Source organism: Ipomoea nil, unplaced genomic scaffold, assembly GCF_001879475.1.
Source record: "Ipomoea nil cultivar Tokyo-kokei standard unplaced genomic scaffold, Asagao_1.1 scaffold1096, whole genome shotgun sequence".
NCBI classification, from domain to species: domain Eukaryota; kingdom Viridiplantae; phylum Streptophyta; class Magnoliopsida; order Solanales; family Convolvulaceae; genus Ipomoea; species Ipomoea nil.
Window position 1 is genome coordinate 1,446,458 of NW_017617524.1, and position 63,543 is coordinate 1,510,000.

The 63,543-nt window shown below is 39.4% G+C and overlaps 5 protein-coding genes and 1 long non-coding RNA gene across 6 annotated transcripts; 3 read left to right on the top strand and 3 right to left on the bottom strand.

Moving 5' to 3' along the window:
* Window positions 1-13,377: 13,377 nt before the first annotated feature.
* On the top strand, window positions 13,378-13,877 carry LOC109183059. Its single transcript, XR_002054481.1, has 3 exons — window positions 13,378-13,446; window positions 13,560-13,650; window positions 13,730-13,877. It is a non-coding gene; the product is annotated as an uncharacterized LOC109183059 (long non-coding RNA).
* Window positions 13,878-24,550: 10,673 nt separating this feature from the next.
* LOC109183045 lies at window positions 24,551-26,830 on the bottom strand. Its single transcript, XM_019333261.1, has 2 exons — window positions 25,355-26,830; window positions 24,551-25,231 (listed from the first exon to the last, which is right to left on the bottom strand). Exons 1-2 carry the CDS (start codon window positions 26,828-26,830, stop codon window positions 24,551-24,553), a joined length of 2,157 nt encoding a protein of 718 aa, XP_019188806.1.
* Window positions 26,831-43,168: 16,338 nt separating this feature from the next.
* Window positions 43,169-55,544, top strand: LOC109183054 (receptor like protein 30-like). Its single transcript, XM_019333269.1, has 7 exons — window positions 43,169-43,272; window positions 51,474-51,839; window positions 52,310-52,465; window positions 52,592-52,681; window positions 52,915-52,989; window positions 55,126-55,272; window positions 55,372-55,544. Exons 2-7 carry the CDS (start codon window positions 51,488-51,490, stop codon window positions 55,524-55,526), a joined length of 975 nt encoding a protein of 324 aa, XP_019188814.1. The 5' UTR covers window positions 43,169-43,272; window positions 51,474-51,487; the 3' UTR covers window positions 55,527-55,544.
* LOC109183046 lies at window positions 45,159-45,678 on the bottom strand. The gene is made up of 3 exons (XM_019333262.1): window positions 45,416-45,678; window positions 45,214-45,336; window positions 45,159-45,179 (listed from the first exon to the last, which is right to left on the bottom strand). The coding sequence occupies exons 1-3, from the start codon at window positions 45,614-45,616 to the stop codon at window positions 45,159-45,161; spliced, it is 345 nt and encodes a 114-aa protein (XP_019188807.1). The 5' UTR covers window positions 45,617-45,678.
* Window positions 46,246-50,232, bottom strand: LOC109183047. Its single transcript, XM_019333263.1, has 4 exons — window positions 49,841-50,232; window positions 46,986-49,731; window positions 46,591-46,890; window positions 46,246-46,467 (listed from the first exon to the last, which is right to left on the bottom strand). Exons 1-4 carry the CDS (start codon window positions 50,230-50,232, stop codon window positions 46,246-46,248), a joined length of 3,660 nt encoding a protein of 1,219 aa, XP_019188808.1.
* A 772-nt stretch (window positions 55,545-56,316) lies between the features above and the next one.
* LOC109183055 (LRR receptor-like serine/threonine-protein kinase FLS2) lies at window positions 56,317-59,023 on the top strand. Its single transcript, XM_019333270.1, has 3 exons — window positions 56,317-56,477; window positions 56,612-56,758; window positions 56,918-59,023. The coding sequence occupies exons 1-3, from the start codon at window positions 56,354-56,356 to the stop codon at window positions 58,153-58,155; spliced, it is 1,509 nt and encodes a 502-aa protein (XP_019188815.1). The 5' UTR covers window positions 56,317-56,353; the 3' UTR covers window positions 58,156-59,023.
* The last annotated feature ends 4,520 nt before the right edge of the window (window positions 59,024-63,543 follow it).

Here is a 63,543-nt window from a genome sequence, read left to right on the forward strand (position 1 = left end):
GCAACCAAATTGGGGGATCATGCATCACATAACACACAATAGCACATAGTGGCACATAATAGCACATTGGGAAGGGGAAGACACATAAATAAGCTTACGTGTGATCATTCATATACTAAGAATAGTCCTAAGGGGTTCATATGACTTCCACCTAGGTCAACGGGTTACCGATTCGACTAGCATGCAATCCCTAAAACTCTTTTATCCCCCGAACGGTGCCCAAAACATCAAACTAGACTCAAGCACGACAAACGGGGTCCGTTGGGACACCACGGGGGAATGGGGAACATCAAACGGGGAAGCCCAAGACCCGGGGTAGGTACGGACCAGCGGGTAGCCAGTGGGTGGGGATCATCGCCCGAGCAGCGGGTTGCCGGCGGGCGAACATCTGCCCGGCGCCTGCCCGCTGCCTGGCGGTGATTTTCGGGCACCGGGTAGGTGGCGGGTACCCCTACCCCCACCTACCCGCCACTGGCTCTTTCATCACAATTACGTCCCGGGATCCTTTGTGGAACCTGAAACCATGCTTAGACACTTTTAAACGCAATTAACGGCACCACGTAGGCAATTAATGGATCAAAAGCAAGAATCACAAATAACTCATCCTATTATGACTTCTAAACATAAACAACACCCGAACATGCGAATTCCCACCCAAATATATATCTAGAACATTATAACACAAATTCCCAATCCACCCTAGGGCTCTAATCCCTCCCAAATCATCAAAATCACAATTTATCTTTAACATCAAGAAATATCAAGGTTTCTCAAGAATCATCATATCAATATCAAGAACCTCTTCTCAACATCAAGATCATCAAGATTATCAAGAATACACATAAATCATCTTATCAATCATCAAGAATATATCACAAATAGCATAGAGGAATTAATCATGACACAAGCATATAGAAGGAGGCCAAGGAAGGAGGTTATAACGAAGAAAATAGGTTTTGTTGAGACATGGGTGATCTCTTAGCCTTAATTAATTTCCTTGGCTATGAAGGGTCTTTCTTTAAGATTTCTTCTTTCTTGATTTCTCCTATGGGAATTCTTGTGTGGTGAAAGTTATTGTGGTGTGAGTTCTAGGTGCCTCTTAAGTCCCTATATATATATATATATATATATATATATATATATATATATATATATATATATATATATATATATATATAAGAGTCCCAATTAGGGTCTAAGTTGTATGGCTTTGCTAATTCTATTTTCTATAGGACTAAGGGATTGGCTTTAAGGATAAGGGCCCATGGACTATGGTGGACCCCCTTTTAGCTAATTAATGGGTTTTAACTCCCTTTTTGGGTTGAGCAATTAATTAATTAATTAGGGTTTAGGGTTCGTAACACGGGGTGTTACACTCTCCCCCCTTACAAGAGGCTTCGTCCCCGAAGCCGGTGCGCGGATCCATTCTTTCACCCCTAGACGTCGTGAACTTTGGCCTCCCGATTAGGAAATGTGGCCCCGCGCGTTTTCTTTACTGGGGTAGATTGGATTTCTGGTGAAGTGGTGATTGGAAAGTTCGGGTCTACCTTGGTTTCCTACTCCCGAGCTGGATGCTCTGCGGGTGCCCAGTATGGTCTCGATTGCTGTCACCCTCTGATCTAAAGCGCGTGTCGCGTGGATTAGGGACAAGAACCCTTCGTCCATAATTTGGTTCTGCCGGGTGAGCTGTGCGAGGATGCGCTCGTTGGTGGATTCTTCGTTTTGGCCCCTTGGGTTTCCCCTTGCTTGTGTGGGTGCCGGTGGGTCAGGCTCGCTATCCTCCTCTTGTTCCTCATTTCCCCCTGTTTCCCCACATTCTTGCATTGCCCGTTTAAACTTTTTGTTGGAGATATCTAGTTGATCAACCAACTCCCTTCGTTCCTCTTCAGGTTTAAGGCAAACCTCCTCGAGGGTGATGTATTGTCCCCCTTCGGTGTAGTAGATATCATTGCGGTGGAGGTTTTGGGCATTGAAAACCATGCCGCTTACGGGTTTGATTTCTGTGTGGCTCAGATCCACTCCCTTTTTCTCCATGATCCAACTTAGGATCATCCCGTAAGGTAGACTAAGTCGGTTGCTAGTCTTGCAAAACTCCATATGTTTCAACATAAGGGCCGGTAGGTTAAACTTGATCTTGTGCTTTAGGAAATAGGCAAAAGTGCATTCCAAACTTCCTACGTCCTTGCTTTTGTTGTTTGTGGGCAACAAGCTGTCAGTTACAATCATGACTAGTATCTTTTGTTCAGCGGTTAGCCATTTCCTGTTTGGCCGAGTGGCCGAGGTGAAACCTTCTTCTTTTCCGAGTAGGTACCTGAGGTAGTCCTTGTACCCCGTGTTTTGGGTACCAATCCACCCCTTTCGGTCGTAATCTGACACACCCGTGGTGGTCAGTTTCAAGAGTTTGGCCAAGCGGCCTTCGGAAAGTATGATTTCCTTGCCTCGGACTTTAGCGGTGATTTCCAGTTTATAACCTCGTTTGACGGCCACCAAATGATGATAGAAATCTTTCACCAATTCGGGGTATGTATCCCCATTAATGGTGAGATATGTATCCAAGAGCCCTTGGTAGTTAAGCATATCGACCAACTCCGGAGAGAATTGGTCGGGTTCGAGGGCTTTACCTCCGATCACGGTGTAGTCGGCGTTACTCCATTCCGGGGTGCGGGTTCCGAGGGGCTTTTTCGGCATTTTTTTTTTGAGTTTCCTTCTAGGTGGCGTTTTCCGGCGGACTTCTGGCGTGCTCCGGCTAGACTCCGGCGAGGGTTTCGGCAGCGCAGCTTCTCTGATGGCGACGGTTTCCGGCGTGACGTGGCCTTGGCGAGGTGGCGATGGGCAAGAATAGAACTCGGGTCGTGTGGCAGTGGCGATGTGTGGCAGCGGGTGACGTCTGGGTGGCCGACGGGCGACGGTGGCGCTGCGGGTTGCCTCTGGGGCGGCGACGGTGGGCGCTACCTGGGCGGTCGCCGGTGGCTCGGCTGGTGACGGCGGCTGGCAGGAGGCCTGGTGTGGTGATGGGGTGGTGTTGTGTGGCGGCGGGATGAGTGGGAGAGGAAGAGAGAGAGAGAGAGTGTGTGTGGAAGAGGAAGAGGAAGAAGGGTTTTTTATTTGGGGATTTTTAGGGATTTTTAGGGGTTTAAGAAGGGAGTGTTCCCTTAGAGTTTTAAGAAACATTGATAGCCTAGTGGTTAAGGACTTGGTCTTATAAATAAATGGGAGGTTAGGGGTTCAATTCCCATTGGTTACATTAGTTTTCTTTGTTGTGTAATCTTTGTCTTTTTCCTTCTTTTGTCTTCTAGTGGTAGAAGATTTGGTTTGGTCCCTCTTGCTGTTGATGTGGATAGTCTAGTTCCTTTCCTTTATGCTAAGATTATATTGACTTAGCTCTTTATTTATAATAATTCCGAAGTAATTAATCTAAACAAGAAATTCTACTACGAGGGTGGTTACAAGGGGTTGTCAATTATCCTAAACATAACTCATCTTCTTGGTTTTCTTCTATCGGGTTTGCGTGATCCTCGTCTCCTGGGACCATGTTTTCTTTGTCGAGGTTGCCCTGGTCCTCAAGTTCAGCTTGCGTGCGGCTCATGATGAACACTTTTCTGGGAGCGCCGTAATTTCCTTGATTGTTCGTGCCTCCGCGTTGGCCCATGGTCATAGGGCGTGAGCTCAAGGGTAGAGTGCAGTGGAAGGACTTGTGCCCTTCCTTCCCACAGTTGAAGCATCGTAAGGGGTTCCCCATGCAGTCCTTGCCTCTATGGTTTTTGCTGCATTTTGGGCAAGGGTAACTCCCTGCATTAGCTTCGTTGTTTCCTAGGGGTGGCATTTATCCAGCTGGATGGCTCGGCCTTGCGTTAGTGTCGTTTCTTATTCTTTTCATAGGTGGTGCCCCACCTCCTGTGTTTCTTTTTCGAATCTGTTCCTAAACCCCACATTGTAGTAGTTGGATTCGATAGAGATTGGCGGCACTGGAGTAGGCCTCGTTGAGGGTCCGGGGTCCGCTTACTATTTGTGCTTTTCGGGCTTCGAAGTTGAGGCCCGATACAAATTTCTCTATTTTGGTTGTCTCTGTGGGGACTAGTTCTGGCGCGAAGCGTGCCAGTTCGAGGAATCGTTTGTGGTATTCCATGATGGTAGCCGCTCCTTGTTTTAGGTGAAGGAACTCTTCGTGCATAGATGCTCTTATGTGGGCTGGGAAGAATCGTTCTCGCAGGCGTGTTTTCAGGCCTTCCCAGTTGAATCCCGGTTCTTGCCTATAAGTGGGTCCCTCGTGGATCCACCAAAGGTCTGCCTCGTGTCCGAAGTAGAATGAGGCTACCACGACACGACGTTCTTCTGGGCATTCTACTAGCCCTAGAATTTTGTCGAAGGTCCGAATCCATTCCTCAATGATGGCGGGATCTTTATCTCCCGAGAAAGTGGGTGGTCTATGGTTTGAAACTTGTCGGGCGACTTCTGAGTTTCTGTTTGGTGGAGGTGGTGGTGGTCGGTTGTGGCGGAGAGCTACGTCGCTTAGTGCTTGGGCGACTTGGGTTAGTTGTTGTAGGGTTTAAGCCAGGGGGTCTTGTGTAGCGGGTTCCGGAGTCCTTGATTGTCTTCTGGTTGGTGCCATGATGCTGATCTATAGAGCCAATGTTTATAGTAACGTTTGAGTTAGAGTGTTGTACCCTTACCTTGATGTGATAAGCGAAGGGGAGTTCTTTAAATTAATGAGGGATAAAGTGAGGGGAAGTTATGTGATGACAGGTAGGCTCACAATCTCACCGCGCGTTCTAAGATTCCTAAATCCTATGTTCTTAAATACCTAGAGTTCAAGCCTAAGGTCCTAGGGTCTGGTCTTAAGAGTTTTATCCTAGGGTCAAACTTAGGCTCTGATACCAACTGTAACATCCCGAAATTTTGAAACTTTTAAAACTTATATAACAAAGGTCAATTCTCATTAAATCCCAAAATAGAGTAATACTAAATATACGAGTGCGGGGTGCTATGCCACATCTGAAATGGAGAACTCAGATGCACAGGCTAAACTAACTAAATATCCTCAATACATCATCATGGCACGCAGGCCGAAAGGAAAACTATCTATCTACTCCAAGTTCTTCTAGCGCGCTCTGGGAGCTAATCTTCTGTGCCTGAAAGACAAATATATCTGTTCAGCGAATTATGCCGGTAACCCACTCCAACGTGTTGAAATACATTATAGATATATATATATATATATATATATATATATATATATATATATATATAAGAAAATCATTTTGAAGCAGGAAGATATATACTTAAGAGACTCTAGTTTTAAAACCAGGAATGGACTCAGCAAATAGGGGTAAGCACAATAATCCATAATAACAGTTAAGGAGAATCATCATAAAGAATACGCAACTAAGGCCACAATCTATTTCCGCATCAATCATATCATCATTTGTGACAATCAATCACACTGAGCTGGCGCCACGGGACTATTCGCATGCCCCGAACATGAGGGTTAGCGAATATAGCACTAACACGGCCCCGCAGCACCCTACCTCATACCGCAGCATGAAGGGAGTTGATCGCAACCAACCCTTTAAAGACCGCTGACGAACTCAACGTCCGACCACAATCCTACACACCGCTAACGCGCCCAGTCGGTGGACTGTGATCCCCTTTACAAGGGGGGACATACGACCCTACACACCGTTGACGGGCACAGTCGGTGGATCATAGTGGATCAAGCCCTACACATCGCTGAGGGACTCAGTCGGTGGGCGAAGATCCTCGGAGACTACGACCGTACACACCGCTGGTCCATCACTCGGTGGATTGCAGCCAGCCGTAGCCCTACACACCGCCTGATTACTCAGGTCGGTGGACTATAGCCTTCCTCGGGTTTATTGGCCCTACACACCGCCTGGCGCGTCCAGTTCGGTGGGTCATCATACCCGAGGCCCATGTGGACCGCAACCCAAGAAGTGAATCACTGACCGCAGCTAGGAGGATGAACCACAGCTCATAAGTAACCAACAATCGACCGCAGCCCCATATAATATTTATATACCTGACCGATCGCAACCGGCCTGGTTAACAGTTGGGATGGTTCTCAACCCATCCAACTGCCCGTATAGCCAATTTGATCGCAACCAAATTGGGGGATCATGCATCACATAACACACAATAGCACATAGTGGCACATAATAGCACATTGGGAAGGGGAAGACACATAAATAAGCTTACGTGTGATCATTCACATACTAAGAATAGTCCTAAGGGGTTCATACGACTTCCACCTAGGTCAACGGGTTACCTATTCGACTAGCATGCAATCCCTAAGACTCTTTTATCCTACGAACGGTGCCCAAAACATCAAACTAGACTCAAGCACGACAAACGGGATCTGTTTGGACACCACGGGGCAATGGGGAACATCAAACGGGGAAGCCCAAGACCCGGGGTGGGTACGGACCAGCGGGTAGCTGGTGGGTGGGGGTCACCCGCCAGTTGCCCGCCAGAGATCATCGCCCGGGCAGCGGGTTGCCGGCGGGCGAACGCCTGCCCGCTGCCTAGCGGTGATTTTCGGGCACCGGGTAGGTGGCAGGTACCCCTACCCCCACCTACCCCCCACTGGCTCTTTCATCACAATTACGTCCCGGGATCCTTTGTGGAACCCGAAACCATGCTTAGACACTTTTAAACGCAATTAACGACACCACGTAGGCAATTAACGGATCAAAAGCAAGAATCACGTATAACTCATCCTATTATGACTTCTAAACATAAACAACACCCGAACATGCGAATTCCCACCCAAATATATATCAAGAACATTATAACACAAATTCCCAATGCACTCTAGGGCTCTAATCCCTCCCAAATCATCAAAATCACAATTTATCTTTAACATCAAGAAATATCAAGATTTGTCAAGAATCATCATATCAATATCAAGAACCTCTTCTCAACATCAAGATCATCAAGATTATCAAGAATACACATAAATCATCTTATCAATCATCAAGAATATATCACAAATAACATAGAGGAATTAATCATGACACAAGCATATAGAAGGAGGCTAAGGAATGAGATTATAGCGAATAAAATAGGTTTTGTTGAGACATGGGTTACCTCTTAACCTTAATTAATTTCCTTTGCTATGAAGGGTCTTTCTTTAAGATTTCTTCTTTCTTGATTTCTCCTATGGGAATTCTTGAGTGGTGAAAGGTATTGTGGTGTGAGTTCTAGGTGCCTCTTAAGTCCCTATATATATAGGGTCTAAGTGGTATGGCTTTGCCAATTCTATTTCCTATAGGACTAAGGGATTGGCTTTAGGGATAAGGGCCCATGGACTATGGTGGACCCCCTTTTAGCTAATTAATGGGTTTTAACTCCCTTTTTGGGTTGAGCAATTAATTAACTAATTTGGGTTTAGGGGTCGTAACACGGGGTGTTTCAAGGCGAATGCCCGCCGGGCACCCACTGGAACTGTGGACCGCCGCTTGCGGGTGGTCCTCCACCCGCCGCCCACCCGCTGGAATCTTGGTGTTGGGCATGACGTTTTCCCTCGTTTGTTGTTTTCCCGTGTCCCGTTGTACCCCGTTTTTCGTGTATGAGTCTCGTTTGGTGTTTTGGGTATCGTTCTAGGAATTTATGTGTAATATGTGTCGTTGTTGTTGTGTCTTCATTGTTATTTGATTATGTGTTAATTGATTGAATGATGATGAGTATCGTGGTCATTGCGCAATGGCCGGTGTGAATGATGATGATGATGTTATTGTGATTGGTGGGAATAAATTGTTGGCGGTTGGCACCACTTGTGCCCGGTCATTGTACTAAAGGTACAGGCCCTAGTGGTGACTGTGCTGAAGGAACACACCCACCTTCGACTAGCTTTCCGTTGAGCATGGGTCAGGTTATAAGTGCTGCGGTGTCATGTTAGAGCTATATGCACTAACCCCTTGATATTGGCACTAGAGGTGCGGATCATGTGAATGGCACTGTGGCACCATCTTGATATGTTGGTGGTTGATAAGTGGTTTGTCGGTGGGGGCATGTAGTTGCTCGGAGGGATAAGGGGTGGTGGTATAAGGGTGGCCTGGAGGTATAGGTTGGAACTGATATAAGGACGGAGGGGAGCTACAAGGTTGGAACTTGGTATAAGGTTGGAGGATGAATTGTGTGGGTTGATGACTACTTGCTAATTGATTGTCTTGAATGCCTTTGTTGTCTCTATTTGCTATTTATATGCTTATCTGTCTATTATGTCTTATATCGTGTTCTTAGGACGCATGCTAGTCTTTATGATTATATTGTCGAGTCTATTATCGTGTCTTGAGTCTTGATCTTGGATTTAGATTAGAGTCTCGTAGGTTATATATGTATTCCGGTTTCAAAATGATTTTCCTATATCTACCTATATTGTACTTAACGCGTTGGAGTGGGTTACTAGCATTATTCGCTGACGGTTGTTACACCGCATGTTTTTCAGGTACAGATTAGTAGCTTGGAGTGCGCTAGTTGGATTCCCCGGATCTAGTCTGGATAGTCTTAGATTTAGTTAGACGGCCTGTGAGCCTTGATTTACACGTAATTATGAATTTATGGATTTATGTTCAGATTAGTTAGTTTAGCCTGTGCATCTAAGTTCTCCAGCTTAGATGTGGCATAGCACCCCGACTATTATGTTCCGTTTATGCTCTGTGTGGGGATTTATCAATAGATTTGTCTTTCTTTCATAAGCTTAAAAGTTTTAAAAATTAGGGTGTTACACCTAATGCCAAGAATGCCTTCATTATTAGGTAGTGTAACAGTGCTCCAGTTAACAAGGTGAGAGCCTTTGTTCCAGATGAAGCTACGCATTATTCTTTCCAGCTTGTCACAAACTCCCCTCGGGATCATCATGGTTTGCATCAAGTAATAGGGGCTCGTATTGAGGACACTTTGAGCAAGGGTTGTCATTCCAGCATGGGTGAGATGTTTTCCTCTCTACCTCTTCAGCTTCCCTTGAAGTCGCTCAATTAACGGGCTAAACATGTTGTGAGTAACACGGCCGTGGATCAACGGGACCCCAGATATCTTCCAAGGTTCTCCACTCTTCCAGTCCCCGCGCTTGTAGCAATATTATCGACATCCTCTTTCTTGACATTTTTAGAGAAAAAATGTGGGACTTCTGAAGGCTCACTCGTTGTCCAGACAAGGTCTCAAACTCCTCTAGGCATTATTTGATCACATTGATTAGTTCCTCCGAAGTCTCTGCAATGAAAACCATATCGTCAGCAAAAAATAAATGAGAAAGGGAAGGACCATTATAACATCCCACTTTTCTTAAACCTTATTATTAACAGAATTAACCTTGAAAGATAAGCTAATGCAGCGGAAATAACTTACTAAACAACTTAATAGAGGTGTTACCGCCACAATCACCCTTCACGGTGATTGCACAGGCAAAGGTTAAACAAACTAAATCATTTAAGTCTTACTAATCATCAATCAAACTAGGGGATAAGACCCCGGTGTCCAGCACCATCAAAACAAAAAGGTAGTCAACTACAAATCTAAAAACAACCAACATCAAGAGTTTAGACTACAATTACCTATCTATGCTAATCTAGTCTAACCCGTACTTTCTCACGAACTGGGTCCACCTAAAAGGGGTTAACAAACAACAAGTAGAAAACAAACCCGTTAGCACGAAGCTAAGTATAACGCCATTCGACACTGTAAAGTACTACAGTATATACTTTTGGAAAACATTTTTTTCACATACTTAGATCAAGTATTCTCAACCACTCAAGCAACAATTAAACATGCTCAATAGGGTTTCTATATGCTTGCAACCTAATTATCAAATAGGAATGCTTTCACAATTATTTAGCTTATCAACAAGCTCATATTATCACATACTTATCTTATCAATAATCTCATATCATCATATATCTTAGTAAACAATCTCATGCTAACACATAACTCAATAAGCAATCTCATGCAATCATTTAATCTCTAAGCAATCTCATGCTATCATATACTCAACATGCAATCTCGTGCTCTCATGTAATCTCTAAGAAATCTCATGCTATCATATTCTCAACATGCAATCTCGTGCAATCATGTAATCTCTAAGCAATCTCATGCTATCATATACTCAACATGCAATCTCGTGCACTCATGTAATCTCTAAGCAATCTCATGTTATCGTATACTCAACATGCAATCTCGTGCAATCATGTAATCTCTAAGCAATCTCGTGCTATCATGCACTCAACATGCAATCTCGTGCAATCATGTAATGTCTAAGCAATCTCATGCTATCATATACTCAACATGCAATCTCGTGCAATCATGTAATCTCTAAGCAATCTCATGCTATCATATACTCAACATGCAATCTCGTGCACTTAACTTGATCATGCAATAAAATGAACATGATGCTTCAGTATAGATAGATACACATATACACTCTTTTTGTAAAAAGACCACTTTTCTGTGGAGGTTTCTTAGAGCCACAATCACTCGCTTTGCTCTTCTTTTCTAGAGTCTCAATGGCTCACTTTCTTTAGAGTCGCAATGACTCACTTTCTTTAGAGTCGCAACGACCCGCTTTCATATACTCGTGGGCGAGGTAGGACTTCACCATAATGTGAATGGACCTATCTGGGCTCGGCATCTAGCCGGCCTAATATTCATCTCGCCCCTAGAACCACTCTCTTGGTTCTTTTCTCAAACTCTGTGGAATCAGGTATCGAACTATCAGTGTGCACACCCCCTGACCAGGATTCCAAGCCTGGCGGGCAGTTTCTAACCTAGTAACTCAGGAATATCTACCTCGTTACTTCATATCGGATCGCAATGTCCGTTCCTTTCTTTACTTTCTCTTTTCACTGTCTTGTCGGTTCTATCCGATCTTATCTCTTTTCTTCCAGAAGGACATAGTTCTAACGGGCCTCCAAACCTCGGATTACTCACACTAAATACATATAGATATAGCTCATGCATTTCAACTCATGCAACACTTTACTTATGCAAACTTATGCACATAACTTCTCAATGCAACTAGATAACGATTTCCAAAATAGATAAAAGTTTTTGAAACAATACTTTGGCTCACAATGGCCACTTATGCACCTTAAAACATGGTATGCTCAAATATGCACTTTACTGTAACATATTCTCCAAAACCTCTTTCATTGTAAACTCTCAATAATTGTCTAAACATGCTTATAAATCATAATTTAGCAAATCTTCATTGGCAAACACTTAGCAAGTATTCAACATGCACTTGAACTCAAAATACTCAACATAATATCATTTACTGTAATCTAGCATTCAAGAAGAACATGCTCTGTACACTTCAACACTTAATATTCTTGGCAAAATTCTCAACAAGTCATAATGGACATCTAGGCATGCTTTTCTAGCAAAACTTAACAAATATTGATCATCTTTCATATTATAACAATCATATAATTGTCATCTACTCAAACAAATAGCCAAGACCAAACACTTAACATTTTCCTTCACTGTAAACACTCACAGACAACAAATATTGATCATCTTTCATATTCTAACAATCATATAATTGGCATGCTTCCTCCACGGGGCTTGCCAACGGCTCCTTCCTAGGGCCGTTGGCTAGTCCCGTGTCTCATCTGGTGCACACTGTTTTGTGCACCAGTGAGATTCTTCTTCACTTGTAAGGCAAAAACAGACAACCAAGTACTCGCAAATCAAAAACAACACATCATAGATCAACAATAGATCACTTCCTAGCTCAAACACATCAATATTCTAGCATTTCTCCTCATTTCAAACACTAAAAATAGACTTAAAAGAGTCTTACAGTACACTAGTACAAAAAATATCAATAAAATTGAATAACGCGTGCAAAGTTTAAATTTTGGACGCGTAATGTGGGAGGCGGTGACATTTTTATAATTAAAATGCCATTATATAATTAAATTTTTTTAAAAAAAAAAAGACTAGGCATCCAAGTTGCAATAGTTATGCTGTGCAACCGAATGTACCATGCGCATGGTGCATACGGTTCAAAACAACGTCGTTTTGATTAAAAACGCGCGTCCCACTTTAAAAAAAAAAATCAGGTTCGACTCTCAGCAATAGCATTATTGTGGATATATAGTTATGAAATTGTGGATATATAGTTATTAAATTGTGGTTATATAGTTATGAATTTATGGATATTTAGTTCATTCATTGTGGATATTTAGTTCAATCGTATATTGTGGATATTTAGTTCATTCATTGTGGATTTTTACTTCATTCATTCATTCATTGTGGATTTTTACTTCATTCATTCATTCATTGTGGATTTTTACTTCATTCATTCATTCATTGTGGATTTTTATTTCATTCATTCACTGTGGATATATAGTTATGAAATTGTGGATATATAGTTATGAAATTGTGGTTATATAGTTATGAATTTATGGATATTTAGTTCATTCATTGTGGATATTTAGTTCAATCATTCATTGTGGATATTTAGTTCAATCATATATTGTGGATATTTAGTTCATTCATTGTGGATTTTTACTTCATTCATTCATTCATTGTGGATTTTTACTTCATTCATTCATTCATTGTGGATATATAGTTATGAAATTGTGGATATATAGTTATGAAATTGTGGTTATATAGTTATGAATTTCTGGATATATAAAAATGCTATTGCCGGGAATCGAACCTGATTTCTTCTTTAAGTGGGACGCGCGTTTTTTTAATCAAAACGGCGCGGTTTTGCAACCGTATGCACCTTGCAAGGTGCATTCGGTTGCACAGCATAATTTGCGTCCAAGTTGAGTAACTTTGGACGCCCAATATATATGGGCTTTGATAAATCGCGTCCAAAGTTTCAAACTTTGGACACCGTATTATTTTTTGTTTTCATATCAAAACCTTTCCCGTCGTCTTCACCCACTCCAAACCAATACACTTCGTCTTCCGCCGCCGCCGATCTCCAATATTCCCGTCGTTCGTTGTCTCCATAGCCACTGCCGTCGCTTTCCATCTCCCGTTGTCTCACACTCCTCCATCGCCGGTCGTCTCCAGCGACGTCGCCTTCTCCATCGCTCCTCACACAGCTCCATCGCCTCCTCCATCGCTCCTCGCACAGCTCCATCGCCGCTGGTTTCCAGCGCTGTCACCTTCGCCACTAGTCTCCAGCCCCGCCGCTGTCGCTACCAGTCCACGCCGCAAGGTCGCCACCCCAAGAAAATCGTCGGCTGTGGAACGGTACGTATATATATTTATTTATTACAGAGTAATTCATTTTAGACGGAGCGAGAACAGTAGTGGTGGTCTGTAGGGTAAATTGCAGCGTTCTTTGGGCTTCGTTCTCAAACCCTTCCCTTTTGTCTTCGGATTCTCTCTCATTTTTTTTTGTCTCCGAAGGGCCATAAGAAGAAAGTAAATGAAGATATTCTAGATTGGCTTCAATCTATGTTTGGTTTTCAGGTTTTAGTGCTTGTTGCTGGGATTATCTAGGCTTAATGGGAAATTCAAGCTACATATTTGTCTAAATAATTCTGAATTTTTTGCCTTTTCCATTTCTGTTGATCTACATGCAGAAAGGTAATGTTGCAAATCAAAGAGAACATCTTATTGCTGGCAAATGTGCATATTAGACAATTTCCGAAACCTGATCATCAACAACCTAAGGTTTGTGTGTTCCATTAAACTCAGCTTCGTGTATAGTGAAATGCCATCTAATGACTTAAAATTGCATCACTGTTATTAGTTTGATGACCGTGCACTTACCGAAGTCATGAAGAAGCTATTTAAAAACTACAAAAGATGGTGCGAGTACCTTAACCGCAAGAGTAGTCTCTGGTGAGTTTAGTTTTCATGTTTATACGTATTAGCAGGAATGTTTTGGCCTGATACTACCTTCTGTTAACTATTTCATTTTTTATATTATAAGAATTTGATGGGTTTGGTTCTCATATGTTTTCAACTGAGGACATCCCGGCAGAATATGTGGAACTAGAAGCTTAGTTTTCTCTATGGTCCTGCTCCATTTTCTGTGTACTGTATTAGGTGTTTCATTTGCTATAATTTTCAGGTACATTAAATATTTTTCATCTCAACCTTGCATATGGCATTTGAACTGTATGGTATGTTGGCAGGAAGCGTTAGCCCTGTGATTGGTGAGACTATCAAACCTGCCTATGGGGGTGATGATGAGGCTTTTTTGACAAAAGTGGTTACTCCTATCTATAACACAATAGCAAATGTATAATGTTGCAACTTATTTCCTCAATTGTTGCACACTAAGACACAAGCTTATTGAGTTTCTGGTGTCAGATTACATACTAAGCTGGTCAATCAGTGGAGAGTTTGACACAAGTATGCTTATCTTTTTCCTGTATTGTAAAATTCTTAATTTGTGCTGACTATGCAGATATTGAAATATTTAATTGAAATTCCTCTTATTCCCTCCAAAAAAAAAAAAATTACTTTTTTGATCTTAAGCATCTTGTAATCCTAAATGTCTAAAAAAGTTAGATTTTGCATTCCCTTCTGGGATGTTTATCGGGCTTTTGGAAGAATGGGTAGTGTCAGTTGTGCATGCAAGGAAGGCATTGAAGTGTTGGAATTATGTCATGGAAGTAAGTTTTCATTCATAAAAGTTGTAGTTTGGGAACTTATTCTTTCTCTAGTGACTTTTGGATTTTAATTTGTAAGCACCTTAGTTATCTGAAGCTGGTAAAGACACTACCCATCTTGTTTATATTCTTCAACCTGTAATTATAGGATTGGGTTGGTTGAAATGACTATGAACTGACAAACTGTAACTATATGCTTGTAAGGACTTTGGTTCTACTTCATCTTTGATGCTTGCTACTGGAGTGCTTGTACAGTGTTTTTTTATCATCAATTATGCTAAAGATCAGACAAAATTGTATCCACAAAGCCACAACTGTAAAAAAGGATTTCCACATACCTAAATTTTTTTTAAAAATCCTGTATAAACCAGATTACCTAGGCACAAGTGCAAATTTTAACTACTTTTAAGTATCTTTAAATATATAGGTCTTATGCCTTGGCATCGTTGATATTTTGTTTATTGTATCAAGCGTATTTTGATGAATTAGTTAAATATTACCAATTTCCACGAGATGTGCCAATTTTGTTCTTTGCTTGATGTTACTCTCAAAATACTATTTGTTATACTTGAATTACTTTGCAGGGATTGTTATTGAAACTGTATAAAGTGAATTCCTCTATTCGAAGGGATTGTTATTGAAACTATATAAAGTGAATTCCTCTATTTGATGGCAAAATACTATCTTTTATGTTTGTTTATGAAAACTACGTCCTGCTTCCTTGCTTTGAAGATCTGTATTATTTGTCTCTATACAGCTTTCTTTTTTGCTTTAGCTTCCATTGTTGTACTCTTCAGCATAGTGACTATGAGGATGAAAAAGAATCTTCTAGAAGCACGGACAAGGAAAGAGAGAGAGAGGGCGTGATAAAGATAGAGAAAGAGAAAGAGATATAGAAAATGATAGGGGTCGAAAGAAGGATCATGATCGCCACCACAGGGATAGAAGCGAGAGGAGGAGAACCAGAGGTAGAGATGATGCTGTTGATAATGAAGACCATTACAACGGTCAGGACTCTGATAGGTATGAGGATACTTGTGGCAACTTTCTTTCTATATTCATTGGTTCTATTGTTTGCCAGTAGGATAATGATGTATATACTATATATTTTCCCTAGTCTTTTAATATAGGGTAATGCTTTGACAGTGCAAAGCGCTGCAATAGAATCAACATTTTCTGGATTGCATTAACCACTGAACTTTTATCATTCAAGTTCTAGTTTGTGATAAACTTTAATTTGAGCCGTCTAAATTGACTCTTTTGAGCAGTACAATTTGAGGTAGTATAGTCATGGGATTTCATAATACTATGACAGAATTGTCCTATTCAGGCCAATTTTAATTGCTGTAGTTGTTTTTAACAATCATGTATAATGATGTTTCTTGGCATATTTTGGCAGAGATAATTAGTTCTATGTTTTGTTGTTGTAATGCTGCAGCAGCAGCAGCATGTTCTCGAATTCATCATGTGGTTTCTTCCACATCAAACACATCAGATGAAAGACACGCATTAGAGAAACAACTTCAACAGTCTAAAACGTCACTTGATCTTTGAAGATGAGGATAGCTCAGAGCGAGGAACTGGTATGTATTTGTTATTCTGCTATAAGAGTATTGAATGAGAGATTATATTGTATTATCTATCATTTTTTCAGGTTAAACAAATGTTGATAGCACTTCTGTGCGAGTCTGAAATGAAGTTGGCTGATGAGACCATTGAGATAATACTGAATAATGTAATTTAATGAATGATGAATGGACTCAATTCCTCTTACAATACTTTTCTGGTCTTTTCATTTCAATTGAATTATTTGAGTCGTATGTTTATGAGTATTTCTTTTGACTCTTTGAATTATTGATAGAGGACATAGGTTAAGAAAATGGAAAAACAATTAGTATATTTAGCTAGGCTATGGAATTCTCTGAACTTCAATGAGGAATTGAACTTGATTTTTGTATTTGGATGTGACAAATTATAGGGCATAATGTGTTATTTATTTCTGTGGACAGACAATTTTAGAGGCAGATATGAACCAGGACGGAAATAAATATAAATAATAATAATAACAACTTTACGCGTCCAAAGTTTTTGAACTTTGGACGCGTAAAGTTGCTTTTTTAATAAAAAATACAATACGCGTCTTAAGTTTATGAACTTCGGACGCCTAAAGTTGTTTTTTTTAAAAAATTCAATTCCGCGTCCAAAGTTCAGGAACTTTGGATGCGAATTATAGTTTTTGCGCTTCCAAAGTAACTTTGGAGCCCACATACGCGTCCAAGCAACTTTGGACGCGAAATAGCCTTAACTTTGGACGCGAATGACTGCTTTTGTACTAGTGTTAAAAGCTTTTGGGAGCCCATGGGGTTATACCTTTGTAAATTCCTCCTCTTTGGCTGGGATTCCACCTTCTTCCCTAGCTAGTTACACCTACCTTCACCTCTTAAACATCTCAAACAAACCACACAACCATCTTAATACTAAACTCTCAGAGAGATAGGATAGAAGGAAATGCAGAGAAGGAATGGAAGGCTAAGCTTAGATGAAAACTTACTGTGATTTTTCTTGGATGTCTTGTAGATCTTTTAAGGAGGAAGACAAGGTTGGGAATCAAAAGGCAAGGTCTGATAGTGTTCTTATTTATAGGGGCACAAAACCCTAGGAGAATCCACAATGATTGGTGGAGGGTAAAGTGGTAAAAACTTTGGTTAAAAGATGCATCAGGCAAAGTTTTGAAGTAGTGTGGTTCACCATGCTTCATGAACCATGGTCTAAAATCAAGATTTAAAATAGTTTGGGATTGAAAATGAATTTCCCAAAAATGACTTCTAGATAAACACTTGTTTTGCGCTTCTCAAATTTCTCCCAGTTTCACTCAGAATGACTTTTCAGTTCATCATTGGAGACCACCATATCATTCAGTTCCTTCTTTCTTTGGGAGCCAGCCAAGGATTCTGAAATTTGTAAAGCGCAGCACAGTGATGTCGAAACTGAAGTTGTAACACAAACAATCTGTAATGCAGTTCGGGAAAAACAACTCTAATCTGCGAGGCACTTCTCAATTTGAGAATTTGCCGAAATTCATTAAAAGCTCAATATTTAAAGTACATTGTTTGGAACCTGAGATTACACAATAGAATTATATTTCATACCAAACTATTGAAACCTATACACATGTACTACTTTCTAGGGGAATTTAGTATCATATTCTCAAAGACTCATACATCACAAGATTAATGTTGAATGCTTGAGCTCTGCAATAAAGGACAACCCCTACAGACATAAATTATGAAATAGGAGACTCCTACAGACATTCAACTCCTGTTTATCTCATAAATTACGACTCTGATAATTATGAAAATTACTACAGTGGAGCTGAAACTGAATAATTTTAGCAATTTTGAAATGTCTTCAACTATCACTTTTAATCCTTACACCTTAAATTTAATTTTCAACTCCTACACACATCCAAACTCTTCATCAAAATTTATTTCCGAAGAAATAAATTCAAACAACATTTCTACTTTGTATTATTTCCTAACTAATTAAAAAAATATTAATGCTATGTACTACATGTCATGGATTAGTCACTTCAACTCCTACACATACCCAAACTCTTCAAAATTTATCTCCGAAGTTATAAATTTAAAACACTATTCCACTTTGACTTATTTCCTAACTAATCCAAAATTTATTAATGACATGTACTACATGTCATTGGATAGTCATTTCAAAAACTACTACATCATTTCTTTTTCACAAATTACTATCCTAATTCTTACATGTTTTATTTTTCACAAACTAAACCTTTGCGGAGGCATGCCCCCCCATATTTGGTATCAGAGCCTATTACGTTTCTAAAAAATTTAAAATGAACCATTTAAAATTCTATAAGTGACTACTTAGACTAAATGAACATAACCTGGAAGCTTATGAATCAGAAATGCAAGAATATCATCATTTACAAAATTGGGAACAATATGCAATTTCTAATAACAATTATGAATTAACACTTAAGCGACTCCTAGAATTAAAAAGTTATATTACAGAAATTTCTGCATAAATTTCATTATCAATGTTTCTAAGAAATTAAAATGATTCATCCATGTTTAAAATTTTGCGTTTGGAAACTTAGAAATTATGAACATAATCTTCAAGTTTTTCAAGCAGATATGCAACATTATTGTTATTTACAAAATTGGGAACAGTGTGTATATTCCTATAATAATTATGAATTTACACTTAAGAAAATTCTTGAACTTAAAAGTTATATTACAGAAATTTCGGCATGAATTTTTCTGAAAAAATTTCACATTTAAAATATTACCAAAAATTTTATAAAAATAGAGCATTAGAATCTAAAAAATGGTTAGACACTGAAGGGAAAAATTATGATCCAAATTCTTCTTTTTATAAAATAATGAAAAACACTTATGAATCTCACAAAGACATTTTAGAAGAAATTGAAAATTGTATAGCAAAACTAATCTGTTAATATGAATCAGTCAAATGAAATAATTTTAAAACAAATTGATTATTTAAAAACTATGATGGAACAGCAAGAAAAGAAAATTTCAAATTTACTAAAATTAATTGAAAATTTTAATACAAAATTTGACTTAGTAATAAGAGAAAAACAAATAATTGAAAATCCAAAATTAATTGAAATAAATAATTCCATAGATTTGTTATCTAAAAAATTTTCTAATATTCAGATTTCTTCGCAAATTAAATCCAAAACAAAAAACTTTTTGACATACAATTTAGAGGAAGTCAAGAAAAATTTAAATAAATAATGAATCCTTTTTCGGGAAGGTCAAGAACATTAACTTCAGAAGAACCTAGTTCTTCTAGAATTAGCACATTAAACCAAACCAACAGTCCCTCTTATTTAAACAGACTTTTTAAATTTAACTCAAACAAAAATGCCTATAAATTAGAACAAATTGTTGACACAGAAAGAGATTTAGAAATTATGTCAAATGATTGCATTAATACATTAAGACCAAATATGTTATACAGAACTGGAGTTTTAGAAAACAATTCCAGTTTAATTAGAACACATAGATCCGAAATGTTCGAAATACCAGAAGGAAGGACTGAAACGTTCGGATTATTAACAAATGAAAGTATAAATCAAATTTCTTCCAAAAACTTAAATTATATACATTTAGGACTAATTACAATTGGGGTCAGAGGACTACTAATAAAACAAAACGGGACAAAAGTCTTAGTTGCTGTTTTAGACACTAGATATCAATCCTCACTAAATAAACAAATTATTGGGGTAATAGAAGTAGACATGAATAATAATAATGGAATTCATTATTTATGTCCAAATTATACTATTGCCTTAAAAGACATTAAGTATTTAAAAATTCAAGTCCAAACAAAGGGATTTGGAAATTTTAAGGGATCAAATATTGTGTTGGACGTAATCTTAATGGGAAGGTTATCCACACAAGTTTGCCCAAGATTTAAAATCAAAATTGATAACATAATTAAGACAATTGAGTCTAAAGGAATCAAATTCTTTGGACCAGAACCAGTCTCTTCTTCTCTTTTGGCAGGAGAAGAATGGAAAATTGAAAACTTAACCACTGAAATTGAAACTTTAAAACCAACAGAGGTAGTAACTTACACCAATGAAAATGGATCTTTATTATTAAGATTCAAAAATTATGAAAACTCTAATCAACAAGATCCAGAAGAAGAATAGATTATGGATTCAAAAACTTCAGGAGCACTCACATTAGAAGAATTTCAAAAAATTAAAAATGATGAATTAATTATGGAAAAATTAAACCAAGAATTGGAAATGAGAAATTCAGAAAAATATAATTTATTGGAAAAATATCTAAATGATATCCACAAATTAAAACAAAATTTTGAAAAAATTGAAGAAGAAGAAAACATGAGTCTAGAAGAAAATTCAATAAAAAATTTTATGAATACAGCAGAAACTAGTATAAATCAAAACTCTACCACATCCTCATACTATCCATCTGCTACTCCTGAACAGATGGCTTACCCAGTAGGACATCCTCCTAGACTACCTGTCACAATTTACAACCAAAATAATCCTAATAGGAGAACTTTGGGAAAAAGAACTCCTCATGAAATTCAAATATTAGGAAAAGATCCTATAATTTTAAACATTGCTAATATTCACCCACAATTATTAGATAATTATTTAGAGCAATGGACTGCCATGATGATTAGGGACTTTGAAAGTAGACATTTCAATATCACAGAAGGTGATGAAATGATCAAAATTGCTGAAAATTATCTGGGAGATATTGTTAGGGCTGCATGGGAAGCCTTTAAAATAAATTTTCCAGACAAATTAGCGGAATTAATTGCTCAAGGGAGCAATATACATAATTTTGCTTATTTGATACACAGAATTATCACAGGCAGAGATGCCAACACTGGACTAACAATTAGACAAGCAGAAGCTATGAGAGACTTGGAACAAATTCAATTATTTGATTGGAATCATGTAATAGAATTCCTCCAAGACTTTTATGCTTTAGCAAGTATTTCAGGAAATTATTTTTCTCCAGAATTAGGCGAAAGGCTTTTTACCAAGTTACCCGGACCATTGGGTAAAGAAATCCATGAATCATGGAAATTGGTACAAGCCAATGATATTTTTGACAATATAGGAATAAGAATTCAACACACTATTAGTGAATTAAAGAAAAAATGTACTTACATTCAAATTCAAAAAGAATTAAAACAAAAGAATGTAGGCTTTTGCAAACAAATTTACACTCCTCAACAGTATGGAAAACATCTTGATGATGGGTGCCAAAGAAAACAAACCAAACAAAAGAAAAACTATGTTAAGAGAAATTATTTGAGAAAATCAAATGCAAGAAAACCTTACCTAAACAAGACAAGACATGTTAGGAAATATAATCCTAATAAGACTTACAAGAGAACAATTACTTGTTTTGCTTGTAACAAACCTGGACACTTATCTTCTGTCTGTCCAAACAGACAAAATTTATTTACCAGGGAATCAAATTTAGTTTCCACAATAAATGAAGATTTGGTAGAAATAACATCTGATATTTCTAGTGAATCTGAAATTTGGAGTATTTGTTCCTTAGAAGGAATGGAAACTGAAGAAGTTGAAATTCAAGAAGATAATTTTCCAAACAATGGAATCCTTTTAGAAAAATTAAATAATTTTAATCTTTTCTAAATGGAAAATTGCATACATAATTGGAAATTTAAATCAGAAAGTGACAATATTATGTGTCACAAATGTAACTTGTATCCAGCTTTTAATAAAAGGTGGAAGTGCCAGACATGTATGAAGCAAATTTGCTCAAATTGCATTAAAAAGCATTTTGAGATTGAAATTCCAAATTTAGAACAAATCAACCCAATAAAAAATCCTGAAATTAAAATTGATCAATTAGAAACTAGAGTGACTAATTTAGAAAAAAGACTAGATATTGTGGAAGAAAAACTACATAAACTAATAATTTTGGTGGAAAAAGGGAAACAAATATCAGAAGAGAGAAATTTTAAATTCACCCAATTATCCCAAGAAGAATTAAACATTATCAACACAAAGGAAGCAGAAACCTGTACTGCTCCCATACCCTTAATTTGTAACACTGAAAAATTAATTCAAATTGTAATTCCTGGAAAAATAATAATACATGGATTAACATGTATTTTACCAATCTTAGTAGATTCAGGAGCAACCTCATCTACTATAGATTTGAGAATATTACCAGAAGAAATTAAACAAAAAATAGTTAAGGTACCACCTGTTTTCTCAACACAGTTTGATGGTACTAAAATTGCTATAGACTCACAATTAAAAAATTTACAAGTAAAGTTTCAAACCAATTGTAATAATTGGTCTGATACATATAACTGGCCCAAAATCTGGGTTAAAAATTTAAACAACCACAAAATCCCTATAATCATGGGATTAGACTTTATTCTTCACAACAATGGACAAATAATCATAAATAAAGATTATTTGACTATTAGTAAAAATTGCTCTTTAATACTTATAATTTCAAATTTCAAACCTAGAATCCTAGAACAAAAGAAATTTAAAAAATTAGAAGACTGCAAATGCATTAGCAACCAAGAAAAGTGCAGTTGCAACTTTCTAAAAATTGAAGAAAATTCACAAGTCAAGGAAGAAATTCTTAAGAATCTAAATTTAAAAAAAGGGATTGAACTAAATCTACACTTAATAGATACAAATGATTTTAAAAGAAAATTAAAAAACAATGACTTAGACCAATTAATAAAAGAATTAGAAAAAGAAGAAATTATAGGAGAAAATCCTACTAAATTTTGAGAAAGAAATAAAATAATTTGTAAATTAGAAATTATAAACCCAGACATCACAATAAAATCACCAAATTTTAAATATGGAAATTGGGAACAAGAAGAATTTAAAATGCATATTGAACAATTATTAAAATTAGGCATTGAAATATATATTAGCGCAGCACACAATGATGTTGAAACTGACGTTGTAACACAAACGATCTGTAACGCAGTTCGGGCAAACAACCCTAATCTGCGAGGCACTTCTCAATTTGAGAACTTGCCTAAATCCACTAAAAGCTCAATATTTAAAGTACACTGTTTGGAACCTGAGATTACACAATAGAATGATCTTTCCTACCAAACTATTGAAACCTAAACACATGTACTACTTTCTAGGGGAATTTAGTATCCTATTCTCAAAGACTCTCGTACCTCACCAGATTAATGTTGAATGCTTGAGTTTTACAAGAAAGGACAACCCCTATTTATAGTAGCTATTCCTAACAGATTCGTGAATAATAAAGCTATTCCTAATCAGACTAGAACTAAACACTTCAATAACAATTCCCTTTAGAACTAGTACTCTTCAATAACTACTCCTCTTAGGCTTGGTATTCCTTTATAGATCTGGTATTCCTTTTGCACATAACTTTGACAAAACACTTTGAGTCAACAATCTCCCCCTTTGTCAAATTTTTGGCAAAAACCTTGATCTCATAGTGGCTTGATTTCCTATTCTTCTCCCCCTTAGTTGATTCTTCTCTCCCTAAACTTGATTCCTGGAGTTCTTGGAAAAAAAAACTTGAAACTTGTATTTGAATGTGTGAGTGAAGAGAATTCTTCACTGTCTCTGTACATTTTACCAATGTGTGGTAAAGTAGATCCACACAGTCACAAAAGTAGAGGATTTGATCATAGATAAGTTCAAGTGGTTTTGGATCTGTAAATCAAATTTCGCCATTCACGCAGGGCAAAACCCGCATCATGCATTTCATTTGGAAGAGGAAGCACCGGGCCATCAGAGATGAATATTCCGGTGGAATCTTCTCCGAGATCATATGGATTTCCATTGCCGTTTGAAATCGGAACGGTAGAGGATCCGAAAGCTGGGTGCGGATCCGACCCGAATCCATAGGGATCGGGACTGTGGACGGATTGAGGAAAGTGCTCAACTGTCACTTCATCGTACTCTCCCGGAAATCCCCCGGCTGATTGGTACGGTGGCGCGTATCCGCCGTAACCGCCGTCATCAAACGGCGGAGGAGCCGTTCTGACGTGCTCATCCATAGTAGATACATCGAAGATGCTGATTTCCCCGTCTTCTTTGATTTTCTGGTGATCCTTCGCACCAGGCTCTCTTCTGGGTTGTTGAGGTAGCAAGAAAATGAAGTTACCCGAAGACTCATGTCATTGGCTTCCATGGAGATTATTATAATAACCGGACAGTAACGGGTTTTGATTGGAAATCAGTTTCGTACTTGTATTCATTTATACAAACCCCTCTCGCATTTGGGTGCGCCTCAACTGTTCGACAGAATTTCGGAGTCATTGTAAGTGCAATCCAAACTTCATATTTTGTTCACATATGTCATAGCTCAACTTTATACCCCAATCATGTATATCTGTTACAGTTTAAGGCTTCATCAATGTTTTTTGGGATCAAACTTGGAGGTGTGGCAGTATACTCCTTTTATTTTGTGAAAATCTTGTTTCTTTCCTCTAGTCTTTATTCTTTGATTGAGATCTCCCATGATATTTTCCAAAGGATGATTTTTCTGATTTTTTAAGACAGTAGGATGACTTTTATCCTTTTCTTCATTTGGCTCTGTTTCTGTTCTGCAATTCTGCATATCATTAGTCAGAGGTGTTGGAACAGTTGTTTCAACAACTCTTGGACTTTTGTCATCATCAGTGGTTATTGCTGGAGTTACATCATCAATGATCACACTATTTGATGAATAGCCTGGGGATGCTCCTTGGTCATGAAAATTTATGTGTCCCATACGTTGGTGCCATAATTGTGTTTGACTGATGGTTGTCTGTAAACCGGATAGATCACTATCCCATGTGTAGCATTTGTTTGTAGACCTTTTTCCCATCATGACACAATCATGATTCTGATTAAACACATTGCAACTGTCTCTAGAGAACTCTACTTTGAGTTCATCTTCACAAAGCTGACTTATGCTGATTAGATTTGCTTTTAAGCTTTGTACTAAAAGGACTTTTGACAACTTAGGCAGCCCATGGACATTCAAGGTACCATTTGCAATAATTTGTCCTTTTCCACCGTCTCCAAAAGTGACATGCCCTTCATTTTTGTACTGGATGTTCTCAAGATTTTCTGAATTTCCAGTCATATGTCTTGAACATCCGCTGTCAAAGTACCATATATCTTGCTCTTTGTTTGTTTTGGAGGTATATGCAACATTTTGGTCTTTTCTTACCCAGATTTTCTTACTATTATTTCTGTTCTGTGTTGGCCACACTCTGTTGTTTTGTCTGTAGTAAAGATCATTCTGTCTCTTGTAGCAGTGAGTTTTGATGTGTCCTAGTTTGCAGCAATAGTAGCACCTTATTCTTCTTCGGTGTCGGAAGTGCTGTTGTGACACTTCCTGTATCTCGGTTTGATGATTCTCACTAGTGTCTGTGCTTGGAGTCCTGGGTCTTTCGGTAAGCTCCTTGATTTCTTGTAGAAGTTTAGCTTCTTTGTTTTTGAAGTCTAATAGTTCGTTTTGAGCTTCTTTGTATTGTTTCTCTATTCGTTCTTTTTCATTCTTCAAATAGTGATTATCTTCCATGAGTTCTAAATTTTTCTTGATGATTTGCTCCCACTTGGCATTTAGTTGAGTGTATGCCTCTAGTAACTCTTGCATGTCATCGCTATTGTTGCTTTCATGGCTAGCGGTGAAGGCTACGAAATTTGTGTTGCTATCATCTTCTTCACTATCTGAGTCGTCGCTTAGGGTTGATATATATGTTTTATTTTTCCTTTTCAAGTATGTGGCACATTCTGATTGGATGTGTCCAAAACCTTTGCATTCATAGCACTGTATTCTTTCTGTATTTGAACTGTCTCTTCTTTTTGAAATAGATTGATTTTGTCCAGTTGGGAAGTCCCCTTGATTGATTGAAGCACTTTTGTTTCTAAATTTGTTGAATTGTTTGAGAACTCTGTTGAAATTCTTTGTTAGGAGAGCAATTGATTGTTCCATGGTTTCAGTATCAATTTCTGGACTTCCTTTCTGCTTTGATTGGAACGCAATTCCTTTGTCATTATCTTTCCCTTTTTGCAGTATCTCAAGCTCATATGTTTGAAGATTTCCCATTAGATCACTCAGTTTGTAGGTGTTTAGATCTTTATGTTCTTGAATAGCGGTGACTTTCATTTGGAATCTTCCGGGTAGTGAGCGTAGTACCTTTTTGACGATCCTATGTTCGGGTATAGGTTCGCCTAAGTTGAATGCATCTCCGGATATACTTAAAACTCTGGCACTGAATTGGGTGATGCTTTCTTCCTCTTCCATTTTCAGGTTTTCAAATTCAGTTTGTATCATCTGAAGCTTAGATTGTCTTACAGTTGTGTTTCCCTCATGATGATCGCACAATATACTCCACGCAATTTTGGCTATGCGAGTAGAGGCAATCAGTTTGAAGGTATCTTCGCTCACAGCTCCATAGATTGCATTCATTGCCTTCGAGTTGAAGTTATATTCTGTTTTTTCTTCTTCACTCCAGTCAATTTTAGGTTTTATGTTTCCTTTATCATCAACTGGAGTTTTCCATTCGTTTTCTATAGCATTCCAGACACCTTCTCCTTGTGCCAAGATGTATATTTGCATTCTGGCTTTCCAGTAGGAAAAATTCGTGCCAATGAGGGCAGGTGACCTAGTGTTTGACAGTCCTTCTCTGGGAAACTCCATTAGGATCCTGCTAATAACTTAAGCAGTTTGGCTCTGATACCAATTGAAATATATATTAGCGCAGCACACAATGATGTTGAAACTGACGTTGTAACACAAACGATCTGTAACGCAGTTCGGGCAAACAACCCTAATCTGCGAGGCACTTCTCAATTTGAGAACTTGCCTAAATCCACTAAAAGCTCAATATTTAAAGTACACTGTTTGGAACCTGAGATTACACAATAGAATGATCTTTCCTACCAAACTATTGAAACCTAAACACATGTACTACTTTCTAGGGGAATTTAGTATCCTATTCTCAAAGACTCTCGTACCTCACCAGATTAATGTTGAATGCTTGAGTTTTACAAGAAAGGACAACCCCTATTTATAGTAGCTATTCCTAACAGATTCGTGAATAATAAAGCTATTCCTAATCAGACTAGAACTAAACACTTCAATAACAATTCCCTTTAGAACTAGTACTCTTCAATAACTACTCCTCTTAGGCTTGGTATTCCTTTATAGATCTGGTATTCCTTTTGCACATAACTTTGACAAAACACTTTGAGTCAACAGGCATAATTAGAAAATCAAGTTCAAGACATAGAACTCTTGCTTTTATTGTTCAAAAAGAAGCAGAAAAGAAAAGAGGTCAATCTAGAATGGTCTTTGATTATATAAGACTTAATGACAATACTTATGAAGATGGGTATTGCATTCCAGATAAAGACACTCTAATTAACAAAATTCAGGAAAAAATTGGTTTTCAAAATTTGATTTAAAGTCTGGTTTTTGGCAAGTCAAAATGCATCCAGATAGTATAGAATGGACTGCATTTTCATGCACATTAGGACACTTTGAATGGCTAGTAATGCCATTTGGATTGAAGAATGCACCGCAAATTTTTCAAAGAATGATGGATGAAAATTTTAAAGATTGTTACAATTTTACTTGTATTTACATTGATGACATTTTAGTCCTTTCAAAAACAGAAAACGAACACAAAGCACACTTATACACTATTTTTACAATTTTTGAAAAACATGGATTAATAATATCCAAAAAGAAAATGGAAATAGGAAAAAATTATATTTCTTCTTAGGAGCTGAGATTGGAGAGGGAAGTATTAAATTACAACCCCACATCTCTAGAAAAATTTTGGAATTTCCTGACAAATTGGAAGAATTAAAACAATTACAATCCTTTTTAGGATTAGTAAATTATGTAAGACCTTATTTCCAAAATTTAGCAAAATTAACTACTCCATTATACAATAAAGCTCAAAGTAAAGGAGTGAGAAAATTTAATGACCAAGACATTAAAATTATCCAACAAATTAAGGAAAAGATTAAATTACTTGAACCCCTGGCATTACCTCTTGAATCAGACTATTTGATAATAGAAACTGATGGTAGTGAAATGGGTTGGGGAGCAATTTTGATTAAAAAACCAAATGAATTTGCTTTAAAATCTACAGAAAGAACTTGTAGATATACATCTGGAGTATTCAAAGAAAAAGGATATTTAACATCCTTGGACTTTGAATTACTTGCAATAATTTATGTACTTGAGAAATTTGCATTATTTATTTTATCAAAAAAGCAAATTACTATCAGAACAGATTGCGAATCAATTGTTAAATTTGCAGATACTAAAAATGAAAGAAAATTAACTTCTAATAGATGGCTAAAATTTAGAGAATTTGTCCTTAATAGAGGATTTAAAATTAAATGGGAACATATTAAAGGAAAAGATAATAAGATTTCAGATTTATTATCAATAAAATTATTGTGTGACTAATCTGTCTTTGCTAAGTTGTGCAGAAAATTTGAGACACTTAGCACAAAATTTGAGACTCTTAGCAGTAAATTCCAGACTCTGAACATAGAGAAAATTTTCACATTTGACAAGACGGAATTAAAGACATTTCCGGAGAAAAATCAATTTAAGACACCTCTCAGAAGCAGGCTTCATGATAAGGAGACATGTCTTCTGGACAATATTTGGAACTTGGCTACTGAAAGGCAAGCTAACCCTAAAAAGGTAGCTATTCTCAATGCTTAGCAGAATATTTCCATTCTGGAAAACAATTTAAGAAAAAACCATATTCCTGTTATGTTTTATACAACGGCCCTAAGGCTGGAGTATATCTAAAATGGGAAGAAATGGTACCCTTAATTGAGGAAATTAAATTATTTCCTAAATTCGGAATACCCCTTTTTAAGGGATTTTTCGATATTCAGGAAGCAATATCAGAAATATCAGAAATATTTGGAGAATTTTGAGAACTGAGGAGAAAATTCTCATATTTCTCCAAAGGTTCTTAAATATCAGAAATATTTGAAACATTTGGAGAATTTTGAGGATCCTGATTTCCTCAAAGAAATTTTAGACCCAGAAATTGACACATCATCTTCTGTTCAGAAGAATGAAAAATTACAGACTCCTCCTGAGACATGAAAATTTCTACCGTTCTCTACACCTACTTTTGCAGACACCCTTAGAGAACAATTAACTTCTACTCCAAAACAGAAAAATTTACTTATTCTGGAAAAACCAAAAATTCAACCAATTTCTCCACCAAAGCAGCCTTTTCTTTCTGCTGAAGAAGTAAATTTAAAGACATTTATCCTTCTTCAAGACTATCTAGCCCAAATTACCATCAACCAAGTTCTATCCAAAGGAATTTCCACCACTTGGGAATTTACTTATGATATTTTCAAAATTTGTCAAAGCCAATACCCAAATTGTCCTGAAAACCAAGAAGATGAATGTTTTTGTAAATTAGATTCTGCCATTAGAAAGGCAAATTTGTTGATTCCAAATTTTAAACCTTTCAAATTCAGAGATTATCCAGTCACAATTCCATCACTTATCAAGCATGGTCTGGTAAACTCTATAAATTCTCCACCTCTTCCAGATTATTCACCCTTTTTTGTCTCACTTTTATCTAATACATTTGAAACCATAATTCCAGAAGTGAGAAAAAATTTCTTGATAAAATTCAATTCCCTCTATCCTGATTTTGAAAGAAAAATTCCAGCATATCATTTACTGGAAATCTTCTTCCAAGACATTGATGATGAATATCAAGAATTTTGTAAAGAAAATTCTGAAATTAAAATGATTAAAATAGAAGGCCCTATGGAAAGACAGCTGGAAATTGTCCGGGCAAAAATTCTGGCAAATGATTTTGGATGGACCAGGACAAAATTTGCTACAATGAACATTTTAAGAGAAGACGAACAAGGAAAGATCTATTGTGAATCTTCAATAGCATCCAAGTTCTTCTTCCCATTTCAACTTGAGCACCCAAGACCAAAGCTGGTTCAGACATACAGGAAGCACAAAGAAGTACTCAGAAATTTCAGTGCAAGCCGATATTCAAGAAATTCTTCATCAGATTTGTCACTCTAAAAATGATGAAGAAAACAAATTCAAGACCCGCCAAGGAAGTTTTCCTACAGCAATAATTTTGGAAAAAAGGCTACTGGTGAAAATTTGAAAAGACAGTTACTATTGAAAATTGGTATCCATTACTGTACATGGGTCCCAACTTTCAGACAAAATTAAAGACTTCATGGCTAAGGAATGGGGGCCTGTCCATTCCAAGAGATAAATCCAATTTATCTCTGAATTGTAAAAAGATAAGATAATATTCGTTCTTATCTTCATCTTTATTACAACATGTGAAAAATGTAATATATGTACAAAGTAGCTGATGAGATAAGACTCGTTCCTATCTTCATCCTGTAGATAGTAGTTAGCTGTACATCCTAGAACCTTCAGTCTCTTGTATAAATAGGTGTGATGATCTTTCTGAAGACACACACAACAATCATCTACCTTATGCATCCTAATGAAAACCCCTTTGTTCATACGCTCTAAATTTTCACACTAAATTTCTTTGCTCCAACTTCTTCAAATTGCTACTAAGAGGTATGATCCCAACTTAATCTTCTTACTTTGTGTTAGTTTTTATTCTTATTTTTAACCATATGTATATCTGAATCCAACAGACGTAAATCCTGTTTGAGCCGAAGCAATCCATGTAGTCTAGAAAACCTTTGGGGAAGAAGTACCAGGAGGGGAAAAGAGTACCCAAATAAGGTTCATAGATGTTGTTAGGATTGTAAACGGAGAAATCCGGTAGTAGGTTAGGGGTGAAAAGGTGAGAGTTTTAGATAAAATATGACTAAATAGTAAGCATAAAAACTAACATGAACTGATAAGATTAAGAAAGATCATATCTGGCTGTAGTAAAGAGAAGAAGAAGGAGCAAAGCCTTAAAAACTGTTTGAAAAAAGTAATATTTTGAAATATAAATTCTCAAAACAATGCCTGCGAAAAAGACAATTTGTACAAAAAATTGAAAACATGGATAAAAAATTTATTCAAGAATATTTTGGAAACAATGAAAATTTTCAAGTTGAAAGAAATTTTGGAACCATATTTACGACATACTATTTAGATGAAAAATCTAAAGATAAAGAATTTCTTGAATATACAATAAATATTCCAAATTTCAACGAAAAAATTTATTATCTACTTAAAAAATTTCCCTACCCAGACTTGGTAAAACAAATTATCAAGTGTTTAAAATTTTTCACATTCCAAGAAAAATTTGTATTCGACAAATTAAAAGAACAATTAGAAATAGATTTTGAAGAAGAAAAATTAGAAAATTTGGTTGAAGAAATAATCGAATTAGTTTCTCAATCAAGACACATTAAAAATTTTGAAGCACAATTTCATCAACAGCATGCACACATAAATTATGAAATAGGAGACTCCTACAGACATTCAACTCCTGTTTATCCCATAAATTACGACTCTGATAATTATGAAAATTACTACAGTGGAGCTGAAACTGAATAATTTTAGCAATTTTGAAATGTCTTCAACTATCACTTTTAATCCTTACACCTTAAATTTAATTTTCAACTCCTACACACATCCAAACTCTTCATCAAAATTTATTTCTGAACAAATAAATTCAAACAACATTTCTACTTTGTATTATTTCCTAACTAATTCAAAAAATATTAATGCTATTGGTAGGGAATATCCCGACCGACATAAGCTCCACCACGACCGACTTTGCCTTTGTCTTTTTCTTCTGATCTTTGCAGGTAGCAGGTCGGGCTTTTTCATGCAGACCCCGGTCGGGAACGGCCGGAAGTTGCCCGAACGCTGGTGTCAATCACCGAGCGGTAGCCCTTTGACGAGAGAGCTGGCGAAAGGACGCGTGGCGGCTCTTCATGATGACAGACAGGGCACCCGGGAGGGTGACACGTGGTGGCTACGTGGAAGACATGCCGAGCGGCCGGAATCCTGTCCCCGGCACGGCGGCTATAAATACCCACAGTAGCTACAGTGTAGGGGACTTTTGGACGATCGATAGGTTGTTGTTAGAGAATCCCGACCGCAGTCAGTCGGTACTCAGAGCAACCAAGTGGATTGTACTTAGGGCCTTTACCGTGATCAATAAAGACATTTACTTGCTTTATTTGGTCTCGGCTTATTTCATATTGCTTACGTATAATTAGCAGTATCATTTTGGCGCCGTCTGTGGGGACCCGTGCAAGAAACCAACGTCTTGACGAGCACCCGATCTCTATATCAACATGTATCCGTGGGCACACAACAACTTTGCCGACGACCAGGCGGATGCGGCGAGCTCCTCCGACCACTATGCTACCCAACAGCAGGGTCAGACGATGGACCTCAACCTCAACCTCTCACCACCGCATCCGTCAAATGCCTACCCGGCCGCACAACAGCCGGTGAATTACATACAACCGCGGTACCCAACACCCGGTCTGCCATACCAGCAGCAGCCGATGATGTATCCCGCCCAGTATCCGTACCCGGTCCCACCTCCGCCGTATGGGTATTGGCCAGGCCAACCGATGTGCTACACTTCCCCGGTTGGTTATCCACCATATACGCCTGCTTATACAGCTCCAGCCGCCGCCCCTCCAGTACAACCGACCGCACAGGTAGAGCCGCAGCGTCAGTCAGCATCCCGGGCTAGACGCTCGGCTCATTCGCGGTTGGGGTCGGGGGGTGCTGATGCGATGGAGGCACCAGCTCAGGCCGTTCAAGCGGAGGACCCTGAAGAAGTTGCCCGAGCGGTAGCTTTTGATCGTCTTCGACCAGAGATGCGCCAGCGTTTGGGACCCCAAGACCCGAACCGCGGGCAAGAAGACGTACAAATGCAGGAGGTTAGCCAGGAGGCTTCATCTGGGTATAGCGGGTCGAGGTCTCACCGACGGCGACGCGCTCGGGATACAGCCCAAGCCGCTCAAGCCGCCGAGCTCAACGAAACCCGAGGATTACTCTATAACCTCCAGGCGGAAGTTGCGCAGCTCAGGAATGCGTACCCTGCAACACCCCCGGTCAACCAATCGACCTTGCACCAGACGCCTTTCACAGCAGCGGTAATGGCCCAGCCTTACCCGCTTGACTTAAAGGTCTCTGGGGAGAAGAGTTATGACGGGCGGGCAGATCCTGAGGCCCACGTGAATGATTTTTTCAGCAACATGATGCTGAAGGGCGTTTTCGACGCCGTGATGTGCAGGGCCTTCTACTCGACCCTCACCGGTCGAGCGGCAGAGTGGTTCTGTACCCTGCAACCGGGGTCGATCGATAAATTTGAGACCCTGGCGATCAAATTTGTGAGGAAGTTCATCACTTCCAAAGTGGTGAGGAAGTCCTACATGTATCTCGAGAAGGCCAAGCAATTAGAAGGGGAAAGCTTGACCGATTTCCTCATCAAATGGAAAGCGGCGGTCGGGGAGGTCGAGCCTATGGACGATGCGACCGCCACCCACATGCTTCACATATCTCTCCGGGCGGGACATTTGTATCAGGACTTCATCCTACACCCCCCGACCAGTTACGAGGAGGCCCTTCGGAGGGTCACAGACTATGCCAACGCCGGCGAGGCGAATGCCGTAAAGCGCTTGCAGGAGGTCGGCTCTTCGTCCCGTAAACCGGCCGGCCGGGCGGAGCATCGGTCAGGAGATGACAATCCCCGATCCCGCACCAGGCCTGGCGAGTTTACGGCCTTGAACCGATCCGCAGCGGAGGCCATGCAGTACGCCCAGTCCTGCAATCTCATCAAACTCCCCCATCCCGATCGAGACGGCCCTGACAAGAGTAAGCACTGTGCTTACCACCGATGTGCCGGGCATGACACCGAGGAGTGTACCCACTTACGCCAATTGTTGGAAGATCTGCTCAACCTGGGAAAATTGGACAAGTGTGTGGGGAAGAGAGAGGACAACAAGAAGAATACCGATCGGAGAGATCATAGGCGTCCTCATCACCGCTCCGATCGGTCAGGTCAGGACCGAAGAGACGATCGAAGGGACGATCGTCATGATGACCGACGGGACCCTGACCCTCCGTCCGGTAGCCGCCCGTCCGGGAAGCCTACCATCCACGTCATTTTTGGTGGGCTGGAAGATGCTTCCCGACCGCGGACTAATTGCCCGGTCGCAATAGTGGATTCCCGGGGAACCGGGAAGAGGCAGAAGATGGAACCCATAACCTTCACCCTCGAAGACCAACCTACCAGCAGCGACCACGGCATGGAGGCGCTCGTGGTCACGATTGACGTTAAGGGGACAGACGTCCAAAGGGTTATGGTTGACACGGGCAGCAGTGTGAACGTCCTATACTTGGACGTGTTTGAGAAGCTTGGCCTCGACAGGAAGGAGCTGACTCCGGTCGGTGTACCACTGTCAGGATTTACCGGGGCTCTTATTTACCCCGAGGGAAAAATAACGCTCCCGGTCGAGATCGGCACACCTCCAAAGTCGATCCAAACGGAGCTAGAATCTGTTGTGGTCAACCTTCATTGCGTCCACAACATTATCTTGGGCCGACCCGCCATCATGAAGATCGGTGGGATAATTTCTATGCCCCACATGTGCATGAAATTCCCCACCCCTAACGGGGTCGGCGTGGTCCGTGGCGATGTCCAATCCGCCCGGAAGTGTTACACCCGAGCGGTCAACAGACGTGACTCCGGTCCATCTTCCCGGGTGAACACCATAGCCAAAGAGGAGGCTAAGGAACGGAAGGAGCAGCCTGAGCCTTCCGAAGAAATAGAAGAAGTTCCCCTATCCGAGGATCGCCCGGATAGGAAGATCAAGATTGGCCGAGCCCTCACCCCCGAGCTTCGAGCGGAAGTTTTGGCCACACTCCGGGAGTATGCTGATATCTTTGCGTGGGGGCCCGAAGACATGCCCGGAATCGATCGGTCGGTCATCTGTCACAAATTGGCCGTCGATCCCGCAGCTAAGCCGGTCGTGCAGAAAACACGACACCTTTCCTCCGATCGCCGCGAATTTGTCAGGGAGGAAGTCAAAAAGATGGCGGCGATCGAGCACATCCGTCCGGTAGTCTATCCCGAGTGGGTGGCAAATATCGTTCTTGTTCCTAAGCCCCCAGCATGGAGGATGTGCATCGATTTTACGGACCTCAACAAGGCCTGTCCGCTCGACCCGTATCCTCTACCGAGCATTCACCAGATGGTCGACGAGACGGCCGGGGCCGAATTAATGAGCTTCATGGATGCCTTCAAGGGGTACCATCAGATCATGATGCACCATGAAGACGAGAGCAAGACAGCCTTCGTGACCCCGGATGGGCTGTATTGTTACCGAGTGATGCCGTTCGGCCTCCGGAACGCAGGAGCGACCTACCAGAGGATGGTCAACATGCTCTTTGCCGATCTACTGGGCCGAACGATGGAAGCTTACATCGATGACATGTTGGTCAAGAGTCGGGACCGATCCGACCACACTCGGGACCTCCGGGAGTGCTTCCAGATCATGAGGAAGTACCAGTTGCGGCTGAACCCGACCAAGTGCACATTCGCGGTTCAGACCGGCAAGTTCCTCGGCTATATGATGACCAAGAGAGGAATTGAGCCTAACCCGGCCAAAGTAAAAGCGATTCTGGACATGCAGCCACCTTCCACCGTTCGGGAAGTCCAGCAATTGACCGGTCGGTTGGCAGCCCTCAGCCGGTTCCTCTCCAAGCTAGCCGAGCGCGCTTTACCTTTCTTCAAGGTATTGCGGAAGGTTAATGGATTCGTCTGGGACGAAGAGTGTCGAGCGGCTTTTGATGAGCTGAAGGAATATCTCATGTCACCAATCGTGCTCTCAAAGCCCGAACTCGGAGAAGAGCTAGACGTGTACCTCGCCGTCTCCGATCGTGCAGTAAGCGCAGTGTTGTGCCGAACCGATCCGGAAGGGGTCCAGCGACCGGTGTACTATGTAAGCCACGCGCTACATGGTCCCGAGCTCCGGTACTCCCAGCTAGAGAAGGTCGTCTACGCCTTATACATCGCCGCAAAGAAGTTGGCTCCCTATTTCCAAGGTCGAGCAATTCGCGTGTTGACCGATCAGCCAATCGGGCCAGTCCTCCGAACTGCTTCATCATCAGGCCGCCTAGTCAAATGGGCGTTAATGTTGACCCAGTACGCGATCGAATACCGACCAAGACCGGCTATTAAAGGTCAAGCTCTTGCGGACTTCTTGGTTGAGTGCACCGCCCGGGATACCCGGCCTCCTGAGGTCGCGGATCCCAAGGCTGAGTGGTGGTCGCTGGCCACAGATGGGTCAAGTAGCAAGAAAGGGGCAGGAGGAGGAATGGTGGTCACGAGCCCGGAAGGATTCAAGGTCTACTTTGCTCTCATGTACCAGTTCCACCCGACCAACAACGAAGCCGAGTACGAAGCGTTCGTTAACGGCTTACAGTGCGCTCGGGACTTGGGGGCTGAGTACATCCGAGCTCAGACAGATTCCGCGCTCGTGGTCGGGCAAGTTCTCGGGGATTATGAAGTCAATGGAGAGCGTCTGCAGCTTTATCGAGATCTTGCCATGGAGAAGCTTGCTCAGTTCCGGGGGTATACCGTCCGACACATACCCCGATTGGATAACGCCGATGCAGATATCCTATCCAAATTAGCTCAAGACGCCCCGGAACACATGTCGAAGATAGCTCGGATTTTGGTGATCCCGAGACACAGCATTCACCGTCTACCGGTCAATCCCATCCGACCGGTAGATGACAATTGGATCACCGATCTGAAAGAGTACCTCGAGCACGGTCGCCTTCCAAACGATCCACAGCGTGCTCGGAAGGCCAAGCTGAGAGCCCCAAGGTTCCAAGTCTTAGACGGTCGTCTATATCGGCGATCGTATGGAGGCCCCCTCATGCGTTGCTTGACCGCATTTGAGGCTGATTTGGTTATGAAGGAACTGCACTCGGGAATTTTCTCTTCGCATCAAGGAGGCCGATCCCTAGCCCGGCGTATCATGCTGATCGGGTACTATTGGCCGTCCCTCCAGCTAGACTGTGAAAAGTTAGCTCGGGAATGTGAGACGTGCCAACTGTACGCCCGGATGCCTGGACGACCGGCAACTTTCTATCAGCCGGTCACGACCGCAATTCCTTTCGCTAGGTGGGGGGTAGACATCTTGGGCCCCTTCCCTCAGCTCTCTGGTCGGAGAAAGTTCGTGATCGTCGCCATTGATTACTTCTCCAAGTGGATAGAAGCCGAGCCCTTAGCTACGATCACCTCTCAGCAATGTGCTCGTTTTCTTTGGCGCAATGTGGTTTCCCGCTTTGGCGTGCCCGTACACCTCATCAGCGACAATGGCCGCCAATTCGTAAGCCAATACTTCCAGAACTTTTTGGCCACGATCGGGACAACTCACGTCCGGTCGTCGGTGGCTTACCCGCAGGGAAACGGTCAAGTGGAGAACGCGAACCGGACGATTTTGGAAGGTCTGAAAAAGAAGTTACACTCGGCTGGTCGTAGTTGGGCCGATGAGTTGCCATATGTCTTATGGACTTATCGGACGACCCCGAGGGAAGCTACTTTGGAGACCCCTTTCGCCCTGGTTTATGGGGCTGAAGCCCGACTCCCGATCGAGGCTTGGATCCCGACCAATCGAGAGAGAACCTACAATGCGGAGGAAAACGAACATGCGATGGCTGTGGATCTCAATGCGGTCGAAGAAAAAAGAGAGCTAGCCGCTCGACGTATGGCCGAGTACCAGAAGTGTGTTAAGAGTTCGAAAGACGTTCGCGTCAACCCTCGTTATTTTTAGGTCGGAGACTACGTTCTACGACGATGGGAGGCCAGTCAACCTCTAGAGGGCAGAAAATTGGCTCAAAACTGGGAAGGGCCGTACATCATTAGCGCGGCCATACGGCCGGGTACATACCGACTGGAGACAACAACCGGTCGGATAATCGAGGGAACTTGGAATTCCGAGCACCTCGTTATGTTTAGGCACTAAGCCTATTTTTTGTAATTTTGACGAAGTGGGGGCTCGACCTGCGAGTGGGTCTCGGTCGTCGTTTGTAATTAAATGTTTATGTTGTAACCGCCTGCGAGCGGGAAGGTTTTAATGTATATACGATCGATGATTGCTCGACCGCTTGCACGCGGCGACCCGGTCGGTTATTTCCTTTGCCTTCAGTGCATGCAAATCAGTTCGTCTTCAAATTATATCAACCGGGCGAACCTATCGGCCGGTCAAAAGCGCTCCACATCGGCGGACATGCGAGTCACGCCACTGATTGGGGAAGCAAGGAGCACACAGCATAATTCCCCGATCTAATCAACTCCTGTCCACTATCGCACTCACTCGTGCCTCGAGAGCACAATAGTGTGGGGGCTGGGATAAGGGAGTGTCCGTAGGCCCATCACTCGGGAGAACCCGACTCTCTGGGGCAATATGACGTTGATTTAAGTCCGTTGTTCGGAGATATCCCGAACATGGAGGCTATGGCAATCTCAAAATTTCTGACAAAGGCCTGGAGATCGGCTAAACCCGATCCGGTTGGCCAGTTGGACGTCGGAATCTCGAACGCACGACCGGGCCATAAGGTCGTAAGGTCGGGCGTTGAGCGGGTCGAGTAATGCGAGACCGGGCCAAAAGGCTATGAGGTCGAGCATTAAGGTTCGGCTTGTGCGTGAATAAAAATAAAGACACAGAAAGAGGGACGAGTGACGCAAGTTTAACAAAATGTGAATTTCATTGATATAATGGAGTGCCCGGTACAAATCGGGACCGGGCTCCCGATCAGTGGTCCTTTACAAAAAAGAAGAAGAAGAAAAGAAGCCTACTCTACTTCTTCGTTTCCCGAGCTCCAGCAGCCGTTTCCTTCCCGCTCGGGGTGGCCGCAGATGTTCCACCGGGCTCAGCCGCTCTTTCTTTCGGAGCAAAGGGAGAGGGGCCAGGGTCAGCTAGGTCGGGGGAAGGGCAGACAGTACGAGTTGGAGGTCGTCGCCTTCGAGGGCTTCCCCCAACCGTTTCTGGGCCTTTTCTAACATCTTCCTTTGGCCGGCCTTGAAGGCCCACCGACCAAAGGAGAGAATCAGGTCCTCCCCGACCTTGGTCCTCCGAGCAGCTGTGAGGAAGGCCGAGCCGATCTGATCGTCCTTGAAGGCCGAATGGGCCAGCTCCTCCGGGCTCTCCAGGCGGGTCTTCAATTCCTTGTTCTCGCCGATCGCCCGCTGGGCGACCTTCTCTGCAAGGACCCGGTCTTCCTCGCTCTTCTTCAAGGCCTTCTGGACTTTCTCCAGCTCGGCCTGAACGTCCTTCACCTCCTGAAGACGCCGGGCGGCCATCTTCTTGTGCCGGTCGGCTTCCTCGGCCAGCATTGCCCGACCTTGCAGGAGCTGAGCCGCTCGGGAAATCTGCAAATACAAAAGGATGTTCGGGATTAGCCCGAACGGGGGCACTTGCATAAGAAAATGAAAGAGTCACTGGGAGGAAGCTTACCTCGGCCAGGTCGTGGCCAATCCTCTCGGCCACCTGGGTCGGGGTCATCTTCCCCAGATCCTCCTTGGTTGGCCCGGCGTTGCCGATCCGGGCCAGTATGGACATATTGTCCTTTTCTCTCCCGACCGAGGGGCTCGGGCTACGTTGCTCCCGGCGGCGCTTAATACCACCTACCTCGGTCACGTCCCGGTCGGTGACCTTCTCCTTGCCTCGGGCAACTTCTACCCGGGCGACCAAGACATCGGACGGCTCGACGATAAAGCCCTCGCCCGTCGTCACGGTCGAGGCGCTTAGGGGTCGGGCCAAGGGGATCTCCTTTTCCCCGGCTGGCTTGGCTTTCGCCTTCTTCTTGCCGCCAAGGGAGATCTTGGTGGGCGGGGGAAGGGAAGTGTCTTCATCACCGAATTCGGCCATAGCTGCAAATAAAAAAAATCAAGTTAGTTTGGGCAAGAAATAAAGCTGGGTCGGGAGCAGTAGCTCGAGTTAAACCTTTCTTCCTCCGCCTCGACGGCTTGGCGACCGTCACGCCCATCGGTACGGGCAGATACTTTTCCCTTAGCTCGTACGTAGGGGGCGGGAGCTTGGCTGCTTCAAGACTTTCAGCCGTCCGGAAGATTGTGTACTCGTGCAGCTCACTCGAGATCCGAACGACCGTCTCCTTGAGCGCTTGAGTCTCGTCCGGCACCACTTGTTTCCGAAAGTGGGTGCTCCAAGCGCGGTCAACCGGGAGGATCCAGGGGTCGTATTTGATGGAGAAAATCCTATTCTTCCACCCCTTGTTATTCCCGGGCAGGCCTTTGATTGCACACATGTCAGCTCGGGACTGTAACATCAAGAACCCGCCACCGTAGCTGCCCGGGAGAATTTTGACCTGGTAGATGTAGTTGAATAACTCCATCGTACAGGCGGCCTCATGCCGAGCGCATATCTGCGGAAAGCAGGCGATGATCCGGTGCGAGTTGGGGCAGATCTGGGCCGGGACGACCCGGTAATAGGCCAAGAAGGCGTTCAGGAGGGGGGTAAAGGGAATGGCGATCGGGGCCATCAGGGAGTCGTAGTGCATCCCGATCCACTTGCCCCAATGCCGATCGATGACGTTCCCTAGCTTCCGGCTCGTGTCGAACTCTACCCGACCCCCGAGCTTCTCGGCAATCCTGACTGCCTCACCTTTGGTCAACCGGCTCATTTGCTGTTCGACGTTCTCGCTGTTCAAGAATTCGAACTCTACAACTGCTGGTGCGGCCGGCCCAGCAGCGTCTTCCTCAGCCGGTTCAGGTGTACTTTCCCGGGCGCCTCGCCGTTGAACGGCGTCCGGGTGGTCCCCAACCACCCGGATGGGCGTTTCCCTAGCGCCTTCGGTCGGAGATCCTTGTCTCCCCGACGTGGTTCTTTCTTCTTCTTCTTCTTCGCCGGAGCTCCCCAATCCGCTTGAGCTCGAGCTCGACGACCCGGATGAGCTAGACGACGTGTCTTGTGCGGCGGCCCGCTCGGGGGCTGGCGCCGGTCGGTAGATAGCTTCGGGGGAGTAGGACATGATGTCCACCTCCTCGTCGCTGAGATGCTCGACCTCTTCGTCATAATCCGCGATCGAGGCATTCTGACTGTCAGAGTCCGTCATTTCGATCTACCTAAAGGTCGGTCGGGGTTAGTAGAGGACTTAGAATGTCCGGGACAGTTAGCTGACCTAGAAGTTCTACCTAAAATGGAAGCATAAAGAAAAGAGAAGGGTTGAGAACTTACCGATTGAGGGAACTTCGCGGATGAAAGCTTGAAAGTCCTTGCTCGACTGCCTTGCAAAGGTGCTTTGCTCGGGACTCTCTGAGGGTACCGATTGAAGCAAAAGAGTGAGGAAAGTTCAAATGAGGGCCTCAAGGGCCTATTTATAGGAGGGCATTTAGGCGGGAAAAGAGCCCACTTGCGTGACACGACTGGCGCTGACTCCGAGGCGACGGTTGCAGTCGCAGAGGCCGGCAGTGGCCGACACGTGGCGAGGAAGGGAATGACAGCTGGCAGGTCGGCTTGGTGGCTGACGGTTCGGCTTCTTCATCCCGTCCCGTTTTTTTCCGAGAGATCAAAAAGACCCGGGCTGGGGGGCTTTTGGTAGGGAATATCCCGACCGACATAAGCTCCACCACGACCGACTTTGCCTTTGTCTTTTTCTTCTGATCTTTGCAGGTAGCAGGTCGGGCTTTTTCATGCAGACCCCGGTCGGGAACGGCCGGAAGTTGCCCGAACGCTGGTGTCGATCACCGAGCGGTAGCCCTTTGACGAGAGAGCTGGCGAAAGGACGCGAAAGGACGCGTGGCGGCTCTTCATGATGACAGACAGGGCACCCGGGAGGGTGACACGTGGTGGCTACGTGGAAGACATGCCGAGCGGCCGGAATCCTGTCCCCGGCACGGCGGCTATAAATACCCACAGTAGCTACAGTGTAGGGACTTTTGGACGATCGATAGGTTGTTGTTAGAGAATCCCGACCGCAGTCAGTCGGTACTCAGAGCAACCAAGTAGATTGTACTTAGGGCCTTTACCGTGATCAATAAAGACATTTACTTGCTTTATTTGGTCTCGGCTTATTTCATATTGCTTACGTATAATTAGCAGTATCAGCTATGTACTACATGTCATGGATTAGTCACTTCAACTCCTACACATACCCAAACTCTTCAAAATTTATCTTACTACATGTCATTGGATAGTCATTTCAAAAACTACTACATTATTTCTTTTTCACAAATTACTATCCTAATTCTTACATGTTTTATTTTTCACAAACTAAACCTCTGCGGAGGCATACCCCCATCTACTATATATATATATATATATATATATATATATATATATATATATATATATATATATATATATATATATATATATATATATATATATATATATATATATAAAGTTAATTATATCTTCGCTCGTTACCAAACACCTTGTGCTCAGATGGCATATAGTGATCTTACTGGAAGTGTTGTTGAATCTTTGTACTTCATTAGGTAATAGAGTAAGTAGCATTCAAACAAAAAAAAAATATAAAAACAATATCTTTGCTCGTTGGATGTTACCACCAGCAAGACTTGAGAGCATTTCCAAGGACTTTTTGCTTTTGTTCCGATCCAAGTCAAGCACGTGCTTGACTTGTCGAGGAAGATGCCAATCCAGAAATCCATTTTCACCATAATTTTGAATTGTCCTCTCAATCAATAAACAAGACGCCAATTATGTAATCTTAATAATTACTCCCTCCGTCCCGAATTGGATGTCTCATTTACTTTTTGCACGCTTTTTAATGAATTAAAGTAAATGTTATGCACTTTCCAATTATGCCCCTCACTTTTTCACTTTTAGAAATAAAAACAATAAAGAAAGCAAAAGCTAGAAGGGTAATTTGAAAAAAGTAGAATGATGGTGATGTTTAATTTTGGAAAGTGGACAACATTTTGGGACAAACTAAAAAGGAAAGTAAGACACATAAAATGGGACAGAGGGAGTATTCATATATTTGACTAAGATTAGATGTTGTATGGACTAAATTAGCTAGCAGTTCTTATTTAAGGAAGCTAAGCTTAGAAAATAAGTAGTGTTGTCAGAGTTATAGCGCATGCAATAGATTGATATATAGCCACACTGTTCTACACTAGTACAGAAACAGTCATTCGCGTCCAAAGTAAAGCCTCATTCGCGTCCAAAGTAGCTGGGACGCAGATGTCGGGGACGCGAAAGCTACTTTGGACGCGAAAAATGATTAATCGCGTCCAAAGTTGAAGAACTTTGGACGCGATTTATCCGATCTGGACTGTTGACTACTTACTTTTCGCGTCCAAAGTTGGTCAACTTTGGACGCGAAATGTCAGTAAATCGCGTCCAAAGTTCTTCGACTTTGGACGCGATTTATCATTTTGTTTTAATAAAATGATAATTCGCGTCCAAAGTTGAAGAACTTTGGACGCGAATTATTGGTTTTTATTTTATTTTATTTTATTTTATTAATAAATCCAGTTTTTTTCCTGTACAAAAAAGTATATTTTTCATCTGTACATGCAGTCACAACCACTACCACTTCAAAGCTTTCAACTAAAGTTCAATACATCATCAATTTGCCAACACTTTAACACTAAATAATTAAACTACACTACTTCAACACATGTGTAATAAGCTAGATAAGTACACTACTTCAACTAAGTTCAATACATCATCAATCCGCCAACACTTTAACACTAAATAATAAGCTAGATAAGTACAGTACTACTTCAACACATATGTAATAAGCTAGATAAGTACCAACAATACATCATTACAATTCAACTAACTAATATAATTAAATCACACTTCAAAAATTTATTTACATTCTTGAGTAAAATATTTAGACCAAATCTCACGAACCTCATCAATTTGTGCTTCTGAATAAGGCTTTCTATTAAAGAATAATTCCTACAAAAATTTAAAATAATCAAATAATTAGTTTTAACATTACTAAACTGTAATTTAAAACTATTTACTTTTAATAAATTTTACATACCATATCCAAATCATCAGAATCCCAACATTGAGTGCATATTTCATACATGAATCTCATCACATAATACCCGCACTCCACACCACCCGGTTGTTGAGGACACTAGAAAATATGTTTATATATTAATATTTTAAACAATAAAAACATTAACATGAAATATGAAAGATATATATACCTCAATGTGAACCCAATCAACGTTGTTTTTAGATCTTCTCCCTCCTAAAGTTTCAACCGATCGAAATGCCCTATAATATACAATCGTAAATAATTTATAAACAATAATGGTTAATAATAATTCTCAAAATATAATATATATAAATATAAATATATATATATATATATATATATATATATATATATATATATATATATATGTGTGTGTGTGTGTGTGTGTGTGTGTGTGTGTGTGTGTGTGTGTGTACTTACACATTCAATATGGCCTTAATCTCAAACTCGCGATCACTTGTTGCAATGGAGTCTAATACATAGACTTTTCTTAATGGAACAGAAATAACTAGAAGCATCCAATGATTTCTAAGGCATTTAAATGAATATGTTAAGTGTTATTCACAAATAATGCAATTAAGTTAAACAAATAATTAAAAATATAAATATAGTTTTCTTACTTTTCATGGTATGGAGCTAAAATGAAGTGTCGATTCGTCTGTTCAACCATGGCATTCACAAGATATTTTGAGACCTTATCAATATCCGCACGTACAGAGTCAGCACAAATAGTCCTTGGACAGAGGAATCCAATTGTATGAACTCCAATTTTGGAGCACAACCGACTAAGACATCTACAACATATATATAGATAATTAATAAAAATGAACGACTAATTAAAGACAAGTTTTTAAATATAAAAACATTATAAAAAATACTTACATTATAAATATTTGTAATATGGTCACATCAAGCCATCGCATCGTCAACAAGTCTTTAATATCTTGAAACAACACGTGAATGAAATCCACATTTTGATGATGGAAGATTGCCTCATCTAGATCCACATTAATGTAATCTAAATCGAAAGGCAGGTTCTTAATAAGTCTGACCAATTTCTTAGATTCATCTCCCAATTGCTGCAGTGTATCATCATCAACAAGAAGTGGTCGTAATTGGACAGCAGATTGATCACCACTTTCAAAATTCATCATTCGGGTTTGTTTTGGATTTTCCTATGAATCAAAAGTAAAGACATAATAACAAGTAGATCGAATATCAAATATTCAAAATATTAAAGATATTCAATATTACCTTAACTTTGTTGACTTGATCAATAGAATGACAACTGCTCCGAGTTGGTGTGCCAACTTTTGGACTTGCTTGTACATTCTTCATCAAATATTCCAGTTGGGATTGCATCAAATCAAACTTGGGCTGCATATCTTCCATTGTTTCTTTTCTAATCTTTTCAGCCACTTTGTCATATATTCTCTTCTCTATGATCTTCTCCATATCACTAACTGAAACAAGCCCAGCTGAATTTCCACGACTTATGCTCTCCGGTTTACCAAACACATCCCTAATATTGGAGTACACTCCAACACCTCTCACATAGCCACCGTACTCATTGGTGCCAAGAGCTGTTGTCAATACATCATTTTGCCTTTTTGGTTGGAATGAGCCTTGACTTATCTCTTCACACTTCTCAACCTATATTTCAACACAAAAAAAAAAAAAAAAAAAAAGATTTAAAATTTACATGTTAGCTAGTAATCTCGTCAATAATATATATATTTAAGGTATTTGTATTACTTACAATTTTATCCAACACTCCCTTCGTTTTTTCATTGGGAATGTAATAACTTCCATCTTCAGATTTTTTAGATCGCGCTCGAACCCAATCCAAACTACGATCAGTAGATGATATGTTCGAGGTAATAGCCGCACAAGAAGATTGTGAAGACAATGGGTCGCATATCAACCACTCAGACTGCTTTCCAGCATAGCCCTTAGACCCTAAATAGTGAGGATGCACATTCCGTGCTTGCAACTCCCTATACTTTTGACTGTTGGCCTGCTTACACAAAAGTTATTACTTAATAATATGTTCATAATAACCATGTTACATGATTATTAAGGAATTAAATTATGTACTGTACCTTGGCAGCTTCAGTTTCATGCGTGGTTACAAATTGCTCCCATTTTTTCTCATCCATGAACTTATATAACTCACAGGGAGAGCTATATTTTTCGTTCTGTTTGTTGATGAAGTCACGGACCAATCTTGTTTTGAAATCTTTCCAACGTAGCCGTGCATGGACCAAAATATGACTTCTTCTCGACTCAGGGATATTAAACTCTTTCTGAAAATCAACAATAAAATAACAAATAATTAGGCCTTTATTGTCATTAACATATATAAACTAATGAACGCAAAACTAAAATGAAATAATGATTAATATATAAATTAAATTATTGACTATTACCTTAAGTTCATCCCAGACTGCATCTTTAACCGCAGTTGGAACAAGACGCCAGTGCGGAATGTTTATGTCTATGTGAATACGAACCATAAGGCCAAGGTAATTTGAGTACTTCCTTGCATTTGGCCCAAGAGGCCTATTCTTCTCATCAAACTCAATTGCCTTAGACTCATCCTCTGGTCTCTTCTTTGTCATTTTACTGCAAGTTGTAGCTCCTCTTGCTTTACGCACTTTGCTCTCTGTTCCCTTTGAAGATTCCTCCACCACCGGATCTGTGTGATCGTCAGCCATGTATATATATACCTGCACATGCATAAGATAAATATGTTATAAAGAACATCTTATAAAATATAACCATGTTAAAAAATAATAATAACATTACATTATAGAAATTATACTGTCGGATGATCAATCCACAACCCTTCTTCATGATCAGTACGCATGTAATTAGTATCAATGTTATCTTCACATAAAGTCACATGTTGAATACCAATAGAAAATGGTGGGGTTTCATCAAATTGGTCATATTCCTCTTCATCAACAACATCACCAACACCAACAATACTTCTTTTGCCTTGTAAGACAATTGACCACTTACTATCAATAGGATCAGAAACATAGAAGACTTGTTTAGCTTGAGATGCAAGTATAAACGGTTCATCATGATATCCTAGCCGACCAAAATCAACTAAGGTAAAATCCAAATCATCTACACGGACACCCCGCCTGTTATCAACCCAAGAACATCGGAATAGAGGAATCCTAAACACCTTATAATCAAGTTCCCAGATTTCATCAATGACTCCATAGTATGACATAGTAGCATCTACCGGGTTAGTATCTTTAGCACTAGAATACTCTCTTGATTGTGCTACTAATGTCACTCCACTATTTTGCACTATACTTTTTTGATCTTGACATTTTGTGTAAAACGTATACCCATTAATATCATATCCCTCATAAGTGCTCACAACAAATCTAGGGCCATACGATAACCATCTAATGGTTTCAGTGATATTATTTGGCACTTGAGATAACTCTTGCATCACTGTATCTTTGAACCATGTGATAAATGTAGAATTGTGTTCTTTTGTCACCCTCATTTCACCTTTAGAAGGATTTTGTTGCCTTATAATAGACAAGTGTTGTTCCAAATATGGATGAACCTCAGAAAGCTGCTGCAGTACGAGATGATGTGCTTGATTTCGGATTATTTGACTTGGGACATGTGTTTTAAACCCAATGGTACCTTTTCCTGTGAGTCTTCCCTCATGACGTGATTTAGAAACACCAATGGACTGAACATTAGCCAAATAATCAGTACAGAAATCAATCACTTCTTCAGCGCCATAAGCTTCAATTATACTCCCCTCTGGCCGATATCGATTTCTCACATATCCTTTCAAAATTCCCATGTATCTCTCAAATGGATACATATACCTCAAGAATACAGGACCACACATTTTAATTTCCCACACCAAGTGAACTGTTAAATGCACCATAACATCAAAAAATGATGGAGGGAAATACATTTCAAACTGGCATAAAGTTACTACCACATCAGCTTGCAAAGAATCCAACACCTCAGGATCAACAACTTTACTACTAATGACATTGAAAAAGTAGCAAAGCTTTGTAATTGCTTGTCTAACATGGTTAGGTAATATGCCTCTAATAGCAATAGGTAACATATGTTGCATTAGCACATGGCAATCATGTGATTTCATACCAACCAATTTAAGGTCCTTCATTGAAACAAGCTTTTTAATGTTAGATGAATAGCCAGAAGGAACCTTGACACCATTTAGACAGCTACAAAAACTTGTTTTTTCCTTTTTAGACAGAGTATAACAAGCTGGAGGTAAGTATGCCCTCTTTCCAGATTCCTGTGCTGCTAATTGAGTCCTTATCCCCAATTCTACCATATCTTTTCTAGCTTTAATACCATCTTTCGTCTTACCTTGAATATTCAACAATGTCCCGATAATGCTATCACAAATATTTTTCTCCACATGCATTACATCAAGACAATGTCGAACAGATAAGTGCTCCCAATATGGTAAATCCCATAATATAGACCTCTTTTTCCAAATACCCTTTTGACTTGTTTTTGAAGTTTTTCCCCACACATTATCAATGTTTTTCACTCGATCATAAACAACATCCCCTGATAATGGTAAGCGAGCAACTCCAGTCTCAGATTTTCCATTGAAAGCTTTTTTCCTCTTTCGATAAGGATGGTCAATAGGTAAAAAGGTTCGATGACTCATGAACACATTTTTCCTACTGTTGTTCAACCAAAGATCAACCGTTTCATCTTCACAAACAGGGCATGCCTTAGCCCCTTTAGTAGTATACCCTGACAAGTTACCATATGCTGGGAAGTCATTGATTGTGCAGAACAGCATGGCTCGTAAAGTGAAGTTGGTTTGACTATGAGCATCAAATACTGTCACACCTACATTACACAACATCTTTAAATCTTCAATAAGCGGTGCCAAGTACACATCTATGTCGTTTCCTGGTTGTTTAGGACCAGATATTAGCAATGATAACATGATGTACTTGCGCTTCATACACAACCACGGAGGGAGATTGTAAACTGTTAAGAGAACTGGCCAAGTGCTATGGCGACTGCTCATGTTACCATGAGGGTTCATTCCATCCGTGCATAGTCCAAGCCTAAGATTTCGATTTTCAGCACCGAAATCAGGAAACTTCTTATTAATGTTCTTCCACTGAGGAGAATCGGCAGGATGTCTCAACTTTCCATCTTCTTTTCTCCCACTAGCATGCCATTGCAAATTCTTCGCATCCTTTGCATTTGCAAACAAACATTTGAATCTTGGAATCACCGGTAGATACCACAACAACTTCGCTGGAGGACCTTTATTCTGCTCACATGCATCATCGAGCCCTTTTCGTTTATAACGCGATGCTCCACACTTTGGACACACATGCAAGTCTTTGTTTTGATTCCAATACAAAATACAGTCGTTTGGACATGCATGGATCCTTTCAATCTCCATACTCAACGGACATAACATTTTCTTTGCCTCATAAGTTGAACTAGGAAGTTCATTCTCATTTGGAAGCATGCCCTTTAAAAGCTCTAATAACTCCGTGAAACTCTTATCACTCCACCTATGTTTTGCTTTTACGGTATACAATTTAAGCACTGCTGATAACTTTGTAAATTTACTACACCCAGAAAACAAAGGTTTTCCAGAACTCTCAAAAAAAACTTTCAAACTCTTGAGGCATTTGATTCAAATCCCCTTGCATATCCCGCATCAATTCATCTAGCCGATCATTGTCTCCATCATTTCTAACATTATCTTCATTACTTTGATCTTTCTCTTGATTTTTTCTACATTCTCTTTGATTTGTACTGTTACTAGTAAGGACAGTTTCACCATGCCATATCCACCGGTCATATCCTATCTTAAAACCACGACGTATCAAATGTTCCTTAATTTGTTCAGAACTATGAAACTTTTTTAGATTTCTACAATCATAACAAGGACACACTATATAATTTTCACCAATTTTACTTGCATATTCCTCGGCAATTTTAACAAACTCTTGAACCCCATGAACATATTCAAGTGTATTGCGTTTTTTATACATCCAACTCCGATCCATATCTCCTATATATTGTCACACAACATTTAAGAAATGATAAATGAGTTAGTTTCTTAAGTTATAACTTAAAGGTTCAAATTAAAGCTTTAACTAAATTTATCAACAATACCTAACATATACAATAATACACAACGAATTTGTCAACAATGTCTAACTTATACAATAATACACAACAAATTTGTATATACAATAAACAAATAATACAATAATTAATGATTTACGAATACATCAAATGCAATATATGTAGGTAATTTTCTTCCACCAATGCTACAATAACCTTTGATCCACAACTACTAAAATAACTATTAATATTTTAACCAAGTAACAACATTATCCAAATTAAAACATTTATAAAATTATACGGTAAAGGTGCAATCTCTATAAACAAATAATACAAATAACACTACAAATTTGTATATACAACAATAACAAATAATACACAATAAACAACAATAACAAATAATACACAATAAACAACAATAACAAATATACAATAATACACAATAAACAACAATAACAAATAACAAACAAAAAAAAAATTAAATAATTAATTATTTTCGAAAAAGAAAAAAAAAATTAAACAAACTCGATCACCGTACCTCTGCCGGCGTTCGTAGCAGCGACGGTGGTGGCGGGGGATGTAGCAGCGGCGTCCGGCGTTCGTAGCAGCGGCGGTGGTGGCGTGCGAGGTAGCAGCGGCGACCGGCGGTGGTTGGCGTGGTAGCAGCAGCGGGCGGAGACCGGCGGGGCTTGGCGTGCGAGGAGCAGCGACGACCGGCGGGTGTGAGGTCTGAACGGCGGACGGTGAACGGCGGATGATGAACGGCGACCGAATTGAAGGACGGAGGAAGGAGACGGCGGCGAGAGAGGTCTGATTTTGGGGGGTTAGGGCGGAGAGCGGGCTGAAATGCTGAATTGAATTTGGGGGAAATTTAATTCGCGTCCAAAGTTGCCAATTTTGGACGCGAATTATATCCGCATTAAGTCATTCGCGTCCAAAGTTGGCAACTTTGGACGCGAACTTTGGTCTCATTAAATTATTCGCGTCCAAAGTTCGAAACTTTGGACGCGATTTATTTAAATATATATATATATATATATATATATATATATATATATATATATATATATATATATAGTGACAATTTAATTACAAAATTGCCACCGCACTACACATTCGGCGTCCAAAGTTGTAACTTTGGACGCGATTTATACGATCTTATTGATATTTTTTGTACTAGTGCTAGTTCATCAAATGGGGAAAAAATTATTATGGGTTGTAATTTTTGTGGTTTTGGTCAATAGTATGGAGTCATTAGGGTGTTTGGAGGAAGAGAGGATTGCACTGTTGCAACTGAAAGCTAATATAAAGGTAACTGGAAAAACATTGGCTTCATGGGTTGATGATAAGAAAAGTAATTGTTGTGAATGGATCGGTGTGGCGTGTAGCAATATCACAAGAAGGGTGGTTGAGCTTAATATCAATTACGTGAGGGATTACAGAATTGGGTATTGGTATATCAATGCCTCAGTATTTCTCCCACTCCAACAACTCAATGTGCTACAATTGGAAGGAAATTATTTGGCTGGTTCTGTTGAGAATGGAGGTTAGTTTTTTTTTTTTTTTTTTTTTTTTTTTTTTTTGTTAACCATTAATTTTAATTTTATTATAGTTAATTAAATTCTCCCTCTGTCATATTTTATCCGTCCTACTCACTATTCATTTGGTCAAATAAACTCTTTTTTCTTGGTTAATTTTCTTTGATATCTTTACTTATTTTTTAAATTTGAATTTTTTGTGTTCAATAGTACTTTTAGTGTAGTTTCTAAATATATAAATTTTGTATATTAATACTAAATATTATGAAAAATTAAATTAAAAATTTAAGAGGGTTAATTGAAACTTTTAGATATTAAAGTAAGAGGAGCTTAAAAATTACTGTAATTGATAACATGCTCAAAATGGATAACTTCATAACTACATCACCACAAACGGTGATGGTCTAAATGGGAAAATTCCATTAAATTCATCTTTACCCCTTTTGTTAAACTTCTGAATTGGAAGATATGTTTACAGGTTTTGATAAATTGGCAGAACTTCAAAATCTAAAAGTGCTACACTTGGTCATGAATAATTTGAATCGAAGCATTTTGTCTTCTCTCAGTCACCTTTCATCTCTCAAGCAACTCCATTTGACTGGAAATCCATTACACTCGACTTTCGATAATTCCGGTATACTTAATGAGTTCTATCACTCTATATGTGATGTCAAATAATATTGTGCCAATATATCCATTTTATGTTGTGACATTCACATGCTAATATTTCTTTCCTTCATTCTATTCTTAATATATATAGGTCATGAAAGACTCTCAGGATTAAGCAATCTAGAGCTCCTCACTATGGGGTCAACCATGATGGAAGATAAAAACGTCTTATCCGCTCTGAGTAAACAAACCGTTCCTAATGTTCTTTACATATACACCTTGAATATAATAACAGTGTCTATCTTCATATTAGATTTAAACAAATACAATTAAGTGAACAGAATTCTGTCACAAGAGTTCTGTTTTTGTTTCTGTTTTAATTTAAATAATTAAATATTCATGTGACTTCTAAACTCGTGAACAACCAATTTGCTAGTTAATAACCAATTGATCTTTCTTGCAATTTTGGGACAGATTTAAAGGACTTCACCAGTCTCAAAGAGCTATCCATAGGCAGCAACAATTTTCAGATCTTTGGACAAATTAAAGGTATTTTTACTAAGAAAAATGCACAACAGTGTATACATAAATGCACAAAAACTATTTCAGAGTAGATTGTATATACTTTGCACCGGATGAAATATGAGATTCTGTGCATTTATGTAGATGCTTTTGCGCATCTATATAAAAGTTTTCAAGTTCTCATGGGAGGAGAAGTTCACATTAGAACAACTAACTGTGCAACTGTATTACTGTGCTACTTTGTAACTGCACAGTTGATAATGAACCACATCTGTCTATACGGACTCATGGTAAAAGATAGACTCATTTGATCATGAATATATATATATATATATATATATATATATATATATATATATATATATATATATATATATATATATATATATATATATATATAGGGACGCACTCAGGTGCGAATAAGTGTCCAGGAAGGAAATGCAAACGAATCAGCGCGCGGCACGTGTCTAGATCTAATAACTTAAAAAAAACGCGGTGGCATTTTCGTAAATAATTGAACATCGAAGTGCAAGTAAAATCACTTACAAGTGCACCTACTTTCACCTATAAGTGCATGTAATTTTGCCTGGTTAGCATTCACTTTCCGCAAACATTCATGCACCTGGGTGTGCTTATAACTATATGTGCAACTATTTATAACTATAGGTGCAACTACTTATAACTATAGGTGCACCTACTTTCACCTATAAGTGCATATAATTTTGCCTTGTTAGCATTCACTTTCCGCAAACATTCATGCACCTGGGTGTGCTTATAACTATATGTGCAACTATTTATAACTATAGGTGCAACTACTTATAACTATAGGTGCACCTACTTTCACCTATAAGTGCATGTAATTTTGCCTTGTTAACATTCATTGATCTGAGTTCAGCGGATAGTAATACCCTGAAAACCACTCGCAAACATTCACACCTAAGTGCAACTACTTATAACTATGTATGCAACTACTTAGAACTATAGGTGCAACTACGTATTGATGCTCAGTGTAAATTTTTACTTTCACCGATAATACATTTTACATGCACTTGTAATACATTTTACTTGCACTTCGATGTTCAATTATTTACGAAAATGTCACCGCGTTTTTTTTAAAAAATCAATGTTTCTCATCCATTAGATCTGGACACGTGGACGAACAGAATACATTCCTATTTCGCGCCTATATATATATATATATATATATATATATATATATATATATATATATATATATATATATATATATATATATATATATATATATATATAGACTTGCACTCGGGTGCGAACGGCTCGCCCAGGCGCGAAATAGGAATGGATTCTGTTCGTCCACGTGTCCAGATCTAATGGATGAGAAACACTGATTTTTTTAAAAAAAACACGGTGGCATTTTCGTAAATAATTGAACATCGAAGTGCAAGTAAAATGTATTACAAGTGCATGTAAAATGTATTATAGGTGCAAGTAAAACTTTACACTGAGCATCAATACTTAGTTGCACTTATAGTTCTAAGTAGTTGCACCTATAGTTCTAAGTAGTTGCACACATAGGTATAAGTAGTTGTATCTAGGTGTATGAATGTTTGCGAGTGGTTTTCAGGAGTATTACTACCCGCTGAACTCAGATCAATGAATGTTAACAAGGCAAAATTACATGCACTTATAGGTGAAAGTAGTTGCACCTATAGTTATAAGTAGTTGCACCTATAGTTATAAATAGTTGTACAGATAGTTATAAGCACACCCAGGTGCATGAATGGTTGCGGAAAGTGAATGCTAACAAGGCAAAATTACATGCACTTATAGGTGAAAATAGGTGCACTTATAAGAGATTTTACTTGCAGTTCGATGTTCAATTATTTACGAAAATGCCACCGCGTTTTTTTTTAAGTTATTAGATCTGGACACGTGTCGCGCGCTGATTCGTTCGCATTTCCTTCCTGGGCACTTATTCGCACCTGAGTGCGTCCCTATATATATATATATATATATATATATATATATATATATATGAGATCAAATGAGAATCATATTTTTTTTGTGCAACTTAAAATGTCTGATTGTGCATTCGCGTATGACTGAATGTGCACCTGAAAACTACTATCAAAACCCATCGTAAACTAAGAAGTATTTTTTTTTTTTAAATGCGGTGTTATATAGGTGGAGGAGGACTAAAGAAATTGGAGAAGCTGCTTTTATTTAACAATAGATTTAATAACGACATATTCCAATCACTTAAAGGGCTCCCTTCACTCAAGATTCTAGATTTGAGTGGAAATGATTTTCACGGGCCATTGCACATAGACGGTAAATCCCCTATTTAAAATAGCAGTCATTTCCTTCTCTATTTACAATTCTTTGATAATATTCAATGTGAATGTTATAACACGTCTACTTTTTCGACAGACATAAATGCTTTGAACAATTTGGAGGACTTAAATTTGGGTTTCAATTTCATTGAGGGCTTTGAAACTATTGCAAACTTTTCATCAGGTGGATTAGTTTTATGTAATTATTCGTTATCCTTTTTCATGACATATCTCTTTAGTTTGATATTTTAAATGTTTAATTGTTGATGAATTAGGCGCAAATTATGCCGTGGAATCGTGTTCACCGAGAATGGTGAACACAAGTCAAAACGACGTCGTTTTTAGGTAAAAAAAAAAAAAAAAAAATCGCGGATGTGGAGTTAACGGCGCGTTACTGATCAAATTATGAATTTTCTGTTATGAGATTATGAATTTTCATAAAATTCATAATCTCATAACAGAAAATTCATAATCGCATAACAGAAAATTCATAATCTCACAACTGAAAATTCATAATCTCATAACAGAAAATTCATAATCTTATAACAGAAAATTCATAATCTCATGGTTCCAAAGTGAATGTGTAGGCATGGTTCCAAAGTGAATGTGCAGGCATAGATTCATAATTTATGAATGTCCGTGATTTCGGACGGGAATATGTAGGCATGGTTCCAAAGTGAATGTGCATGCATGAATTCATAATTTATGAATGTCCGAAATTATGAATGTAATGAAAATTCATAATCTCATAACAGAAAATTCATAATCGCATAACAGAAAATTCATAATCTCATAACAGAAAATTCATAATCTCATAACAGAAAATTCATAATCTTATAACAGAAAATTCATAATCCCATGGTTCCAAAGTGAATGTGTAGGCATGGTTCCAAAGTGAATGTGTAGGCAGTCACGTAATTAAAAAAAAAAAAAAAAAAAAAAAAAAAAAAAAAAAAGATAACGGTGTACTAACACCGTTGGAACCGTGTTCACCATGAATGGTGAACACGGTTCCATGGCATAACGTCTGTGAATTAGGGGTACCGGGCAGCAGGATTAGAAAGAACAGTCATCTCCAAATGTTGCACTTAAATAACATCTCTTCTGATATGAACAAATTACTACAATCTTTGGCTGCATTTCCATCAATTAAGACACTTGAATTACAGGAAAACAATCTTACAAATATTGATGCAATTCATGGTGAGTGAAACCTAGGAAATATTCGGACTCATCTTACATAGATTTTGCTCGTACTTTTTGTGTTTTTTTTTTTAAATTATCTTTTTTTTTTTTTTTTTTTTTTGTGTGTGTATGTGGCATGACATATATATAAGCACTGAGAAACTTGAGCAACCTGGAAGAGTTGATTCTTGACTACACTTATCTCCATAAAGACTTTCTTCAAAGCATTGGATCAATGAACATGCTCAAAGTGTTGTCATTATATGGAGCCCAATTAGGAGGTACTTTACCTAATAAAGGTAATTTTTTTAATAAGTATGTAGTTATGATTCTTGTTTACATTATAAACTTTCCTTCTAGTATTAGATATAATATATATGTTAAAAATACTTCCTTAGTGGATTAAGTTTAAGCGTAGTTTTCTATTTTTTTTTTTTTTTTAAATTACATCACTATAGGTTGGTGTGAACTAATGAACCTTCAAAAGCTCAGATTTGGTGCAAACCAGTTTGAGGGAATGCTCCCATCATGTATGAGATATTTGACATCTCTTCAGTTGGTTGATCTCTCTCTAAACAAGTTTGTTGGAAACATTGATTCATCCCCACTTTCAACCCTCATTTCACTTGAAACTCTTTCAATTTCAAATAACTCCTTTGAAGTGCCCACCTCATTCAAGTCTTTTGCTAACCATTCCAAACTTAGGATCTTTGAAGCCGATGGAAATAAAGCAATTGTTGAAACTGAGTGGCATCTTTTAGTGCCTAAGTTCCAATTAGATATCTTTACCATGTCAAATTGCATTGGCCTTCTAAACTTGCCTAGATTTCTTCATTACCAGCACAATTTAAAAGTTCTTCAGATCACTAGAAACAATTTGGAGGGAGAATTTCCTAATTGGTTGCTACAGAACAACACAAAACTTGAAGAAATTTTTATGAACAACAATGCTTTCACAGGAATCCTTAAGTTGCCATCACATCTTAACCTTTACATGGGGGTGATTGATTTCTCCAAAAACAAGTTAAGTGGAGAAATTCCCAACTTAAGTTCAACATTTCCAAATATATGGATACTAAACCTCTCCTACAATTTGTTCAAGGGTGAGATACCTTCCTATCTTGGCAATTTGAACCAGTTGGAATTGTTGGACTTGTCAAACAATTCATTGATAGGTGAAATTCCAAAGGAGATGTTGATATATTGCCACTCTTTGAATTTTCTCAAACTATCAAATAATAAGTTGGAAGGAGGAATAATACAAGAATTTGCCTACTCATCATCGCTCTGGTACTTGTATCTTGATGGTAACAATTTCACAGGCACCATATCGGATAGCCTTTCTAATATCTCCCTGTGCTCTTTGGATATTAGTGGCAACAATCTTTTTGGAAAAATTCCAAGTTGGATGGGTCATATGACAAGCTTACAACAACTCTCGATTTCTAAGAATCATCTTGAAGGTCCAATTCCTATAGAGTTGTGTAAGCTTGAAATCCTCATTCTTCTAGACTTATCAGAGAACAATATAACAGGGTCAATTCCATCTTGCCTCAACCCATACTACATAAGACATGTTCGCCTTGGTAAAAATCACTTGAGAGGTCAACTCACGCAGGCATTTTTGAATAACACTGCCTTAGTAATACTTGATCTCAGTGATAATGGCTTTGTTTTCCTATTCCAGATTGGATAGGCAGCATCTCCAAATTGAGCATTCTTCTCCTCAAAGGAAATCAGTTTGAAGGTAAGATTCCAATTCAAGTATGCCAACTTATGAGACTAAGTTTATTAGATTTATCTAATAACCATCTTACTGGTCCTATACCCCATTGTCTGGGTAAATTGAGTCTGGAGGTGACTGATGAAAAAATCACAACCATCAAAATGCTATCTTATTTTTCCCAAATTGAGCCTATGTTCACAATTTCGCTCCCAGCAAATGTTGTTCCTCCGGAGGTGGATTTCACAACAAAAGGAAATTTGTATAACTATGAAAGTAGCATCCTCAAATATATGTCTGGAATCGATCTATCTGCAAATAGACTCATTGGTGAAATTCCAAATGAGTTTGGAAACTTAACAAACTTATCATACAACAATCTTAGTGGCACAATCCCTGAAACATTTTCAAGATTGCATAATATCGAGAGTCTAGATCTTTCGCACAACAAGTTGAATGGGAGAATTTCCAACGCATTACTTAAGCTCAACACATTGGAGGTCTTTAGTGTTGCATACAACAACTTAACAGGTGCAATACCAGAACAAAAAGCTCAATTTGGAACATTCGATGAAAACAGTTACCAAGGCAATCCTTATCTTTGTGGACCGCCATTGCGTACTAGTTGCAGCAACATCAAGTCACCACCATCTCCATTGCCATCTAACTCTGATGGTAAGAGTGAAGAAAATAATGGTGTAGATCTAGAGGTTTTCTACATTAGCTTTGGTGTATCATATGTTATTTTTTTGTTAGGAACAATCTTGGTGTTGTATATAAATCCTTATTGGAGAAATACATGTCTTCAATATATTGAGGTCATTGTATATAAGTGGTTTGGGGTGTAATACTAAATTTTCATTTTCTCTCAATTTGATTCCATGCATTTTTTTTTTGTTAGCTCCATTAGGTGGAGGAGCTAAATTGATAGCTTGAATAAAAATTGAGGGATGAAATTTATTTATTTAGTACTCCGTAATTGATGAATCACATCGTAGAATTGAGAAATAAAAAAAAAAAAAAAAAAAAAAAAAAGTCATATAATACAGGGACTAGCTTTTCTTTGTGTTCAATTGTTTTCTTTTCTTTAATTGAAATAAAGGTTCCAAAACTTCCAGTCATTTTGTTAGAACCATCATTATGATTGATCATGCAAAAAAGTGATTGGGAAGTGGACATTCTTAAGGATCTTTTCACAGATGATGATGCCCATCAGATCATGCAGATTCCCGTAGATAAGTCGCAAGTTGAAGATAAAATTGTGTGGATGGGTGATGCAAAAGGAAAATTCACTGTTACGAGTTGCTATAAAATGCTTCAGCCCAACCTGCAAGATGTTGATGCTCCTATCTGGTCTAGAATGTGGAGACTCGCCTACCCCCTAATGTGAAAATCTTCTTTTGGCAGCTCAATTCGTTATAATAGTTATAATTGAATTGTATTTTTCATGTTAAAGAAAGCTCACGTCAATCAATTCCTATCATTGGCAGCACTTTGTAATTGTAATGACTTAAAATAATTTATATGTTGTGAATTATGGTGTATTCTCGTATGAATCCTGTGTAATTATACACTATAACTATGTATAAAGAAAAGGGGGAAGAAGATCAAGTTGAACTCTAGAACCAAGAACCGCATTCTCATTAGATCACAGAAAATACAGATACAACATGGTAAACAGAATACAATACTTATTTGTTAGGACTAGTTTTTAATTAGATTTTGATTATACCAAACTAAGGAATTTAGACCCCTCATTTCATCTCGTTCTGTAAAGTTTTACTCTTTGACGAATAGTTACCCGAATCATCATTCAGCAGTAGTGCTAGAAGCACTCGTAGAGATCACCTCGTGGTAACTTCATTATAACCCGAGCTGATAGATGACAACGGTTCGTGTTCAAGGAAGAAGTATAAAAAGAATGAAGACTTGAAGCTAGACACAAGGCCAAGAGGTTACTAAAGACTGAATCATGGAAGGGTTTACCTCTTATGTTGTACATTGCCAAATGATAAAGAAATATCATTTGAGGAGATATGGGACGAATGATAAAGTCAATCATTCGTGTTTGAGCAAACAAAGACACGAGTCGACAAGCCAGAAACATTCTATGAAAGATTCTGTCTAAAGTCTTATGTGTGAGATAGTTTACCTTGGATAATCCGAGTCCTAGGAACAAACTCCAAGTCAAACAATCATTAAATGCCATGTCCTTTTGTGCAGAGCTACAAGACAAAAGACCACTCACTTTATGGGACAAACGGCTAGAAAGTACTAACAACCACACATGCTCAATACCTGGCGGTTATTACACTCTCCCTTCCTATCTAGAAGGAGGTGTTGGTCATTATTCAAAAACTTCTAAGCTTTCAAAAGTTTCATGTTCTACAAGCAAGCGACCGGTGATTTAGAAGTGAGTTTAAGTAACAAGCTACATCTAGAATCTCAGAAATCTTGAGAAGCTTTAATGTGCAAAAGATCTAAACTTATCCATGCCAAGATTTCTAGTTGGAGAAGAGAAGAAACCATTTATTCAAACAACACTCAACTTGGATAAAGTTGATAGAGGCGGAGTAAACTCTAGTAGTTGAAAAGCCTGTTGATACAAGTTTGTTGTCCGGCTTGGTGTTCAAGGAGACAAACTTGGTGGTGTTATTTGTACTAAGGAATGATTAGTGCAAACCTTCATTAGTTGTGAAATATAGTGGAGTAGGTTTCATTAACAGCCAAACCACTATAAAAATCTTTCTCTTTCTCTCTTTACTTTCCATACTTTTCATTGCTTGCATTGCATCATAAGTCACTCTCAAATATTTCTTAATAAATAAACAAACATGCAAATAAATCTTAAAAAGAAAACAGAGGTTAAATTTTCCGTTGTGTTGTTTTCTACCTCTGATCGGTTCTTTACTAATATCATTCGATAAAAGTATTGACTCGTGAAGAAAGTTTTTGAAATCCCTAGTGAGTCTATTCACCCCCCCCCCCCTCTAGACTCACTTTTCATCTCTATCAGGACCAACAGGTGGTATTAGAGCAGTTTCCTTGATCGGTAAAAGCTTTGTATATACTGCCTAGTAGATCCCAATTCAAAAAGACCAAAATTTTATTTTATATCTTTGCACGAATCTTTAAAATGGAGCAAAAAATTTATTTTATATCTTTGCACGAATCTTTAAAATGGAGCATCATAATCATTATTCTAGACCTCTTGCTTTCAATCTAGCCAAGTTTGATGACTGGAAAATCCGCATGCAAGCACACCTTTCAGCCCTTCATGATGAAATGTGGGACATTATAACTGACGGACCCATAACCATCATGATGGTAAATGCAAATAGAGCAGCTCAAGGTCTAGATGCCGAAGAAATGATCCCAAAACCGAAGGCGACATTCACCTCAGAAGAACGAACCCGAGCCAATTTAGACAATGTAGCTCAAGACATACTCTACAAGTCTTTGGACGAATTATTGTTCACAAGGGTTAGGAAGTGCCAAACTGACAAAGATATCTGGGCAACCCTAATGCAAACAGGATAGGGTGATGATCACGAAAAGGAGAACAAGCTGACCGTGGCCATGAAGAAGTTTGAAGACTTCAAAATGAACCCCAATGTGTCTATCAGTCAGATGGAGACTAGATTCATGAAACTTTTGAGCGAGATCATTGATCTCGGAAAAGAACCGAGCTAGAAGGAAATCAATCTGAAGATTCTCCGTGGTTTGCCGAAGGCATGGGACATGAAGGTGATAACCATGCGAGCTCACCGAGATCTAAAGATAGTTCTCACGTCGCAGATATTCAGTGATCTGAAAGCTTATGAATTCGAACACGAGCCGAAGCCTGTTGAGGAGCCCAAACCAAAGAATGTAGCTCCAGTCGCTAATCAGCAACCATCTACATAAACGAGGTCAAATTCTAATCCTTCTGATTTTTTAACTGATGAACAATTTGCTCTGTTTGTGAGAAAATTTAAAAGGTTTATGAACAAGAATAACTTCCAAGACTCGCAAGCCACACCGAGCTCATCCAACAGAATACACTCAGAAAGGCCGAGAGGTTCTAAGAGACGTGAACCAGAGGAGTTGCATATGCTTTGCTACAACTGTCAAAAACCGGGATACTTCAAGGCAGAATGTCCTTATCCAGTGGTACACAAACATCATGACCAAGACAGAAGCACAAACACTCCCAATAACAACACGAGAAACAATCCTGCCGAGACGAGTGAAAGAATTCAGTTAGTCACCCATTATAAAGGCGATAGAAGAAGGAAGACACTAGTTGCAGACGAGGTGATAGAGAAAGCCGAACCCAAGCCATGCACCTCCAGCTCCAGCTTAGATAGTGATAGCTCTAGAGACAAGAAAGGGCTTCTTTGCCTATATAGCCAAGAGGAGTATGATGACAACATATGCCTGGTAGGTAAAGAGCATGAGGTAAATTCTCAGTCTTCTTCCTCAACTCAATGTGAATATAGTCCAAGAAATGAAGAAAATCTTATGGATTCGGTTATGAAACTAATGAAGGATTTTAAATTTGTGAAAAGCAGATATTCCAAGTTAAAAGAAGATAATGCTCGACTCTTGGCTGAACGAGAAGATCTCAAGAACATTGTGAGAGGAGTCAATAGATCCGTCAGCCATTGGAAAGAAACCCTAGTTAACTAATACCAAATGAGAACTGATAGAATTGTATTAATGAATATGATTACAAATGTACATATTACAGGTATATATACTAAGAGATGTTGGAATTTTTAGCTAAAATGACATTTATGAGTGGTTATTTTATGGTACAAATATATGTAGGGTCCACATCCAAATTGGGTCGGGTCAAAGTAGATTTGCACTCTTCGTAGTGAGACGAAGAATTTGATATAATGTACACATAAAATAGGTAATAGGTGAATGAGAAAATGATTCTCAAAGTGAACATATGAGAGAAGTCTAATTCGATCCGTGCTAATTTTGGTAGCACTCATAAATGGATAACTAAAGCATTTGTTGCTTTGAATTGAAAGGTTAATGTGTTAATTAGCACTTTGTGCTAATGAAATTATTAAGCACGAGGCATGCTGTGCTTTTTTAAGCACAAGGTGTGCTGTGCTTTATTAAGCACGAGCTGTGATGTGCTTAATTAAGCACCAAATTTGGTGCTTAGCACCAAATTGATGCTTTGTATCAAATCGGTGTTTTGCACCAATTTGGTGCATGAGCACGAGCTGATGGTGCTTTATTGCACCGAGTCAATGCTTTTATTTCAGATGCCTTGGTCAGTTTCGAATGGTTAAACCTTTTGTATATAGGAACTTCTCGGTCACTCTTGTATTTTTGAAACATGTCGTTATGGTCAGTACG

Excerpts from the sequence above, each read along its gene's own strand:
- LOC109183045 (XM_019333261.1), bottom strand. The coding sequence starts at position 26,830 with ATGGAGTTTCCCAGAGAAGGACTGTCAAACACTAGGTCACCTGCCCTC. Across the intron at positions 25,232-25,354 it reads ATAATAGTAAGAAAATCTGG|TACAAAAATGAAGGGCATGT; the intron begins GTAAGAAAAGAC and ends GAGAACATCCAG.
- LOC109183046 (XM_019333262.1), bottom strand. The coding sequence starts at position 45,616 with ATGGAGAAGATCATAGAGAAGAGAATATATGACAAAGTGGCTGAAAAG. Across the intron at positions 45,337-45,415 it reads ATCAAGTCAACAAAGTTAAG|GAAAATCCAAAACAAACCCG; the intron begins GTAATATTGAAT and ends TTTGATTCATAG. Across the intron at positions 45,180-45,213 it reads GAGATGAATCTAAGAAATTG|ATTACATTAATGTGGATCTA; the intron begins GTCAGACTTATT and ends CTTTCGATTTAG.
- LOC109183047 (XM_019333263.1), bottom strand. The coding sequence starts at position 50,232 with ATGGATCGGAGTTGGATGTATAAAAAACGCAATACACTTGAATATGTT. Across the intron at positions 49,732-49,840 it reads TTGAATCAAATGCCTCAAGA|GTGGAGTGATAAGAGTTTCA; the intron begins GTTTGAAAGTTT and ends AGCAAAACATAG. Across the intron at positions 46,891-46,985 it reads TGTGGATTGATCATCCGACA|GTATATATATACATGGCTGA; the intron begins GTATAATTTCTA and ends ATGCATGTGCAG.
- LOC109183054 (XM_019333269.1), top strand. The coding sequence starts at position 51,488 with ATGGGGAAAAAATTATTATGGGTTGTAATTTTTGTGGTTTTGGTCAAT. Across the intron at positions 51,840-52,309 it reads TGGTTCTGTTGAGAATGGAG|GTTTTGATAAATTGGCAGAA; the intron begins GTTAGTTTTTTT and ends ATATGTTTACAG. Across the intron at positions 52,682-52,914 it reads AAACGTCTTATCCGCTCTGA|ATTTAAAGGACTTCACCAGT; the intron begins GTAAACAAACCG and ends ATTTTGGGACAG.
- LOC109183055 (XM_019333270.1), top strand. The coding sequence starts at position 56,354 with ATGTTGCACTTAAATAACATCTCTTCTGATATGAACAAATTACTACAA. Across the intron at positions 56,478-56,611 it reads AAATATTGATGCAATTCATG|CACTGAGAAACTTGAGCAAC; the intron begins GTGAGTGAAACC and ends CATATATATAAG. Across the intron at positions 56,759-56,917 it reads AGGTACTTTACCTAATAAAG|GTTGGTGTGAACTAATGAAC; the intron begins GTAATTTTTTTA and ends ACATCACTATAG.